Below are 72,089 nucleotides of genomic sequence, written 5' to 3'. Positions count from 1 at the left end.
ATGAGTGTTGCTTTTGCTAGATAAATACACACACATATGGGTATTAGTGAGGGAATAACATTTTAATAGTCATTTTTATGTATTAATTACGTTTTGTGTCTCTTTGCTTAAGTTGTCCATTATGGCCTGCCTAAAGATGGCTGACTTTGGTGCCTAACCCGACTGTCAACGCTGAACAAGGCTTGGGTGAAGTGCGCCTGCGCTAAGATGAGCAACAATGGCCCCGTCCTGACCCCAGTCAAGATGTACTTACCAAGGCCACTGGGAGTGGTGCCAACGCTACAGACAAAAGACTTTACAAAAGAACCAGAACCAGCAAGTATGCTGACATCATGGACTAAACCTTATGGGAACAGGGAGGATGATCCCTGATTGTCCAATCAGCGAACTCGGATGTCCAAAATTTGTTACTTTTTATCATCAATTTTACTATAAATTATGGTAGAATAGAGAGGTAATTAGATTCAACCTTCGCTCCTTCGATTTCCTGATGATATGCTGACGGAGAGGACGGTGACACTGCAGGACAGCTGTTAGCCCAATTCTCTGACGGACTGAATTAATGCCCAAATTCCTGATGAACTTTACCTGCTAAATTTATGGGCATAGATTTGCGAGACTGCCAGATTTGACATAGAGGACGACTTTAGCCAGAATATGTAAATATGAATGGCAACTTGATCAAATGAATGATTTACTTTGCAATTTTAATATAAATTTGGATTTGAACATCTACAGAAATGAGTCGGGTTGTTTATTCATTGAAATGTGTTAATGTAAAGGTTAATTAGAGAATTAGGGTTTCACTAAATCTGCAACTAACAGATCCATCCCGGTCTTGGTAGGATAACACCAAATGTGGGAGTCCAGGGCCTAATGAGTATTAGAAGGGTTTGTAGGTGTGTTGCTCATTAGGGTAAAGTGGTATCTTCCTCCATCATTTTATCCAGCGCTTGGAAGGATAAATCGCCTCTCGCACGGACTAATGCTAAGTGTGCGTTGGTGTTATGGGCCCCACCAGCGAATATATAGATAGTGTATGTGTGTATGAGATCTATTAAGCCCGTGACAGTAGGGAGGCATTTTGCACTTTGCGCTGGATCAGTTTTTCTGGTAGCAGAATGATGGTTTGTTATTGTTTGGTTTAGTGATTATTGCTTGTACATTGATTATTGATTTTGGTTATTGATTGGGATTGATTTATGTACTAACACTCTATGTTGCGTTACGTTGAGTTTAATGTTGTTTGCACGGCTTCTGGGATGTAGGAAGTCGGACGTTTGTAACGGTTCCGTAGTAGAGCAGAGGTAAGCGCTGCTCTCGGGAAAGACGGAATTGTTGTTGCCCTGTAGGTACACAGGAGAAACGTGTGACAAGTGAAGTTGCACGGCGCAATGTCTGGGTTCGATTCGGTAGCATCGACGTGTGTTGCCGTTAGAGACATTTTCTGTGTGAAAGAAGTGTGTATGATAGCGAAGGTTACCTGTGAAGTTCTGGTCTTAGGTACCAGGGATCCAACTGGCATTCCGATAACGCTTATCACTGGAAAGGTAATAGGTACTCTTTGAGCTTGTTAGAAGAACAAAGGAGAGGTAAGCGCTGCTTTGTTAACGTATGTCATAATTCTGTAGTAGGACAGACTGTTCGCTGTTCTCGGGAAAGTCAGGATTCTGTGTGAATGTACTATATTTTCTGGTGTGAACAAGTGTGAATGTAAAGGCATTTGGGTTGATTGCGAAACTCTAGGTTTATTTCTCAGGAGCATTGGGTCTCCAACTATGTGTCCTAAATACTAGAGAAACAATTAGCCAATGCTTGTTAGAAGGGTGAAGTAGAGGGATGTGCTACTTTATCAACGGAAGTAATGATTCCGTAGTAGGGCAGAGGTAAGCGCTGCTCTCGGGAAAGACGGAATTCTCATGAGAAAGGTCTTTTTGCTGTTCTTTGGTTAACGAAGCGGACAATGGAGATGTTTCTATGTTGTTACTAACAGGAGTGTAGAAATTGAAACAAAAACTTACTGAGCGGATTTGTAAAGGAGGGGTAGACAGAAGCAGGAGCAGGAGCTGCCGCAGCGGCTGCTGACGTTAGCACGACCGCGCTGGGATTGAACAGTCGGTCAGAACTGTGAAACGCGTCGGATTGGTGCGTTAGTGTACGCCGCGCTAAAATTGGAGAAGAAACAGGGTGACGTAGACGCTCCTTATTGGTGCGTTAGTGTGAGTCGCGCTAGGATTCGAGGACTGTGACAGTGATGTGGATGCTCTGAATAGGTGCGTTAGTGTGAAGTCGCGCTGTGATTGGATAGATTAGCGGAACAGTTGTAAAGAGGGACTAGCGTTGCGCGAAAGACAAGAAAATGTATTACGACCCTCCAGAAAAGGAGAAAAAGACCTGGTTAGGGAGAATTAAGAAGTGGTTTAAGAAAGACAAACCAGTAAAGACTAGGGAAGGACAGTTACTTCCTCCACCGAAAACCCCTGCATCCTTTATGATTGGGTATCATACTTGTATTTGGTTGGATAACTGGGTGAGATACACCAAGGATGACGGAGTACTAGCTTTTCCCGAGCATGGTTCATTTAATTTGGCTGTTTTAAGAAACTTGAGGGAAAGGATGACGAATTTAGAGCCAAGACCTAGACCTACACAGTTTGAGGCTTTGACCGAATGGGAAGACGAAATGTATGAACGGGAAAGAAACAGAAGTGGTAGAGGATATAGGTATTGTTCGGAAGACCATACGGACATGAAACGCATAGTGACCGAATGAAAAGATGGCGAGATGCGAGCATGACTGAGGGTGTGTTCCCTGTAAGAACTGTAGGAGAGAATGAAGGTCGAAAGTATGCAGAAAAGAGGCATAATTTGGAGTCGAGAGGGTATGGAGCGAATGAGTCTGAGGATGATGTTCTTGATTATATGTTTTACAAAAATCCACCACCGTATAGATCAGAACCAGAAATGTTAACTCCAAGTGCCCCAATGAGAGAGACAGTGCGAATTATAAAAACGGAACCAGAATCGTTAAGCTTGAGTAAAAACAGTGATACCGGGGAGATAGAAAGGAGATCAGAAGGAAGAAAAGATGGAGAAAATTCCATAGAATTAGCAAAAACAACTCTGGAATTAACTGAGAAAATAAGAGAATTGACCAAGAATCTAGAAGCAGTAACTGTTCCAGTAACAATAGGTCCAGTAATGCCCATTTTTGAAAAACAGAAAGACAGTGAGCATTGTTTGACAGTCCTTTACAGAAATAGTAACCCTGTAGAACAACCAAGAGTGAGACAGAATGAGAATCCATGGAGACAGCCTATGAGTGTAATGGAACCAAATTTTACAAATAATCCATTTGTAGATCAGAATTGTGCAGAGAGACGTATGACAATGATTGAGACAGTGTCAGAAACACAAAATGACTTTGGACACGGAAGTGTAGAAAAACCAGTAGGACCATCAACAGATGAGTTAAGTGAATGGTTAAGAAGCTTGCAGAGGAAAGACAAAGAATCCCAATCAATTGATGTGGCCAAGTTACGAATGGTATTGGAAGAGTTAATCGTAGGGACTATCCCGACAGAAAAATTAACAACCTATCAGGATGAAGAATTGTTATTTTTATGTAAAAGCGCAACCTGGCGAGCGAAAAACTTGCATGAAAGGTTAGAAGAAGTAGCAAATGAAATTGGCATTGATATTGAAAAGGTAAAAGCTTTGCAGAAACCTTATCGAGTAGAATTCACTGAAAAGGACATTGAGAACATGAACACCACAGGACGAATAGGTCAAATTAAGGATATAATCATTTTGCTGAGAAAATGGGGAGACGTGGATAAATGGAGAAGCAGGTGGTATAGAAAACTAGATGATGCCTCAGATAAAACATTTTCAGCTTTTCCTGTGAGAGAAAAGGAGAAGGTAGTGACAGAATACCCCATGAGAGAGATTCCAGGAGGAGGATATGTACATGTCCCATGGACGAGACAGGATATTTTGAAATTCACGAATGACTTCCCTCGACTACGCGAAAAGCCCGTCGAGTGGTACAGACAGGTAGACAGATTTGTAAAATTGGCTAAAGTATTATGGATTGATTTGAATAGTCTGTTTGACATAATAGTACCAGCAGACCTATGGTCAGAGTGCAAACTAATGATAAACTGGCCAACCAAGGAATATCCTAGGGATCCTAAATCCGGAGCACCAGACCCCGAGGTAATGAAGAAGTATGAGCAGGTTATGGTATTTTTTAAAAATACAGTGCCCCCCAAAGAAACAGACTGGGTACAATTTGATCGAACACACCAGGAAAGTAAAGAGTCAGTACATGCGTACTATGAGAGGCTAATACAAGCTTTTAAGCAGTTTAGCGGAGATGAGAATCTGAGTGAAAAGGATTTGAGCCATTTTGTATACAGATTTGTATATGGTCTACGACCAGAAATTGGTGATATGATTAAACAGCATACGGTAGATTGGCTAAACAAGAAAATAGATGAAGTATTGAGACATGCTAAATACTTCAGTGATGAAATTGAAGCAAAACAGCGAAAGTTAAAGGAGAAGGCAATGTGGGCACAGGTAAAGGTAGCAGAGAGACAGGAAGCACAATTGGTGGAACAAGCACGGACCAAGCCAAAATGTAATAATGGGAAGTACAAAGGGAACATTGAAGAAGCTAAAAAGAAATTTCCGTGTCATAATTGCGGCAGGATAGGGCATTGGAAATCCGAGTGTAAATTTCCTCTGAGTACTAACAATGAAAATCCATAATTGAACCCACAGGTGCAGCATGAGGTGAGTGGTCAACTGCAGCAACAGCAGCAAGTTGTTCCCCCACAGAATCAGGTGCCAAAGCCGCCTTTTCCACAGAGCAGAAACACACAGAAGTATAGTAATGAATCGGGATTCTACAATGAAGAACAGGTAAATAAACTGCCGCGCACTAGCGCTGTCTCGCGGTATTGGCTGCAACGTGATGAGAGTGACGCAGAAGAGGGCTATTGACGGTGCCGAAGGGAGGAAGATGAGTGCGTACTTGGCGCAACTCTAGAAGTAGACCAGACAGGGCCTTTTGCCAATGGGAGGGTTAATGATGAAAATATTACTTTCCTAGTAGATACTGGTGCTACTCGATCAACTGTTAGATCAGCTGATGTTAAGAATCTTCCTATCTCGGATGAAACGATCCAAGTAGTTGGTGTGTCCAACAGGCAAATTAAGACCTACCTTACAGAACCAGTGAAGGTTAGCATAGGGAAATTTTTCAGAAATGCACCGATTTGTGGTGTGTGACACCAGTCCTGTGAATTTATTAGGTAGGGACCTGTTGTGCAAAATGAATTGCACTATATTTTGTACTCCGGATGGAATAGCTTTTGAAACGCCAGATGATGATGTATTGTATAAGATGACCCTAGCTAACAGAGAAAGTGAAGTTACTGAAACATATGCTGTATTCAACCCTGATGAATTACCAAAAGAACTAAGAAACTCTGTAAAAGCAGAGGTTTGGGATTTCACTGGAGAAGATGTAGGGTTGATGAGAAATGTAGATCCAGTTAAAATAACTGTAAAAGAAGGAGTAACGTATCCAAATGTTCCACAGTACAGATTGACACCTGAAATAATTGAAGGTGTAACTCCTATAATAGAGAAAATGATCAGACAAGGAATCTTGAGAGAAATAATGAGTAGTCCATGTAATTCACCGATAATGGGACTGAAAAAGCCTAATGGGAAATTCAGGATAGTGCAAGATTTGAGAAAGGTGAACAAAATTGTGGTATCATGTTGTCCCATTGTACCAAATCCATCAGTGATTTTGTATCAGATTCCCCATGATGCAGAATGCTACACAGTAATTGATCTATGTCATGCTTTCTTTTCCATCCCATTGCACCATGACAGTCAGCAAATTTTTGCATTTCAGTTTGGTGAGCCTATTTTGGCATGGTGCCGAATCCCACAGGGGTATATAGAGAGCCCCTCAATATTTAATCAGTTGTTAAAAAGATCTTTGGAGATTTTAGAAATGTCAGAAAATTCTGTATTAGTGCAATATATTGACGACCTGTTGGTGGTGTCAAAGACACGTGAAACCTGTGAGGTAGATACAATAGCCTTGCTGAATCATTTGGCAGATGGAGGACTTAAAGTGTCACCTGCAAAACTACAGTTTTGTAAAAAGGAAGTGCAGTTTCTGGGACACAACATTGAGAAAGGACGAAGGAAAATAACAATAGACAGAATCAGAATAATAAAAGGAATGAGAGCTCCCATGACTCAAAGAGAAGTAAGCATGTTTTTGGGAATAGTAGGGTATTGCCGTCAGTGGATAGGAAACTTCTCCTTGATTGCAAAACCTTTGGTGCGATTAACGAGAAGTGATGTAAAAGATCCCCTTGAATTAAGCAGAGAAGAATTGGCAGCATTTAGACAATTGAGAGATGGTTTGTGTGAAGCACCTGCATTAGGCATGCCTGACTATGAAAAAGAATTTGAGTTGTACTGCAGTGAGAGAAATGGATGTGCACTTTCTGTGTTGACCCAGAAAAATGGAAAACTGAGAAGACCAATTGCATATTTTTCATCAATGCTAGATCCAGTAGCTGTAGGTTTACCTGGATGTCTGAAAGCAGTGGCTGCAACATGTCGGAGTTTGGAGCAGAGTGAGGGAATTGTGATGGGATATCCATTGAAAGTGTTTGTACCCCATGATGTAGCAATTCTGTAGACAAGGAGTCGTACTCAGTATATGACACACAGTCGGCTGACTAAGTATGAAAAGGTCATATTGGGTGCAACTAATGTGAGTCTTGCAAGATGTGTGAATCTGAATCCCGCAACATTGTTGCCTGATAATGAGATTGTGGAGGTAAGAGAAAGTTGATCATGATTGTCTGGATGTACTTGATTTTTGTACCAAACCATGACCAGACATAAAGGATGTACCTTTGCCAGAAAGTGATTTTGTGATGTTCGTTGATGGGTCATGTTTGAGAACAAATGAAGGAGTGCTGAGTGCAGCGTATGCAGTATGCACAGTCGCAGCAGTAATTGAAGCCTCATATTTGAAAGGAGTGAAATCAGCCCAGGTAGCTGAACTTGTGACTTTGACTAGAGCATGGAAAATTGGGAAGAGTGTGAGAGTGACTGTGATAACTGACAGCCAGTATGGCTTCGGAGTCGTCCACGACTTTGGCCAACTGTGGCTACAGAGAGGTTTCCTGACCTTGAGTGGAACTCCCATTAAGAATGCAGAAGTGGTTGGAAAATTGCTTGAGGCGATACAGCTGCCTAAACAATTGGCTGTTGTAAAATTTGCTGCACATAGTCAAGGTGGTGATTACATTGCCACCGGGAACAGGTACGCCAATGACATGGCACAGTATTGTGCACAAAATCAGAATTCAGTCAATCGGGCTAAGGAAAGAGAAATGTCTTGTTGCTCATTGATGTTCACTAACATTGTGGGAACTTGGGAAGAGGTAAAACAATTGCAGGATGAGGCAGGAGATGAGGAAATGAGACAGTGGGTAAAAGCAGGATGTGCCCCAAGGGAAAAGGATCATGTGTGAGTCTATCGAGATGGAAGACCAGTTATGCCTGATAGCATGATGTCTACCATGGCACGGATGTATCATGGCCACGTACATATTGGACGGGATGCTATGATCAGGTCATTTAAACAGACCTGGTACAATGCAAAATTCAGACTTGTGGCAGAGAGTCTTTGTCAGAGATGCTTAATATGTCAGCAGTACAATCCAGGCAGGAAGACAGTCGTGAGTCTGGGAACAATAGGTCGAGAAGGAGGGCCTTTCACCAGAATGCAAGTAGATTTCATTGAGATGCCTCCCTGTAACAGATTGAGGTATGTTTTGGTAGTGGTCTGCCTATTCTCCAGGTGGGTGGAAGCATTCCCAACAAGAAGAAATGATGGGTTGACAGTAGCCAAGCTACTGTTGAGAGAATTCATCCCCAGGTTCGGGTTCCCAGTGACAATTGAGTCAGACCGAGGAGGACACTTCCAGAATGAGATTGTAGGATTAATTTGTGAACCATTGAATGTACAACAAAAACTACATTGTGCCTACCGACCAGAGGCTTCTGGTGTGGTTGAACAGATGAATGGTACTATCAAAAATAGAATAGGGAAAATGTGTTTGGCCACAGGTATGAAATGGCCTGATGTCTTGCCTCTTGTACTCATGACAATTAGGGCCATTCCAGACAGAACCACAGGATTGAGTCCTCATGAAATAATGATGGGACGTGTAATGAGACATGTGTTTATATCAGTCAACAAGCTGATGACAATTTCTTATGACATGGTGTTGGAATACTGTAAAGGCCTGGCTGACGCAGTTCATTCTGTGTTTCATCAGGTTGGACCAGATGCCACCACACTTAAAAAGAAGCAAGCCCATGATCTGAGCCCAGGTGATTGGGTAAGGATAAAAGTCCACAGAAGAAGAAATTGTCTGGTTCCAAGGTGAGGAAAACCACGACAAGTCATTTTGACCACAACCACAGCTGTGAAGTGTGCTGGACTGAAAAACTGGATCCATGCCAGTCATACACTGAGAATTCCAAATCCAGTGGACAGCACAGGAAAAGAATACTTTGATGAATCAGAATCAAGCACTGAATCAGATGATGAAGGGTCAAAGACACAAGGAAACTCTGAAAGGGGGGAAACAGAACAAAGATCAGCTTTAGTCCCCAGAAGTGTCGCTCTGAGAAGAAGATTGCAGATTTCCGAATCCAGCGATTCTGAAAACGAGCAGGAAGCGCAAGGTTCCAAGAAGGAACACAGGAAGAAAAGAGGAAAGAGTACTGAAGATGCAACAAAAGAAATACGTGAAAAGGAAGTACCAGATGAGAGACTGGAAGAAATTCCACCTGAAGTAACAGATCTAAGTGAACAAGGGACAGGTACAGAGAGAGAGGGACAGATTGCGGAAGACCCCCGAGGAGGTGTAGGGAACTGCAACATCCAGTTAGGTGAAGGGACAACTAGTCAGCAGGAAGATTGCGTGCCGGAGACCCGAGGAGGGACAGAAGTAGGGAAAACAAAACAAGTTGTGGAAAAGGAAGTTGCTGAAAAGACAAAGCAAGTTGAGACAGAGTCTGAAGAGAGTGAAAACGAAATACCTGAAGGTCGAGTTCTAAGAAAGAGAGCTTGGAGGAATGAAAAGAATGACAAAGGAAGTAAAGTAAAAAGAGTTGCAAGAGATGATGTTTGGCCAAATAAAATAAGAAAACTAAGATACAGACTAACACGAGTGAATTCACCAAGAGCTGAACAGGTAAATGAAGTGACAAGTCAAGAGAAATCAAAAGAAGACGAGTTAACTGAAGACAAAGAGAGTAGAAGAACAAGGAAACCTAACCAGAAGTATAAGTCACCAGAATGGACGTACGTGGCACTGCCTGAACAGGGAGAAGAGGCAGATAGTCAAGGAAATCCAGAGGAGACTGTACTGAAAGTGGTTGAGGATGAAATTGAATCGGAAATCCTGAGAGTTCTCTTGTCCGACATTGGAGAAGAAGAAACGGAAGTTCAGGAAAATCCATATTTGAAAGATTAGAGGGGAGTGAAGAACGACGAGATGCCAAACTGAATAAGTTAAGAAAATTATTGATGAAGAAAACAAGATATTGAATTGAAAATAGTGACTGGTAGAACCAAATAGGTGTTAGAACCTTAGGTTAGGGAAAACTAGTTGTGAAATAGAAGAGGCTAAGTCAAAAGACACGGTCCATTTTAACAAGATGGCTAACATAGAAAGTAGTAAAGGTAGATGTACATTCATGAAAAGATGGTGTAAAATGTGTTGTTGTTGTACAGGATTATTAATGCTTTTATGGAGCATCCTTGCTCTTGTCATTTCTTTTAAAGCTACTATAGACACTTTAGAAGGACATAGTGTGAATAGAACTAATATAGGGAAAATTCCAAAGGTAGTTCCAACTAGAATAGATAAAAATCATTTGCATAAAGACAGGTCAATAACAGATTTTTCTATCAATGTGTTTTCAAAATTATTGTATGAATATGTAAAGACAATGGACGTACGGGACTGCTACGTATGCATGCAGTTACCTGCATCTGTTTCTGAGGGAGTGACCTATCATCACCTTCCAGCAACGTATGGAATAACATGTAGTGTAATAGCTAGTTTGTTTTATGAGACAGGGAAATTAGAATATTATTTTTCAGATGTAGATAACATTTTTGCGCAAGTGCCTTCTTATAATAAGTTGAACAAAGTAAAACCTGCTAAGGTATTAGGTGAATTCTTTTTGGAAACTAATGAACTAACATTAGAGTATATTTTTAGAAACAATTTAACATGCAGTTTGAAGAAGGAGGAAAAGACATTCCTAGACATGGTTGAGGAAAGGAGATTGAAAATGCAAAAGAAAGCAGCAGAAGGGAAAGTGGAAAAAACAATCTGGGACATAGAGAAAGAAAAACATTTGAAAGGAGAAGCTAGTCCAACTATAGCTTTAGATTGGCCTCAGAAAGGGAAAGTTTGCATTCGAAGGAATCAAACAGCGTATGATAATTATTTTCTAGGTAATAGTGAGTGCTATGATACATATCGAATCATGGGTGGATGGGGATTCAAAGGTGGAAGAGATCCAGTCTTTCCTGGATTATATTTTATTTGTGGGAACAGGGCATATTATCGTTTGTCAGACCATTGGTATGGCACATGTTACGTAGGCCTGGTCTTTCCAAAAATCTTTCATATGGATAGAGGAGAAGATGGTGTACATAGCTTAAGTAATCATTTAGTTAGGACCAAGAGAGAATCTTGGTCAGAAATTGTAGGTGATATTTTTCAGGCATTGATACCAGCAGTGGGAATAACTCTGAATGCAAACAAAATTAGAAAATTGTCAACAGTAGTGGATCGCTTGTCAACAAGCACTGCTGGAGGATTTTTATTGGTTAATACTGAAATGGTTGCCATGCGTGCTATGGTAATGCAAAATCGACTTTCCCTTGATATATTATTGGCAAAAGAGGGTGGAGTCTGTGGAATGCTGAAAGTTCAACATTGTTGTACTTACATTCCTGACGAAAGCAAAGATCTGAAAACTTATATTAAGAATATTACTGAATTGCATGATGAACTTGCACCACTGGAGGTTGAAAGTGTTTGGGATAGAATTGGTAAGAAAATAGCTGCTATTAAGAATTTCTTAGTAAAAATAGGTAGTACACTTATAGGTAAAATATTATTTCCATTAACATGTGTAATCTGCATAGTTTTAATGATAAGATTATGTTGTATGTGCTGTAGAAACAAGAAAAATAAGAAAAGAATAAAAAGAGAAAATTCAAAAAGAAAAGATAAGAAACAAGATAGAGATTTGGAAGAGATAACATTAGAAGAATGGAAGGAGAGTATTTATAAAAATGCAAAAAGAGAAGAAATGGGTGAAACAGAATTGTGATTAAGAGCAAGAAAACATTTTAAAGATTCCGTAAAGACAGAACAAAATTTTGGGTGGTGTGGTGATAAAATCACCAAAGGGGGGATTACTGGAGCGGGTAATGCAAAATTTTGTATACCCACCCCATTTTGCATGTCGTTTTATTAATTAGATTAATTAATTAATTAGAATCGTACTCATGGTTTGGAGTGATGTGAAAATAACTAACCAACCTTATTAATGATCGAAATACACGTGGGATTTGCATCTGCATGGCTTAATTAATGACGTGAACTAAATTTCGTAAGCATACTAATGATAGATAAATAGAACATTGCATGATATATGTTGCTTTAATGATGTAATTGTGATTTGTGCTTTATTTTGTAAGTATAACCCGCAATGAGTGTTGCTTTTGCTAGATAAATACACACACATATGGGTATTAGTGAGGGAATAACATTTTAATAGTCATTTTTATGTATTAATTACGTTTTGTGTCTCTTTGCTTAAGTTGTTCATTATGGCCTGCCTAAAGATGGCTGACTTTGGTGCCTAACCCGACTGCCAACGCTGAACAAGGCTTGGGTGAAGTGCGCCTGCGCTAAGATGAGCAACAATGGCCCCGTCCTGACCCCAGGCAAGATGTACTTACCAAGGCCACTGGGAGTGGTGCCAACGCTACAGACAAAAGACTTTACAAAAGAACCAGAACCAGCAAGTATGCTGACATCATGGACTAAACCTTATGGGAACAGAGAGGATGATCCCTGATTGTCCAATCAGCGAACTCGGATGTCCAAAATTTGTTACTTTTTATCATCAATTTTACTATAAATTATGGTAGAATAGAGAGGTAATTAGATTCGACGGTCGCTCCTTCGATTTCCTGATGATATGCTGACGGAGAGGACGGTGACACTGCAGGACAGCTGTTAGCCCAATTCTCTGACGGACTGAATTAATGCCCAAATTCCTGATGAACTTTACCTGCTAGATTTATGGGTATAGATTTGCGAGACTGCCAGATTTGACATAGAGGACGACTTTAGCCAGAATAGGTCAATATGAATGGCAACTTGATCAAATTAATGATTTGCTTTGCAATTTAAATATAAATTTGGATTTGAACATCTACAGAAATGAGTCGGGTTGTTTATTCATTGAAATGTGTTAATGTAAAGGTTAATTAGAGAATTAGGGTTTCACTAAATCTGCAACTAACAGATCCATCCCGGTCTTGGGAGGATAACACCAAATGTGGAAGTCCAGGGCCTAATGAGTATTAGAAGGGTTTGTAGGTGTGTTGCTCATTAGGGTAAAGTGGTATCTTCCTCCATCATTTTATCCAGCGCTTGGAAGGATAAATCGCCTCTCGCACGGACTAATGGTAAGTGTGCGTTGGTGTTATGGGCCCCACCAGCGAATGTATAGATAGTGTATGTGTGTGTGAGATCTATTAAGCCCGTGACAGTAGGGAGGGATTTTGCACTTTGCGCTGGATCACCACATCTAATACAAAAATCCAAGATGGAGCCAATACTAAACCCACAACAAACCCAGAGATATAAGTCGGATAGGCCAAAAGCAGGGTTCTTCAGGAAACTTGGACTGGGGGCTAGGTGTCCGGGGGGGAATGCACTATGGTAATCCTAGTGTCCTCCCACATCTAACAGTAAAATCCAGTTAGGAACAGGTACTGTACCCACATCAAACCCACAGGCAGAAGTCTGGTGTGAAAGTGGGTGTACAAGAATTGCCTTGGCATCTTGTTTTGTCCATTTCAAGTGTGCCCTAAGTGTTATATGTGAACCCAGCAGACCAGTCAAGTAGGATTTGACACTCAAAAAGGATTTGATAAGTTTCTGTAAAAAAAAGGATGCACACATCCTCCATATTCTGTGGAGTTCAGAGGAGTAATTATTGCCCGTTCAGGTCAGCCTACTGTTTGGTGTTGGGAGGCATTTCACACCATTTTCACACCTATTTAAGGTGATTTACTGGCTGGGAGAAGCTGGCGGGCCAATGCAAATAGGCCTCCAGGAAAATCTTGAAGGAAAAAGGTAACTTTCTCAAAGCTACTTATCCTTAAGATTTAATTAAAATTTGACTTCACCATTCAATTTTAATTTTAATAACTATTAAAAATAGTTGTTTAATTATTTTACTAGCTAGTCCCATTCCCGAGATACAGTATTAGTATTAGATATTGCTTGCCAGTATTTTTCTATAGGCCAGGTAGACTTCCTACAATGAAAATAGCTTTTAGGGGCTCATCACTAGAAGGACATGCTAAGTAGTGACGGCTCCTCCGCTAAGGTGGAGGAGCATTGCCCCACTGCCGAAAAGGAAACATAAAATGATAATAACTTTTGTTATTATCATTTTATTTTCCCTAATGCAGTCTGGGGTGGGGCTGGCCAGAGCAGTGTAGGAGTGCTGTGCACTCCCTAAGTGCGTATAAACTGTTTGGCCAGCCCTCTTGGGCCGACCAAACAGTTCATGCACACTTTGCATGTTCCTATCAGGCTGCATTAAATAGCTTGGTTAGGAACATGCACAGGCTCCCTGCTGTAGTCTGAGCGTCGATCCACGGCGCTCAGACCAATCAAAAAGCTGCATTGCAGCGTTATGATTGGCTCAGGGGAGCCTATCTGCCGAGGTGCTTCCAGACGCCACCCGGGACAGGAAAAGGAAGAGAACAAGGACGGAGGACAGAGGAGAAGCGGCAGCCGGCCATTAAAGGTAAGTCCTTTTTATTATTATTATTATTTAATTCCTCTCCCTCCACCCGCCCCACCACTCCCGGCCAGTAGCGGCCGCTGCTGATAAGTTTAAATTTCTACATCCCTTACTTTTAAATACCATGCACACTGCCTTGTGGTCTACAAGGCCTACATAGGGGTGTCTTACTAATTTTTAAATGGAAGGTTTTACCAGTTAAAATGGGTTTACTTTCACAGGTCGCAGAGCATGTTTTGCAGTGTCACAGTAAGACTACAATGGTAGGCCTGAAGTCATGTTTCCACTGCCACTACGGTGGATGGCACAATAAGCGCTGCAGTCCACTAGTGGCATTTAAATTCCATGCCCTGGGTACATTTTGTATCAGACTAAGGACGTATAGGCAAGTTAAACATACAAATTAGAAGTATGCCAATTTAACCATGTTAAAGGGTGGAAGCACAGGCACTTTGCTACTAGTTATCAGGAGTAAAGTGCACAGAGTTCTAATTCAGTAATATAGGTTCTAGCAAATGTTGACAAATACAGGGTGACAACGCAGAAAAGGCAGATTTCCTACACCCGACCTATGCTGTACGATGACTAAGTGTCCTGCTCCCGAGGCCTGCAGATTTTTACAGTGCTGATACGTTTCTGAGAATTTCCATTTACTATAGGCATGAAGACTGCAACAACAGCTAATGTAGCTAGTCAGGAGGCCTAGTCAATTGTGAGAGGCTAAATACCTAAACTAACCAAACGGGCCTTATTTTTGGAGATCAGATTTATCTTATACGGAACCTAATAAAGGATTAAACAAACAACCAAGAATTTATGATGTTTTAGGAGTAGTCTGAGGGGCAAAGATCATTTTGAATTGCTCTAGATTCCTATTCAACGTCTATGTGTGTGCAATTACAAAACAAACCTATTTCTAACGCTCTTATGAGATTCCAAACTTTCCAATATTTTCAAGTACTACAAAATCAGCTCATGGTCCGATATTTCCCTTACTCCGCATTAACAGCAGGTTCGAAATTAGCGGTGCTCCAGTAAATCAATTTATGTAAGCATAGTTTTGCTCACTTTTTGTTGGCCTTTTTGTGCATTATTGGAACTAATATAGTTTTGAAATAGGACGTGCAGCTTTTTTGAGAGGTAAGTATAAATATTACTTCTTGGAGCTCACCCTCAATGAACCTTCGGTGCCTGTAACATACTCTTAGTGAGTAGCGACTTTGTAGCCAAAATTCATATAAAATGCAAAACTACAAGCCCCATAATGCAACTATCCATTCCCCTCAAATAAAGAGCACTGTCTGAAATCATCATACAATAACTGCTATGTTGTAACTGCGGGACGGCGCCGCACTGTGCCCGGGTACGAATACATTTCCAGAGGAGAAAACAGCTAGCTACAGTAGAAAACACCTGGTAGAAAATTAATAACTCCGTTACCGAGGTAACAATCCGAGGTGAGGATAGGTTCAGAGACTAAAAGGCGGGACTAGAACAGTACCAGCGTCAGTCTATCTTCCCTTTCAGTGGCTGTAGATTCAACGATCTTTGACGCGCACGCGCGACGAAATGTCGAAAAGGAATGCGGAAGCTGGATAAGTGAGTGAAATCTTTAACTTCTGAATGTATCTGTTTTTTTCAAACGTTGTTTGCATAGCGGGAGTGTCTTGTGGGAGGGGGGCAGGACCTGTAAATGATCCTGAGTCGTCTAGGTGTTGAGACAGGGACACACTGCCAAGTGCTGCCATCGTTGATTCTGCTTTGTTTAGCTGCATGATTCTACTATAGGTCTGGGGCTATTAAGGGATCACTGGCACCCGCTCTGTTCCCCTGAACCCCATCTGGTTAGCGGGTAGAATTGCCACTTGGCCAGTTTTGTACTTGCACCACCGGTATTTTCCCAGCTGGTTGAAATAACGCAAAATCTCCAAGCCAGTATTTTATAATCTCTGCACACTTCAAATAGCAAACATGAATAGAACACACTGTTTAATGTGTTCTAGAGCTGCGTTAACTATCCACGACTAATAATTGAAGTAAACACAGGCAGAACAGTAATGTTACAAATGAATACATATTTCATTTTGTTTAAAGCCCTATTTACCAGGCCTTTGCAGACTCTTAAAACAACAAATGACGGGTTTCAGGTATCTCCGTTTTGGAATTCTCGTTGTACACTTTATAGTCTTTAGATGGCCCATTATCATACATGCCAATAGTCTCAATTCTGGCGGGTAGACTCGATTGCTGTAGCAGTAAATTGCCATATTTTACCTTGAAATTACTACAGTAAAAATGAATGAGGAGAACCTTCCCCAGCGTTTTTGTTTAAAAAATTCAATTTTCAAGTTCTAAAATGTTGGTATGTGTTCAGTATGAAAAGTGAAAAAAAAGGTAGAAATTGCCATCCATACCTTGCCTCAACACTCCCTAACCTGCCAGAGGATACAAAAACATCTGTCTGTTGCTTTAGAAGTTGGCCAAGAGATATGTGCAGATGTGTCGGAATAATGCAAGCGAGGAAAATGGGCATCCTAGTGAAGGTTAGGTAATAAAATGCGGGAAAAACTTAGTGCAGGGGACCCCCAAACACCTGATTCTATGTGTCACTGCACCTGATACACTATTGATAACTAGGTCCACGGATAAGGAATTGTTTTACTTTCTGGAGATCAGCGTGTATGAGAGGTATGCAAGATATATCAGTCTGTGTCTGTAATTAATAAAGTTACCAGGTTACTTCATCACCAATGTCGCAATGTGACCCTTTTGGCGCTTCCTTTAACAGTCTAATGTATTCTGGTGGTAGTAACACTAGCTCTTGTCTGATCCATTTGAAATAATACACATTAAGACAATGTTTTGTTAAAAGCCAAGGAGTAGAGCATCCCTCCTTCGTGATGTGTACTGAGGAAACCAATCCAGAATTCAATGAAATGCCACATATGTCATTCCCTTGTACTTCGCCATTATACATAATGCTACTCCTGTCTCTGGAGCATCCCAGAAGGCAACACATGAGTCCTTATTCATGATTATATAATATCCAGATATGAGGGGGTGAGCATCTCCTGATGACCTTTAGTTCCTTTTTGAAGCTTAAAGCTCTGATCTTCTCAAGTTCCTTGCGTGAGTGAGTCATCCTGTCCAGCAATCTACCCTGAATTCTTGTCCTTGCAGTCCTGGTTTTACAGTCGGTTAAAAGGACTGCATATCTTAGCAAATGGCAAAAAAAAAAAAAAAAACCTGAACCGGATGAGCTACTCATGCAAGTAGCTGGGTGACTTGAGTGCTCTATAAATCTTGGTGTCTTCTGCATGCATGTGAAAGTGCATTTGGTGGCTAGGAGGTATTTGGCTGCTGGCATCGTGTCTGATAAACAGGATGTGTTTTTCTGTGAGTGCTGGTTTTGGATAGGAATGCAGCTAATCTTACATGGTTTGTTTCATGGGATAGGAAGGGTGAAAAATTGGTTCAGGACAAGGCTTCGTCTCCCAAGTACTCTTGGAGAATCTGATGTAAATTCTGTGATTGGTGTTGACAGTTGAGACTGAGCAGTCCAGATGTAAGGGCATGCCAGGTTGACATAGTTAGCTGGAGTAATTCTCTGGTGTTCATGAGTGTATTTGTAATGCCTCCTTTGGAATTGAACTCAGGTTAGCTGCTTCCTAGCAGGCAATTTGTCTTCTAAGTTCTAAGAACTTTGGCTATACAAGCCAAGTTTGAGATGAGCCTTAACTTGCTAGTATCCCTGAGTCAACCAAGGCTTTCTTCAGTGTGGGGTGTTTTAATATCCAGTTTCTAGCTGTTGAACAACCAACCACTCTCGGAAGTGCACTGACCAGTTGTGTTGTTAGTTGATCAACAATTTGCAAGAATTTTATTTATTTCTTTATTTCGGCCAATTTGGCCATAAAAGACACATGTATATAAAAAAACAGAGAATCATAATAGCATACATGCAGCAACATTTTAAAATAATAAGTTTAAAAATGTAGGAATAAATTTTCATCTCCTCAATTTAAAACACATTTCATTTTAGGAACAGATTTTTATAAGCATATACGGAGGTCCTACTCAGAGTATCTGACCAAGTTTCCTGCGAATAATATACACAGAGTAAAGGAACCTGCTTATGCTAAATACAATAAACTGGGTTGTATTGCTTTTTATAATCCTGTATGCTGTAGAACAGGATCTGGTTCCTAGGAGAGTACACATGGGTTTTAGCCATTTCTTTCGAGCCTTCAGGTAGGCACTACAACCAAACAACATGTGAACCTCATTCTCCGTACAGGAGTTTAAGCACATAGGACAACACCCTCTTTTGTAATTCAGGCCTCCCAGTCTTTTCTGTGACCAGCGTTCTGTATTATAGTTCAGCATAAGGATCCCATATCTAAACTTCAAGTAAAGGGACTTTGCAATAGGTGGCTCAATTTCATCCAAAAAGGATTCGAAACGGGGTTCGTCCTTAAAGGATAAAAAACCTTGAATTAGAGACCCAACTCTACTTTCATGTACGAGCCTGTCACTCATGTAGGACCAAAAGGCTCGTTTTACTATAGATTTGGAAAAGGCCGGTAAATTGTCAGGATTCTCCCACATTGAGTACAATCCCAGAAGCATGAACCATTTTTTAATATGCACAAGCCACTGAATAGAGTTAAAAGAATCAAGAATCAACAATTCGTGAAGGCCATTTCTGTATTCGAGCAGTTCTGGGGTAGACCATAACCTAACCCAAAACATTAATGGTCTTATAATGGCAAAGTAATCTGTTCTTTTAAAATTCAAATCGAGCTGGAGGGGTATTAAAGGTGTACTATTCGGGACCCTAACAATAGCTCTCATGAATTTATTATCCAAGCCCTGAAAGCTGTCTCTAGCCCAAGGTCCCCATATCTCTGCTCCATACAACACAGCAGATTGAATTTTAAATTTAAAAAGCTCTAAGACAGGGGTTACACTCTTGCTTGTGCTAGCGTTCAGTCTACGTATAATAGGTTTAACGTTGTGGGCATATGATACCTTACTTTTCTCAACTTGGGCCTTCCAACTTAGTTTTGAATCAAGTGCAACGCCCAAATAGGAAAAGTTTTCCACAGTTCCTAATTTCTGGCCATTCAAAGTCAAAAACCCTCTGTCCGGTTTGCTGGGGTTTAATGCCATACATTTCGTTTTATCAGCGTTTATTTCCAGACCCTTGGTCATGCAATAACAGCTAAAGGAGTTTAAGAGTGCCTGGAGTCCTTTCTTGGTCTGGGATATAAGAATGGTGTCGTCTGCAAAGAGCAACGCAGGCACCCTCTCTCCATTAAGCTGCGGGGAATCATTAGTACAACCATTCAAATAGTTGGGAGCATCATTAACAAACAAGGAAAACAAGGTAGGGGCCAAGACACACCCTTGGCGAACCCCACGTTCAATGGGGATGTTACGTGTCAGTTCACCATTTGGACCCCACCTGATGTTTGCATAATTTCCAGCATGCAGCTCAACTATTTGAGCCAAAAGACACCCTGGCAAGCCTACTTCACTTAAGGTCCTCCAGAGCAAGTTGCGAGGGACAAGGTCGAATGCGGCTCTCAGATCTACGAAAGCTACATACAAATGACCTTTCCTAATATGCACGTACTTCCAGATCAAACAACAGAATCTGAATATTTGATCTATGGTACTAGTCTTGCTCCTAAAGCCGGCTTTAAATTTAGAGATTATTTTTGAGTCCTCCAGCCAATCATTAATCCGAAACAGTAAGTGTTTGGCATAGAGTTTTTGCAGGGTGTCCATTAGACTAATTGGTCTATAGTTTGAAGGTACCGATCTGTTCCCCTTTTTAAAGATTAACACAACTTCCGCTGCACGCCAACTATCTGGAAAGCAACAGCTTGTAGACAGAACATTAAATAAACGATTTACATAAGGAGCCCATACTTCGATATCGTGTTTATAAAGATCCCCCGGTATTTTGTCAGGGCCTGGTGCTTTGCTATTTTTTAGTTCATTAATCGCCCTTATTGTTTCCTCCAGTGTGAAGTCAAGGGGTTCAATAGGAGGGGGGCGCCATAATATCTTGTTGTCATCACCATCATATTGTTTATAAAGGGATGTGAAATGGGTCACCCATGTCATTTCATCCAAAAACGTGTCTTTTACAGCTCTGCCTGCATGCCCCTCATTTGCCACCAACCTCCAAAACCCAACATTATCATTAGTTTTTGCAGCAACTAGCATTTCTGACCAAATCGACTCTTCCCATAGTATTTTTGATGTTTTTTGGGCACACTTATATGCCTCCCTTGCAAGTTTGACTCCTTCTTTTGATTTGCTTTTAATAGCAAGCAAGAGGTTTCTCTTGGCCAACCTGCATGAATGATCGTACCATAGTTTTCCGTGACTTCCCACTCTTATATTTTGTTGCTTTTTCCTTGGCATTTTTGACAAGCAAGTTTTTAGTTCACTGAAGAAAACATTGTGTAGTTCGATAAAGTGATCAAAGTGGACAGGTAGAAAAGATTGTCCAACTATAGGTCCAAACATTTCCCCAAAGAGAGAGTACACCGATGCTAGGGCCTTGCCATCAGACAAAATATAGGGCCATTTTACTGCACGTCTATTATTATTTATGTGTACATCCTCACACATTTTGCCATTGGTGGTCTCAGATGATAGAGTAGCTAGGTTGGTAGTAATATCACTAAACATTTGCACATCAATGTAAAGTTCTAAAGGGTAGTGATCACTTTCCTCCCTACTTGCCACTTTTAAATCAATCAAATAATGCCAAAGGTTAAGTGAAACAAGTATGAAATCTAGATTACTATTGGATTTCGCAAAAGTTGGTTGTTTTGTCAGGTCCGAAGGAAGGCGGCCGTTACATGCTCTTAGACCATGATCTGCCGTTAGCCTAAGCAATTGAACGGCCAAAGTGGAACACTTAACAAAGTTTGAGGTTTCAAGCTGGGGGATTTTGTACACCTGGTCCTCATCCTCAAAGACGTCATTAATACCAGAAACCGGTTCGAAATTACAGTTTAGGTCGCCTCCCAAAATTACCGGGGTATCTCCAACTACCTTTTTCAAAAAGAGATCCAGTGTTTCCAAAGTAGGTGAGACCTTGGAATGGGCAAGTGGTCTATTATAGACGTTGACAATGTAACATTCATTTCCATTTGGGGGTACAATTTTTAGGGCCAGAATATCGGGTGTCCCTGTCTCTATAATTTCAACCCTCATAACCAAGGTGATTTTAAGCCATATGATCAACCCCCCTGACGGTCTCCCCCTATCAGACTGAACTGCCTCAGTGCCATAGGTTTTGTATCCGACTCTATGAGGAACATCTATTGCCCATGTTTCTTGCAATTAACAAAGGTCACTAGTATCAACATAATCAGTCCATTCAGGATCCTTAAGATTTTTACCAACACCAGCAATGTTCCAAGACAAAATGAGAAAACGTGGGGTCAGTCTATTACTGGAACAGGTTTGATCATCAAAAGCCGGCATAAGTACCGGCTGATGATGAACATTACCTAACTGTATATCGGCAGTTTGATTCTCTGTCTCAATGACCACATCTCTTACTATAGTATTGGTTCCCCCATCTAGGCAACCCACATCCAGATCGTGACATACTTTATCGGCTGCTAGAGACCTTTCCTTGCTCTGGTGGTAATAAGACTTATTACCTAGTGTACAGTAGGTGTCATATAACTTGGGAATACAATCTGGCATAGTCCCAAGTCAATCGACAGCATCTAGACAACTGAACCTGTTAAAGGTGGGAATACCAGACCACATATTTCGATCTGCCTGTCTAGCCAAGTTGGGTACATAGCCGTGACACTGTTTGACAGTGTTCCAATTGGACCCATATTGTATGGGCCTAGGTGGGGGGTAAAAAAACGATAGAGGCCTGGCTTCAATGGGTGGTGTTTCTCCATATGATTTCCATTTGCAAATCTGTTCAACACTATGGGGTTCCTCAAAAGAAATGACTATGCAGTCACCCATAATTGATTTAGCCATGGGTCCTACCCACGGCACCCTACGAACCATGAGGATTTTACTTTTCATATGATTCGGAATGGGTTTATTCGAATTTAACCAATAGATCACTTTATTTTTTAGAGATTGAAAGTTCTCCTCATATTGGTTTTCTAATTCAGGTACCCCTGTAAGAACAATTACAAATGGGCTTGCGTCAGGTGGTAAATCTATATACCCTCCTTTAAAGTTGTTATAAGCATGGCCAGATTGATTGTTTGGCTTATTAGGAACATTGGCAAAAGATCTATCAGTCAAGGATTTATTGCTGACAGGTAGATTAGATGTGGATTTCTGTGGAACAGGGGTGTTGGGGATAGCAGAATGGGTAGTAGCAACATTTGGTAATTGAGGCGTTTTGCTTTGAACATGACCCTTCAGCAGAGATTTGTTAGAGGTATTTGCAGATGACAAGGTCGAGGGAATTATATTTGATGTAACTAATGTATTTGTTATCGATGTTTTATTTGTTCTTTTAACTATTTCCTCTTTTTGCTGCTGTATGCTATTTGGATTTTTATTCAGAGGTATCACAGGAGCAGTAGCTGGTGCTTGCATAGACACTATGGGTACATCAGTGCAATTGAGACTTAAGCTAGATAGTGTAATAACACTTTTTTCTACCTCAAGCAACTGATTCTCAATGCCAGTTAACCTCACTTCTAATGGCCTGAGTAGTTTCTTAAGCGTATCCCATACCTGTTTTAAAAACTCTTCCCTTCCCTCTTCCTGTCCTACCATGTTCAAAGAATTTCTCTGGCCCTCATTGACAGAGTGGTCAGTCATTATGACAGAGTTTTGCTCATCTGTACTAGCATTGACGCTTTGAACAATTAGAGGCGCTTGGTCAGACATATTATTAGCAATACTTACATTGAGTGTTTGCGGGGCCCCCCCTATAATATTTTGGCTAAAGGCTACCTTCGCCTTTTTTCTAGCATACGCAGATATATGTTTCCGTTTTCTCTTATGTTTTAATGATGTCTTAACAGGCACCTGGCTTTTAATCGGGTCTGTTTCCACCAATACCTTTTGCTTCTCACCATTTTTACTACCCACGATATTCCCTATCAGTGGGTCCGAAGATGGAAAGCTTTCAGATACAACACTGACAGAGGGGCCCGAGGGAACAAAGTCTTGATTAATAGAGGGAGTTGTTTCCTCAGCAATAGAGTGAACCTCGACCAAGGTGATAATTGGTGTGGGGCCAGTAGTGCGCTCATGCGTTTTTGAGGAGGCAATACTACCTAGAGAGGATTTTTTCCCTAATACTAGTTCGGTAGAGAGCCTCCTTGCAGACTCCAGCTCCAAGGATACTCTGTGCTGGAGTTTAGTAATCTCATTATCAATTGAAAGGGTAGTCCTTGTGATAAAATCATCCAGGGTCCCTGTAGCCTTTTTCACGGATTTGGTAGACTTACTCCTAGTTTCACGGACAGACATTATTTAAACTATAGGTTGTTTAAAATTAAAACACAAGCGCAACTAAACAACGCAAATAAAAAAAAATATAACCAAGAGGGATGGCCCGGTCCGGTCTTACTCGGTCTATAACGGCCTAAAACGGCCCTGTCTTTGCCCAGTCTTAGCCCCGGTCTTTGCCCCGCGCGCGTCCCGCGTGCGCGTTGCTATCACTGATTATCAGGGAGAAGAACAGGTGGAGGGGGCGGGAAGAGGACCAGCTGCGGCCGATCAGCGCCGCTGAGCACGCTGGTCCTCGCAGTCCCGCCTCTGTCCTTGGTGTCAGCTGTAATGTCCCTGAAGGCGCGTTGGTGCTCCAATGCACGAGTGAAAACCAAGGGCTGGATCCCCAACAAGGTCTCTTGCCTGCGAGCGGCTCCCGCGAAGCGGGGGCCGCGAGGCGTGGCGAAGTGGCCAGAAAACGGACAGGCAAACAGGAGCAGCACTCCCAGCAAGGTCAGTGAAGTTAATTTGATTATGGTTGATTCTGCCTCCGTTATGGTACTGATCTCTGCAAGCACTCCTCATTTGAAAACTGATCATCGGTCTTTGTTTAATGCATTCCTATGTTTTCAAAGTAGCGTTTTGGGTACTTAACTCAATAATCAAGTTAACCTCAATATTCTCAGACATCCCAAATTTTACCTTGGCAGCTTAGCGCCTTCTCTGTAGTTCATCTAGTTAATCTAGTTGTTAGAAATATAACTCTCTTTCCTTGTACCCATCAAATTAGCATGAAAATAAACAAAGAGATCAAATAGTGACTGGGACCCTCCAAGTCGTTTTGCGTTCAAATTGGTTTTGTACGCTGACAAAACGCCACTTTTCCTCACATTAGACCATAAAACTCCCAATGCTTTGAGCAATTTTAAGGCATGTATGACTGCCATGTTCCAATGGATGCGAGACAGCAGCCTCCGATGTAAAGCCAGCAAGACTGAAAACGTACTTTTCAGCGCCCCCCCACCACCACCAGGATGTTCCCCTTCCACCCTCTCCCGGCAACAGTAGCGTGTTATATGTGGGTGAAATTTGAATAACACTGTGTCTTTTGTGCCTCAGGTGGCAGGGATAATAGGTCTCTGTTTTGGCCTGTTAAAAAAAAAGAAAACAGTATTTTCTTCCCCTAATGTAGTAAAAAAAACTGTGATCCGGGCTCTCATCACTTCTAGATTGGACTATGCCAACTCCCTCTACTGGGGGCAGCCTGCCTACTTCTTGAGGAAATTGCAGCTAGTGCAGAGTGCTCAAATCTTGCAGGGTCTCCCCAGGAGAGCTCATATTTAGACAGCTCTAAAACATCTACACCGGTTATCATTGACAGACCGTGTCAGGTTCAAAGGCTTAGTCTGTATTTATAGAGCATTCAAGGCCTGTCTAGTGGATTAATTCCATATCAACATTTTTGGGTCACTTCTGTCCTCCAAGTCTTTGATGGTAGTCATCCTCGGTTCGGAAGAAAATATGGGACAGCAGCTTCTATTCCTATCTGGCTGCCAAGGAGTGATGCTCTTCCACTCACTACAACTCCTGGCCACTGAAATCATCTTGCTGTTTAAACAAAAATAAAGTCCTTAAGATGCAGCTCTTTGGGTTTGCCTAGTAGTGCTTTGATTCAATGGGTCTAGACCTTACGGTTAGCGTCGGGGCACTGATGGAGTATCTGTACCGCAGTACAAACCAGTTTATTATAATAATAATTATCGTGGATTTCCTGACTTCTGAAATTAATCAAAGGAAAAGGGTGGGTTAATGAATTGTTTAATAGCCTGTGCTTTTAGCTATTTATGGAGAATATTCACATTTTGATGGTTATATGACACATGCAACTAGGGAATCAACAAATTTGCACTGATTGTCGTGGTATGCATTGAGATTTTTTTTTTTATTTCTCTTTTTTCATTTTCTTTTAACTTTGTGAGTTTTAATGATTTTATCTTCTGCTGTTGTCTGTATTTTATTCTCCATCTGCTTTTATGGTTTGATATAAACTGAATAATGATGCAAGAAATCTCTTAAGGCATTACAGAAAATATAAGAAATGTAATGACTCAAATACAGAAAATACGAAATCGGCGGCAGAAATATTTATCATAGTAAGTAGCTATTCCCTAAGTTTAGGTGTCATAGTCATAAAGAGTTCTGACAGCGTTCTATGTAAGGAAAATCACAATAAAATCGGACAGTTTCAGGAGTAAAATGAGAAGTCCCCCCCCCCCGAACCATAAAACCAGTGATATTTATACACATTTAATGCATAAGAAATTCGCAAAACTGCTAATTCAGCATGGCATGATCATGATTAACTCAGATCGGGCAAATCAGAATAAACCGCATCACAAAAAATAATTTTAGCACTAACCCATCTGCGCGAGAACACCGCCAGAAACCCTGCTCTTTTTTCTTACGAAAGGTAATCTAATGCCTCTTCTGTAACACACCAGTGCAAATCTAATGGGTTTTAGGGATAAGCCTATCCTTTCTTATACCCCTTGTCTGCTCTGTTCCTTGATACTGCTTTTGGAACAGGATAGCCCGCATGCTTGCAGATTTTGCAACTTCGTGTGCACCCTCTCCACCTCTCAGGTGAACTGCATCTTTCAGAGTGACAATAATCCCAGTCAGCCTGAGCACATAATAGTTTCTCCCATTCAGCGCTAAGCAGTAGAACCACCACTGAACTTCACCTCAGACCAGTCTCAGCTCCGCTGCCTCTATTGTAATGCCCATTCTATTCCCAAGCATGCTTTTGAAATATGAGATCTCCTAACAAACCTGATATCTGCTTAATTTCAGAAACAGGGCTTCATCCCTTAGCACTTCCCAGTATTCCAATAGCATTCCCCCTCTCGAGTATAGACAGATTAGATAGAGAGGCTAAAACTGGTGGGGGATTTGCTAATTCCTTTTGCAATCCTACCAATATCACTCTATTGGACTCATTTCTTACCGACGGGGCTGAGCTCTGTATTTTCAAATTGGAGACACCTTCGGATGTGGGCTGGTATGGCGCTTTAGTTTATCGCCCTCCATGTCCCAAAAATATATCAGTGTGTTGCACTTAACGAATGTCTGGCACTGTACATTCTTGTATCTGACAATTTTATACTGATAGGGGATTGTAACTAGGCCTGGGCTAAATTTCCGTTCCGCTCGCGGAAATTGCGATAATTTGACATTTTCGCGTTCCGCGGAGAGCGCGAAAATGTCAAAATTTCCGCATTCCGCAGCTTGGCGATAATTTGTTTCTTGCTCGTGCTGTAAAATAATACATTCTCGCGCGCGCACGATCGCCTTACCTGAATCCCCGCGTTCGCCGACAAGTTTTCCCGATCCGGTCGCGTTCTCCACAAGATGTTGGATTGTTGGTAGCCATTTGCGCTGTCTCGCGACAGTTCGCGCCCGCAGTAGTGTCATTGGTCGCGCGATCACGTCTTTCTTCTCGCGATCATGCACCGCGAGAAGAGTGAAAACAAGATGGCCGCGCCCGCAAGCAACCGCATGGGTAAGTTGGCGAGCCGCGACCATGCAGAAAATACCGCGAACGGGCGGGAAAAAAACGTCCGCATCTTCGCGATATTTCCGCGTGTTTGCGGAGATTTGTAACATTTTCGCGATAATTTGGGAAAGTCACTTTCGCAAATTCCGCCCACCCCTAATTGTAACTACCATACAGAACTGAACTCAGATCCAGAAACTGCACTTCTGCTCTCTGACTTTGTGTCGCTAGGACTGTTTCAAAAAGTCTCAGGCCCCACACATATATCAGGTTATACTTTGAACCTTATTATCGACCTAATCATAATGCTCTTGACCAATAAACTGGTTTCAAATGATGTGATCCTGGGCAAGTATTTTAATTAGCCAATACGCCATTTTCTTCTTTATCACATATGAGAGAACCTTCAAATACGTGAGTTCAGCATGTCTGCTGTACAGAAAACTCTTGTTTGGTTTAATAGACTAAACTTTTGCTCCATATATAATACAAATCTAGCTACATATAGAATACACATGACCGCTGATTTGCCTCAGTTCATTAACCGCATTGTCATCAGTGCAGGGGCAGAAAGGTTTAAAAACTGTCACTTTCAATAAATGGGAAACATCCATTACAATGCAGAAATTACAACGCAATGCCTTTACAACGCAGCTAATACAACACAAATTCCATCACAACGCATGCTATTACAACACATGCCATTGCAACGCATATCCTTCACTGACCAGTACTTTCCTGAGATAAGCACCCGGCGGTGTTCGATAGTAATTTACGTTGTAATGGTACATGCAATGTAATAGCTTGCGTTGTAATAGCATGTGTTGTAATGGAAGTTACGTTGTGAAAACTGCCTTGTAAAAGTATGTGTTATAGTTTGCGTTGTAACGTCATAAATCCTTAATAAATACTTCACTAAAGCATGAGGTAGCAGCGCACTCATTTGCAATAAGCAGATTTTACATTGCAGCCCACAGAATTTCCCACCGACATGTGGTTTCAAAATTATATTGTGTACAATGTCTGGAAATCCAGTTTGGGCAAAAATGTCATCTCACATCACCAAGTAATGTGTTGTGATTTGTTTTGCTCCTATCTAAATCTTTGTTTGCATCACACTTCTGAATTACAAACAAAAGTTATTTTAAAATCCCTGATATATTTTGAAATATCTGTACTATTCATTTACAAGCTGTTTAAATATTGTTAGAAAAAAACCCTTACATTTTACAGCCTTTTTTTTTTCAAGATATTATCAACTGCTCTGTAACTTTTAGTCTTTTCAAAGTTTATGTTCAATATGTAGGAAATTATATCATTTCGCAAAATCATCCAATTCAAAATGTGTTTTTCTTCTCAGGTTGAGTTCTATTATCTTTACTTGAACTCAGTCAATCCCAATGGGGTTTTTCTTCCACCTTTTCAAGTTCAGACTCAGATTCACCCCGAAACCTCTGTTGGCACTCTTTAAACCAGAAATAATCCTTCGGATTCCGGTGTCGTCTTGTCATATTGCAGCTTGATATACCCATTCAGGTGAAGATTATTTCTGATTAGGAACTCGTTTTCTGTTTGATCTTTTTGTAGCTGGTGACTCACTCCCACTAGTCTCTGTGTCTGACTGTCTCGCTTGCTCTTTTTCTGGTGGGCAGTGTTTCTGTTTGCAAGTTCTTTTTCTTGAGATATCTTCAATTTGTTCCTTTTCAGTTACTGTTTAGAAACACATTATTTTATTTGCCTCAGATCTCTGATTTGAGCTCAATTCTGAACTTTGACTTTTCACAAGAAACATTATTATTCCAAAAGGGGTCTTTCTGATTTTGATTCTCAGTTGTAAGTTGTTGTCCTTACTCTGATCAGAGACGACTACTTCCTGTTGCCACTGATCCATTGACCTTTTGCTCTGCAACAGCTCTTCACTCTGCTCACTCTGAAATTGGACTTCTGAAGTTTCAGGTTCTTCATCCGAAAACTTGCTCATCAGAAACCTCACTTTCTCTTTTTGTTTTTGAGATTTGTCTCTGTTTTCACCTATGCTGTGTCTTCACCAGTTTAATTTTGTCTGTATAGATTGTCACACTCCAATTTTCAGACAGGCATTAAACTCTAATTAAGGCAACCAATTCTGCCACTTGTGCTGATGTCACATTTGTCTAGGGAGATGCATCTACTATCTCTGTAATAGAGCACACTGCATAGGACGCTTTGAATGCTCCATGTTCGTCCCCTAAGCAGGAACCATTCACAGTGTCGAGTTCGCCATTTGCAAAGCAAAATCTGTAATGTCTGGTCTTGGTTGTGCGTATAACTATGTCACTTTCAGGCAGTCTGTTGTAAATGAAGATACAGAGACCTTCAGTTCATGTAGGTTACTTCTTTAATGTTAGCTTGGTTCCAGTACAGAAGATCAGGATGGTAGCAGAGGTAAGATAGTAGAAAGACAGCCCCACTAGGAGCAAGCTCCTTTCAGCTCAGCCTGAGTACACCAACTGACAATCTGCCCAAGAGAGGCACCCAGGCATTCCATGATGTCATGCAACATTCCATCAGAGCAGTACAGTGAATAAAAGCTTACAAGTAATTTACCACACATCCTCTCTCCTTAGGGAACAAAAGAAGTAAAGTAAGATACCCAATAAACCTTTGGCAAGAAGGTGCAGCAATAAGATGCACCTATCCTCAGGTGTAATGCATGAGGTATCACGAAAATGACTGGCATGAACAGAAATGTGTTAAAGATCACAAACAACATTACTACACGCCCCATCCCCCTCCCTTAGGGAAAACAATGCATGGCACAGATGAAAAACACAATGCAACAAGAAGGGCGAACACCCACCCAACCTCCCCAAAAGCGGGTACACCCAGGGAAAACACCCTGTTAACCAGGTGGATGTAAATACAGACCCTTGGGAGAAAACAACATCCCCAATAAAAGATACAACAAGGATTAGAATCCCTCTAGTTAGCCCAAAGAGAGTAACCACAACCGGAAAGACACTAGAGAGAAAACATGTTGGAAAGACACAAAAAATTCCCCTGATTAGGCTGGAAGGCATGCTGACGCTTAAGATCCACTAGGAGTAACAAAGAGATCTAAACACAAAACTGCACATTCAAAGTCCTCCAAACATGAAACCCTTGGCCACGAGTTCCATGGAGGGGGACTTCGACTGGAACACAGTGTCAACTAGAAAAGAAGACCCATTGAAAGCGCTGGAAATTAATCAAGCACGCCAAAAAACACAGGGTACTAACCCTTGAAAATAGAACAACCTCCCCTAAATAGGGTACACCATAGGGTACACACCCCCAAGAAAACTACAAACTAAAATAGAGGCATTGCCTACCCCCACAACCTCCCCAAAGAAATGGATACACTCAATGTACAAAGACAACAACTTAAAGGCATTGACTACCTACAACCGCAACCTGAACCACATCCCCTAACTAGTTTACACCTAGAAGGGTACACAGGGTACTAACCCCGGAACACCGAAGACTAGATTAGAGGCAAAGATTACCCCCACAACCTGCCCACAGAGACAGGAACACTAAAAATCTAGGTAGGGTACACCACAGGGTGCTCGCTTTGTAAACAAATACAGGGCAAAGACTACCCACAAATGACAGAACCTCCCCAAACAAGGGTACACCCCAGTACACCAAAAGTGTACACAACATGAAAGACAGACAACTTCCCCTTAGTAGAGCAGAAGGTACATAGAATAAGGTTAAGCAACAACAACAGACCTCCCCATGACAGGGTAAAGCAAAAGATAACCATCAGCCTAAGAAACTTTAAGCTCCACTCACAACAGTGTTAAGACATGAATTGATGCATTGAGTTCCCCATGCCTCTCACAAGCCAATACAAGCAGTGCTACATGAGAGAAGGCAAGAAGAAATGCTAGGCACCGGTGATCGGTCTATCACCCGAGAACTCCATACAAGACCTCCCACAGCTGCCAACCTACAATGTAGAATACCCGAGTCCCTTCAGTGCACATTCGCTGAATTCCGCCGATGCGATTAAGTGCCACAACGTTCAAAGCTCAATGCTAGGTCACACGCTTGATTGTAAGCCAAAAGTTCCATTACCTCTTCGTGAATTGCGCAATGTCCTCCCCTTTCTGTGCCGCACTGCCCGTTGACCACGTGCGAGTCATAATGTAAAGTCGACCGGGTTGTCCTCGAAACTTTACACCAAACACCAAAGCGTAACCATGTCCGTTGTCCAAATGTCGCAGTCTATGGCGATTCCGAATAAAGTATTTCAAACCGCTCAAGCAAAAAAAACGTGGTTGGCAATGAGAACTTCACCATAGAATACTACGAGACCCTGTATGTGCTGTTACCAAGCACAAGATGGCGGCACGCTGCATCATGTTGAGCCGAGTGGCTCACAGCGCGCTACTGCAGACAGGCGTCACAAAGCAGTGAAGGAACGAAGAGAGAAAGACGTCACCATGAGCGATGAGGATCCGCGCGACGCTGGAGAAACGGTGAGGAGCGCGAGCACCAACTTAGAATTTAAACGATGCGCTGCCGATGCGATCCACTTTTTAAAAAAATGAATCCTGGAAAATAAAGTTCAGATTTCACCAGAAGATGCACAGTGTCCCACAAGGAGCCGCTACTCGCACAACGAGTGACTTTGCCAATTCCTCCTTGGTTGCTGAAAGCCGTTTGACTGTCCCAAATAAAGCGCTGCCCCAAATTACACACACAAAGAGTGCTAGTCGTTGTTGTTCGGCTCCGCAATGTTCAAAATACAAGTTTCACTCCAGACACTGGGACACTCTCACTGTTGAGACGCAGAGAGGCTTGTTGCTAGAGACTAGGAAGTCAACCAGGTGACAGCAGACAGATGGGTGACAGTAGACTAAACGCCCAGGCTGCAGGCTGTCCAGATGGAACAGGACACTGGTGGGGCTGGCCAGGGCGTTACCTCCGACTTTCAATTGACGTTTTGAAAGTCATAAAAGTCCTTAAAGTCTTTGGTTACTAGTTCTTAGGTTCCTTGAATGACTCTCTCCTCTTGTTGCACACGTAGGTTCAAAATCGTCGCCAAAATTGTTGTAAATGAGATACAGAGACCTTCAGTTCATGTAGGTTACTTCTTTAATGTTAGCTTGGTTCCAGTACAGAAGATCAGGATGGTAGCAGAGGTAAGATCGTAGAAAGACAGCCCCACCAGGAGCAAGCTCTTTTCAGCTCAGCCTGAGTACACCAACTGACAATCTGCACAAGAGAGGCACCCAGGCATTCCATGATGTCATGCAACATTCCATCAGAGCAGTACAGTGAAGAAAAGCTTACAAGTAATTTACCACACAGTCATGATGCCATTTCACTTTCCTTGTCTTCATTAGTTTTGTCTGGAAACAGGAGCAGTGTTGCTTGGCTCATGATGTTATATTTCTGAATTGATATGTTCTCTGTTGCAAGTCTAGTCTGCTTTTTAATGAGTCAGCCTACTATTTGTCATATGCTGAGTCCTTGTTAAAAGGATCTCAACTGAATTGAGGATGTAAACAATTAAAATTATGACCCGTCACAATCCTTTCACTTTGTTCAATTGCCAGCTGCAACCGATTTCAGACAAATGGATCAATAAGGCAATCTTATCCAATTTAAAGTCTTCTTTAGTCTTGCATGCTATCAGCAAATCATCTATATACTGTACTAGAATTGGGTTAAATGGCAATTTTAGACTCTAAATCTTTCTTCAGTATTTGGGAGACAATTGATGTGGTCTTCTGCTCAAACGAAAACTTTATTTATTATTTGAAACACAAAGGGATACCAAGTCTCTTTGTGAAGAGGAATCGAGAAGAACGCTTGGCATAAGTCAATGACTGTATACCATTCTACTACTGAGGGAATCTGGAAAAGAATCACTGCAGGGTTTGGTACCACTGGACAGCATTGAACAACAATTGCATTAATTTTCGTGAGGTCTAGAAAAATTCTCCATTTCCTATTTGGCGTCTTTTGTCACATGATTGGAGAGTTCCAGGACTACCAAACAACTCTCAAAGGATTCCTCGTTCAATCATATTTTCAATCACTGGCTGAATTTCTTCCTCTGCCTCCCTCAATCAAATTGTATTACTTCACTCTTGGGGAAAATTGTATCTGGTTCTATCTTTATTTTAAATGGTTTTCTGCTTAGATGATGGACTGGCAACTAACGAGAGGAAGACAACATTTATGGCCATCCACCCCCATAGATGCCTCACAGGATCAATAATATTGGAAGGGTAGGAGTTGGAGAAAGTATCAGAATTTGATTACCTTGGCATTTTCCTCTAGTTCAAATACCTGAGGCACCCAGGTTACCAAAAGCACTCTCCTGCTTAAGCACAGGGCGGCAGCCACATTAAAATTAGCACATTAGACCTTGTTTCACCGAATCGCCCCATCCTTGAGGGTTGGAGGTCTAAAGCTGTAGGTGCCTCAACATATGTAGCAGAACTCTGGGGATATGGTTATCTAAAAGCCCTTGAGTTGGCAGAGAATACATTTTATAAGAGTAGCCCTTAAATTGCCTCAAAGCATGCAGTCTATTGTTCCACTAGTGCACCTGAAACCTATTCTGGCTTCAGATTTGGTCTACACCTGAGCTGGCAAAATATAGGGTGGGATTAAGAGATTTCCTAGATATATCACAGAGATGTGTTCTCCTACCCTGGTTGAAGTACATAAAACAATCCTTATATCTTTGAATCTACACGAGTATTGTTCGTCCCCTGAAACCATTCTATCGACCGCAAATAGGAAACTGTAGGCCATCTATTGAGTCTGTGGAGGTTAAATAATCCAATCAGGTAGGCTTGGGTCAACTTTCTTTTTTTTTTTTTTCTTTTTTTTCTTCTTCTTTCTTCATAGGATTCAAGCCTACCTCTTAGTTTGAAAACTCTGAGTGATATTGATCCTCCGTTCACAAAAGCTCTTCATATAAGCTTCAGGGTAGGTGCATTGCTGTTTGCTACCTTCACCGCTAAATTGAATAGTCAACAAGGTGGCAGTAAAATATGCGCTGTTTGTAGAAGTGCTCAAGAGGCTAATGACCATCTTCTCTTTATTTTTTATTTTTTTGCCAGAGGTATTATAAGCAGCGTATGCTCTGCACTGTTCCTCTGTGTCACCTTTTAGGTGTTGCCCAATACAGGCTAGCAATAGGATTATATAGAGCATACACATCTCCGGTCATGTTCTTCTCCGTTGCTAAATGTTTGGAGAGCATATGGCCAATTCGCCAAAAAAGTGGCTCTCTTACCCTTTTCTTCCTCTGATCAATGTAAATCTCCTTCCATTTGCACTACAATTTTATTGATGTTTAGAACTTGTGTTTTTAATTATTTTGTAAGCTGGAGCACATGCCCTTTATTCAGCTAGGATGCCCTGTGAGATGGGGAAGAGCATTTAACCCAAGCTTTTCCTGTATTGAGATGATTGTTGTTCCACAATTGATAAATTCCTGTGCTTTGTGTCAAATTCATTAGGCACACGCCTAGTAGTGAATATCACAGGGGTTTCTACCTTTTTAAAGCTTAGTATTCTGGTCTGAAGATTTTTCTAACATTCTTACTATAGCATGACATGTATAAACTGTACTTTTGGCATGACATACCACAATAGTTTTTTGTCTATGGTCAAGTGTTTGTACATTTGTTCTGTGTCCCCAGGCCAAGTGTGGATATGCATAGTATCTGTATATTTTCCAGCTTTTATTGTACTGTGTTTTCTTTTATATTTTTTTAAATTGTACTACTTTTATGGCTTTTGGCCAAAATAAAGTAAAGAAAGAAAATAACCGGTTTTACTCCCTTGATCAATCCAATTTTATTACCTGTGTAATACCATACCTCTTATTTGACAGTATGTCTGAAATCCAGACGCAGTTCTGCTCTTGTCAACGCTGGGTATAACTCAACTCATGAGTCTCTCGAGTTAACTTTAAAAACAGATTCTTCATCTTTGGTTTCTGCTGGAACATCATCCATTGTGCAATTTATCACACAGTTTATTATACAAAGATAGTCCCTTCCAATGAGTTTCACTGGACTTGAATCACATAATATGAACTGGTGCTTATTCTTTAATTGACCAATTTTAACTGTAACATCAGCTTAACCAGTTTTATAATCTCTTTATTGCTAATCCCTACAACTTGGACTGCTGTTCCAGAGAGGAGTAGGTTTGGGACTTCCACAGAACGGACTATAGAACAGGTAGCTTCCAATATCAATTAGAAACAAAACTGGGTGGCCATTTACTTGTCTGTCAATATATGAGCCGCTATGATCTACTCTTGTTATGAATCAACCTGTCCCCGGTTCAGATTTTGTCTACATTCCTGCTTCCAATGGCTGATTCTTCCACAACAGTGATTCACTGTATTCTTGTTAAACATCTCAACATTTGCATTCATCCTATAATTCTTACACCTTGCATTCCTTGAGTCATTCTGTTCACTTCATTCTGTGCAAAATTCATATTTAAACCCATTTGACTCTGGTTCTCTCTCTCAATGTGCTTTGTCTCAGCAGTCAGCAGCTTTCCCTCTTTTCTATGTTTCTTCGAATCACTCCAGTTTTGTCAAATTGTAATATATGCCCTTAAAGTAATCAAACCCATCTCTTTTTAATTCCATCATATGTCAAATCCTCCATATTTTACATTTTTCATTTTGTGCTGATATCCACTTCCAATTCATCAGCTAACTCCTCCAATTTGTCATGCACTTCATTAGCACATCTAGCAGCTTCTTTTAGTAAGTATTTCATTTCCTCAGCATTGTATTTCAAAAGCCTGTTCAAATCTACCTTACCCTGTAACATTTCACCAAATTCAATCTTTAAAATGACAACTCTAATGGCTTTAGGTGATAATTCAATTGACATGGAATTGATTTAGGCCTGCATTTATATTTTCACCTCTCCAGTGCTGCTAGGAATCACTGGTGATGTTGTAACTTCCATAGGTGCACTCAGTACAACTACAGTAGGAATTTGTTCCATAGCAGCATCTCTACTGGTTCCCCCCCCCCTCCCCCATCAGCCCTGACAGCAGCCTGAGCTGTCCCTACGGCTCTGTCTATGTATGGTGGTGGTCTGGAATTCAAACGTCTCATTCTGATTCTCATCCGTCTCCTCTGGTTGTTAATTATGTTTTGCTTCAGTTTTCCTTATTCTGAAACGTTAGCAGGGAATTTCTTCACATTGTATCATATCCGCTCTCCAACTCATCTCCCTTCGATCTAACTTATTTTCAAGCCATTATCTAAATTATCTCTGCTTCTTTAGAGACATTCTTTCTGTTTCTGTAGCCATTCAGTACCATTTATTAAGTGCCTCATACTGCATAGGCCTGTGCATCAGTTTCATGTCATACATGATTTGTACTAAGAAATAAAAACATTGAAGCTACCCGCCAATGGAAACTGTAAAGCCTCATCATGGCTGTGTATTTATTCCAGTCCGAAACCCAGATGCACGTACAATAACTAAGGCTCCCGGTTTTCTGGTTAAACTGATTTTTGCATATAAATACAGATGGCAAAATATTTTTCCTTTGTCTGTATTTATAAATAGAAACTGAAAAATGCCAGTAAATATGTTTGTAGCTACAATAACATCACGTTTGCCTCTCTGGATTGGTCAGCCAGGTTTCAGCTTCTTCGGACGCTATCTTTTTGTTAAGATTCCCCTTTGAAATGGATCCCAAAAAAAAGGAAACACTTTTGCTGGAAATGTCCTTTTCTGACAGTTTTCTCTTCCAAAATGCAGCCTGTGGACGGAGAAAAAAAGAAGGAAATAAAGAGCAAAACGTGTAAAAATAAATTAAGCAAGAGACACAGTGGTCCCAAAGTGGCCAGATTGGTTTTATTCACACCTAAACATATTAGCACCACTTTACAGAGTTTGCCAGCAAAGCTCTACTTTAGTTTTCTCGTCTCTTTTAACAGCATTGTTTTTCACGAGTGGGGAAGTGCACCATTCCTGGAAGTACAGTAGGTCGTTGCCATAACACCAGGCCTTCTTATGTTGAAGTATCCTGAATGGGAGCTATGCTGGCAAGGTGGGAGGGTAGATATGGGGGAAGGGGGGATGCACACCTAAAAGCAACAGAGGGAGAAGAAATGCACACAGCTTATCACTTCACGGGTACTTAAGAGAGGCATGCTTTTGACTTTCTTCAGTCCCTGTATATAAAAGATAGGCATGCACTGTAGTTAGATGTGTTGGTCTGTCCCAGTATTTACACAAATAACATTATAAGTACCACTACTTTGTTTAATTTGTTTTATAGCACTACTCATCCCAATGCAGGTGGTCAGAGCACTTTACATCGCGCGTACACATTATACATTGACAATAAATCATGTGTATAAATCACTGTGTAGGATGTATTACATAAGACAGTCAGGGTTACAAGGTGTAGGAGCCACATGTCCTTCATAGCTCACTATGCTATGTTAGAAGGATTATAATTTATGAACTGCAAGTAACAAAAGGATCTCTTTGTTAAAAGTAGTAACCCATTTACATAAATCTATCTAAACCTATAACAACCAAGTGCCCATTGTCTATTTAAATAAATGTGAAAAAAATACTAGCTGCAGCTTCTTTGTTTGCTCGCGACAAACAAAATGTGTGGGTAAATACAGATAAAATGACCAAAAAATACATCTGTATAAATATAGGCAAATGTTAAAAATAATTGCCATAAAACCGGGAGCCCTAATAATTGCCAACTTCTTTCACTATTTCATATGCTTGTGGTCCTTCAGCTAGTAATTGTTTACCCTCTCTATACCTATGCACAGATTTGGATTTTGTAAATTAACTTCCCATTTTCAAAATGTTGTCAATAGATTCTTCCACGCTCAAAAAATCTCCTCAAATCTCAACAACCGAGTTAGCGATCCACAACCAGTAGCAGTGCAGCTCTGTTGAAGGTCAACCTATCACAGTGCAGCTTATTAACCCACTATTTGAAACACTGCTTTGCAGTCATGTTTCCCCAATCCCAGCGCGGCTCGTGGCCCGACAATCAATCCCAGCATGATTTATTCGTGAACAGGAAACCATTACAAAACCTCTTTTATACTCCAAAACTAAATAAACCCCATGTCTGTTTAACTTTGGAAAGCGCAGTCAAAATAAAGCCTTAAAGTTGATAGTTCTCCAACCAACACGATGAGAACAACTCCCTTACAAATAGACATCGCGCCCTGCTTCCTGTGCACACAAGAGCAGGTTACACCAACCCAAATGAATACGAACAACGTAGAAGAAGACCTTGTTAGCTTAGAATCCCTTTCAATGTGTAAACGGCGCCTCGCTCTATACATCACTATGACAGACCAATAATCCAAATAGCTCGATCTTGGATTTCAACTGATCTGATAACCTCTTCAAAGCAATAATCTGAACACTTAATAAACATTAATCAGTGGTCCAAAATACAATACACACGTATAATACATCAGTACAACAATAATTAATCCACCAATCAAACCCTTGAGTATCATCACAAACCTAAACCACTCCAAACAAAACAGAAATACATTATCACAATCTTGTCTGAAACGATGCAGACTTTCTCAATTCAGTTTTTCTCGTTGATCTTATTTACACTCCACTCTCAATCAGAAACGTACAGCCAATCCAACTTGTCACTGCAGGAGAATCCGATATTGGGTAATTTGGAAAACATTTCTACTTTGGGTTTTTGGAAGCATGCTCAAAATTCACAGGAGAGTTTTTATGGGGAGAGGGGCTCCTTAAAGAGTAAGTGCTCTAATGTTAACCGTCCTCTGCAACCAAACCTTTGTGGGCGCTGAACCCCAATAATCAAGTGCACCCCAATATTCTCAGATGCCTCAAATTTTACCTTACCACTCAACACCTTCACTCCAGTTGATTTATCAGCTAGAGATACCACCCTCTTTCCTTGTTCCTATCAAATTAGCAGGGTAATAAACAATACGATCAAACCTGGTGCGACTCACGTGAGTTCTAGATCAGAAGTAAATGTAAAGATTTATTGCAGAAAATCTCATAAGGCATTACAGAAAATATAATGAGAAATGTCATTAAGACTTAGATACAGAAAATGCAAAATCTGCTTCAGAAATATTAATTATAGTATGTAGCTATTACCAAAGTTCGTCTCATACCCATAAAGAGTTCTGACCGCATTCCGTTTAAGGAAAATCTCAATAAAATCAAAGAGTTTCTGGAGTAAAATGAGAAGTCACCCCCAACCCATGAAACCAGTGTTTTTAGACATATTTTATGCATAAAAATTGGCAAAACTGCAGATTGAGCATGGCATGATCATGGTTAGCTCACGTTGGGAAAATCCAGAATAAACAGCTTAGCAAAATTTAAATTTAGCACTAAACCGTTTCTTAAGGTAAGGTAAAGCATCTCCTTGCTCCCTCAGCAACGATAGTCCGGAGATGCAGTAATACAATGCAAAACATTTCTTGACAAACGCCCATTGAAAATAACACCTTCAGCAGGTCTACATCCAAACTTCAAGCAGAAGTCCTTCAAAATGATACATTGAGAACAAGAAGAAAGTTTCATTCAGAATACAGGCTTTCTAAGCAGTGGTTAGATTGATGTGGCACCTGCCATGTCCATGGGAAAACTGTGAAGAAATAAAGTTTGCAGTGGGTCTCTGACTGGAAGCGGTAAATTACAAAACCGCTTCCATTTCTAATAAAATGTTGTCTCGTTAGAAAATATGACATGACTAAATTAGGTTTTAAAGCTACCTCAAAACTACTTTTGCTTGTCGTCCAATGCACAATATTATAATTTCACCTAATGCGATAAGATATAGCCTAAAAATTAGAGAGTTGCACAAATAATTTGCCACACAGACTTTTAAAACAACTTCTACAGCCTTTTGTAATACAAATAACTTTAGTGTACAGTCCTTTAGTGATAGGGCTTTCAGTGTTGAGGGCTCTTCATTGACATCTTAAGAAGTGCATTTGCATTGGGCACTGGTTTCAAAAACTGAATCGGATCTAGGTATGGTTCATTAATGCGCATATTGATCTGCTTCTGATGATAATGGTCTTTGTAGGAATTTGAAGATTCATCTTGCCACTTGCTTTGTAGAGAGAGCTTGTCCTTTCTTTTGTTGTATAAGCGCCTTGTGTTGAAGCTGTTTATTCCTTCCTGTGCCCAGACATTTAATCTTTTTTGAGGCTTCTCTTTTCTTCATGTACTTAATCACTGTGTACCTACACTCCAGAGAAGTTGTCAATTCAACTTTTTGAGGAGAAGAGAATGCTGCTGATTTTCAGCTGATGCCCCATCTTAAATTTGATGTTTGATGTTTGAATTGTGCTATGTGCTGACTACTGTATCAGTGAATGCAGAAAGAAAGTTGGTGGGTCTCCCAGTGCAGAATAGCTATGGTAGCAAAATTGGTCATGTAGGAAAGAGGTTCTTGAAAATGCCATTGTCATTATTTAGGAAAGTGTGTGCACTTGCTTTACATATTACTACTTGTCTTGTTTTTGTCTCACTACAGTGACTGCCTGCACTTGGGAAGACTATGCCTAGTCGAAGGACTATGCAGTGGAGGGATGGCTGCATTTCTGATGCCAGGCTCTGTGATCGTCACTGACTGGTATAGGTCCAGTGAGGGCAAAGAGTTCCTGAGCAGCATAGTGCGCAAAAACAAAAGGAAATTCTTCGGTAACCTTGCAGCGACCAAGCTGCTACAACACAGTGTGATATCATCCTCTTTTGCCGTAGAAGTGAAGTAGGCCAGTAGTCCGAGGAATGAGTGACACTTTATTGTAACGTATATGATCAGTTACATGGGGATGCATGTGAACCTATTGCAGTATGTGAGAAGTCAGTGAGAATCTATTGTAATACTCCAGCATCACCCCTTAGGCTACCAGTTTATGTCCTTTAAGCTTATGTCTTTCATTACTTAGCATATATTAACCAGAGCAGGCCTCTGTAGAAGGTGGGCAAGGAGGAGGTAATATTGTGCAAATGAGCTGTGTGCCTCCTGACCATCAGATAGGCATTTTCTCCTTGTAGGCTGTAGGGATTCCCCATTAGATTGCTGGCATCAAGAGCTGCTGATGGACCTACCCCTAGCCAAATCTGATTTGTGCCAAACCCTCTTAGATTCAGCAGTATGTTTTCCCCATCAAGTTAGATGTTTGAGTTTAAATTCCCAGCAGAAGGGATAAAGGCAGTAAGGCATAATGCTTCCGGTTTATCTTGTGGAAATGTGATTCAAGATCCCTCACATCTGCAAATGAGTGGGAAGAGAGTCTATGGTGTCCGGAGACACTTCATAGGTATTTTGGTGGTTTTACTGTTTGGGGATGTTCTAATGTTTTAATCTTTGTAGTCAGAATATGAATAGTTCTGCTAGTGCAAATGAAGCATTTATGTTTTAGTACATACTCTTGCCATATGTCTCTCAATTTCATGATTGAGTGTCAATTTGAAGTTATCTGATTCGGGGATGCCTGGTGCCTTGTGATGGCAACATGGAATTCTGTTTGTCTTAATGTTTCTTCCTATCCATTCGTAAAAGCTAATTTTAAGATTTGGTTCAAGAGAAAGTGTGGTTGCTTCTTATCGTCACACACACTATTCACATGTAGGGATTTATTTGTGGCATTGAGAGCCATGGGTGAAACTGTGTGAAATGCATATTAAAAGAAACTCTTGCAACACCATTGAGTATTATGAAACCAGTAATGAAGGGTTGCATGAGACTTCATTGAAGTGTCGAAGGACAGTGATAAGGGACATAGAGATTCAGGAGTGTCGGGAGCCAGTGGTGAAAGAATGTTTCAGACTACTTTGAAGTGCAATTGGTCAGCAATGTATGTGGTGGTTGAAGTTTAAAGACTTCGATGTGTAAGTAAGTAATGAACTCTTTGTTGAAGAGTAGCATGTCAGTGGTAATTGTATTTCCCCCCCCCCCCCCATTAAGCGCTGCTTAGTGTCATGATCCACATCTCCGATTTACTGCAGTGCCCCTGGTACTTATTTTTTCTGTGTTGCCTCGATTGCTGTTCTGTCATTTTTTCTCCTTTCTCTGCTGTCTTCTTCATGCAGGACTGATTGAGAGGCCAGTGCTTCCCCCACAGGTAGCTGCTGACACTGCTAGCTATAAGATTTTTGTCTCTGGGAAAAGCAGCGTCGGGAAGACTGCCATGATAGCTAAGCTTGCTGGCTTGGAGGTGCCTGTTGTTCATCACGAGACCACAGGTGACTATTGAATAACATGACTTACACATTGATTGATTATTATGCTCCAAATGCTGCTAATGCTATAGATATTGTTAAGCTCTTCAAATGTTCTCTTGTTTGTTGTTTGAGTTTCTTGTAAAGTGCCACCTTGCAGTGCAGGTGCTATATCAAATGGCTTCTTACCTCACAGACAAAGTGTTGACTACCTACAACTTTCAAATCACCTCACACACACACAACACTGTGGCGTTCCTCAGGGATCCGTCGTATCCTCTGTATTATTTAATATCTATGCTACAACTTTACCAAATCTGCTCAAATTATACAACCTCACCTGTTACAACTATGCAGATGACACTTAAATCATTATAGACCCAAAGACCTCTACAATTCACGACTTGATAACTGCCTCTATGCAATAAACACGTGGATGATGAAAAAGCATGTAAGCGCAATACTGCAAAGACAGAAATGATGACCTGCGGACAATGGCAAAAGTACCAGCCTACCACCATATTCCCTAAGGAACTTGACGCACCCCCCTGCCCCCCAAAAACACAAATAGAAGTTAAAAACCTAGGATTAATAAAGATTCAAACCTAGCCTTAATAGTGTATGTTAACTTCACAGACGGTGCCTGGTTCACGATGTAAACAATACTTTGCATCTTCCCATACCTTGCATACCAACATAATCTGCAAGCTATCCTCACACTTATAATCTCCAAGCTTGACTGTGCCAATAACCTATACATTGGTGCACCCACATTTCTCATATGCCAAATACAATCATGCAAAATACTGCTGCAAGGCTGCTTCTCTGCCTTTACCTAAGAGAACTCATGACTTCAGTCCTGAGGTTGCTCCACTGGCTTCCTATAGCTAGAAGTGCAGTGTTCAAGGAACTCTGCATTAGCCACAGACCCACCTCAGGAAATGGACCGTTATACCTACAGGTTAAATATCAGCAATACAAACCAAATAAAACTCTGCACTCCAGGCTTGCACCACTTATCATACCACTCATCATCCCACCTTACCATAACAAATCTGTAGGAGGCACTGCTTTCTCAGTACAAGCCGGCAAGCTCTGAAACTCACTACTAGCCAACATTAGCAGCACACAGGCGCATATACATTTCAGTAGACAGTTGAAAACATGGGTGTTCCCTACATAACTGCACCATCCACACCCCTATAACAAATCCCAGAAAACAGCTGTACCCTCAAGCGCAATCCTCATCTTATAACCCACGATTAGAAACCACTCAACCAACAAACGCTTTTAATATGCAGGTAAGCTAAGAAGGGCTGACGTGTGGTTCTCCGTGCCATTATATAGTTATGTACTTGCATATATAACAGTTATGGTCCACAATAGTACGAACATCATGGCATGCAGGGGTCAGCAGCAAATTGTAACTTATACCTTTTAAATTCACATACAACATATCTGCTATGAGGATTATCCATCACCAGCACTATACAGCCAAAAACCAAACCACCAAACGAACAGGCATGGAATAAATGAAGAGTTCTGTCACATATTGCTGGACAATTTGGAGGGTTTTAATTTAGTCCACCACTGCAGGTCCCAAATATGTACACAATCCGGCTGCTTCCTTACAGCTCACAAAGACATTCCGATATTGGATGATAATAAAAACGCCTGTCTCTATAGATCTCCCCGCTTCTGTCTTTCTTCAATCATGCCAACTCTGGACCACCACTATACACTAACTCTCAGATTAGACAATCCAGGGCAGTAACCAGCTAAACAGATTATATCATAAGAAATACCATAAAGGGACCTGCAGAGTTGTTTAAAGCTTCCGACATATTGAAAACCGTAAAACTGTGCGTATGTCTCTCACACTGTATCATCCACCACACTGCTACATCCCATAATACAATGACAGATCATTGTGCATGGTCTTCATGCACTACATTGAAAAACTTCCCACATAGGATCAAAACAAAGACAACCTTCCAACCGCACATCCTACACGGTGTAACGTGCAACCCATGTAGGCAAGAGCTGGTGCAGCCACATAGGGGTAGTAAGTCATTTATAAATGCTGCAATACAGTACAATACCATAATCGGACAGATTGTTGAGGCAGGCAATGTTGTTTGACTGGGAGAGACTGCAGATGCTCTTGGTGGCAAAGGCAAGACTTTAAGGCACTTGTGAAAGGAGGGAAGCAGTCCATACTGGTTTGTGGCATTAGATCTGTGGCCTGCGAGAGTGAAATTGGCATTTTTAAGGTCAGTGAAACACTGATTGGAACAAGAAGGAAATATGCAATGTATAAACTCAATGGAAGGGGCATACTGTATTTTCTAACTGTGCATGGTACCGAGGTGCAAACACTGTCGGAGGTAAATGTGTATTATGTCTTGATACAGAGATTGGTCGTAAAGAGCAACATTGTTTTGTGTTGCTACTTCATTCATTTACTCTGATATGATTAGTTGTACTTGAATGTAAAGATAAGATCCATAATTAGAAATGAGACCTGCAGTGCTGTCCAAAGGATGGCTTGACACATCCCTCTTCTTTACTTAGTTTAAGTAAAGTAATATGATGATTTTATGTTGACATTACAATAAAGTAATTATTAATTATCCGATTAGCTAATATTTTTCTAACTTATGATTGCATTTCTTCTCCATCATTTTTAACAATCCCAGTGTTTGCGAACACACTTGCTGAATATCATGTGTTTGCATTAATGATTCTCTTTGTGGTTTCTCGTAATGAGCATTCTGTGAATACACATTTTGACCTGTGTCCTCGCTGCTTTCTCCTACTATTCTCTGCTTTACCCAACTCATTGTCTATTTGTAGTATGTAGTGTTGATTGAGCTCTGAGCTCTCCACCATGTTTTCCAGTGTTTGGTTGCACTTCATTCATTCTCTTAAAATGTCAGATAGCAAGTCCCCTACATTCCCAACGTCCACCTTCTTTGCAACCTCTTGCCCAACTATCTTATAAAGTATTTGATGTAATTCTTCTTATTGGGTCTTTGTGGGTATTACAGATAAAACTTTTGCTCACATTTTCTCTCTAAGGAGTTGGCAATGGAAAATGGCTTAATGGCGGAGCTTCGAGTATCCAAATACTATAAAAACAGTATTTGCTACACTCACAGAACCTACTTTTATTGAATCTTTTTATCTTAGAATAGTAACTTCTACATTAATGCTTTTTCAGACTGCTGTGCATATTCAAAGACACCAGCTCTTTCTTCATCTTTGGCTCCCTGTCACATTGTTATCACTTGCTGAAGTCTCTTTCACATAGGATTTTATTATATGATTGCTCAGTCCACTGTTGGCATAATTTCTATATTCAGTGCCCATAGAACTGTTAATCATGAAGTTGCATCAGTAATGGATATTGCGAATTTAAAATTATTTGATTTCCTTGTGCAGCGTGACCAGAAGGCAAGCTCCTTGTGGTTTTTTACCTGTGAAATAATTTTTTACTTCAACTTGGTCAGCACGGGGTGGTAGTTTGTTCCAAATGGAAAACGCCTGCCACATATGTACATACTTTTAAACGTGTGTATATTCAATACAAGGCCAAAGCATATTTGTTACTCTTCAGTCAGTTTCCTTTTTTGATGTTTGTAAACACGTTAAATTGGGTGTTACAGCTTTTCCTTGAGTCTTAACATTTTAAAGTCAGCCGCCATTAAATTGTATGTGACACTTTGTGACCATTGGCAACTCATAATGATAAATATTTTGAGCAGCATAGTGTGGGAAAGTGATAGTCTCTGTGTGAGGTAAACCAACTCAGTTGAGGATGTTGGCTGTCGGTGATTAACACCTTTGGTTGCACTTTCAGGGATTCAGACTACAACAGTGTTCTGGCCGGTGAAGCTGAGAGACAGTGCGAGAGCAGTTATCTTCAAGCTACAGTTCTGGGACTGCGGGGAAGCCACGCTCAAAAAGTTTGACCATATCCTGCCAGTAAGTGTCCTTTCTCCTGTGTCCTTGCACCTGTGTGTATGTGCATGACTGTGGGGGAGGTTTAGAGGTCGAAGGAGACCCGATCCTTCATCATTCTGGTAAGTGTGCACACTTCTGGAGTGGAAGGAAGTTGGTGCTATAAGGAAATTCGTTATAATATGCTAGTATTTGTGATACAGTTTTTAGAGGTCGAGAGGGGGTGGTCTATTCAGCAAAATCATTCATTTTATGCAGATGTATGTGGCTGTGGGGATCAGATGTACCCCTGTAGAGTTACAGGGAAAAGTTAGGATCCTGTTCACAAAGTTCAGTCACATTCTAATGAGAAAAGAGAGAAGTCCGTGGCCAGTTAAGAAAGGTGTCTTGTCCTACTGGTAGATTACACCTATTGGGGAGGATGAAGATGGCAGCAGACTTCTTAAGCCACATTTTTCAGGAGGAAGAGGCTCTATAAAGAATGCTGTAGGTTTGGCACCTCCAGAAGTTGCGTAGCCTTGTCCAAATCGGGAAGTCATATTTTCCTGGCAGGTGAGGGCAGTAGTGTCCACTGGGGGCTTTCAGTTATATCCTGATAAACCGGTGTGTTTATAACTGGTGGCATGTAGTGAAGTGTTCAGTGTGTTATGGTGCTTTTCTCACTCGGTCCCTTTGTCACTACAGTTTTTTTCTCTTTCTCACCTTTATCTTCCATCTTACTCTCACCCCGTCTCTTGTCTAGGCCTGTAAGGAGAAGGCAGACGCTATCCTCTTCCTCTTCTCGTTCACCGACCGGTCATCCTTTGATGATTTACCCAATCAGATCTCTCGGGTGGCCGAGGAGTCTGAAAACATCGTGAAAATAGTGATTGGCACCAAGTATCCTTTCATTCGATGAGTAGCTCAAGACAATCTCATATGTCAAGCAGCGTACTTTGAGCCCACAGCAGGGAGCTTAGAAACACCAGGTTTCCAGTTTGTCTGTTTGATGGTATTTGGTGATAAGAGTTCACAGCCAAGAGCAGGTAGCAAAGGAGACATCTTGTTTTCAGTCCTGGGTGATGTGCTTTGCAGGGCCCTCTGTTCTTGCAGCTTTGTGTGTTTTTTTTCCCCAGTCCGCTACTGCGAATATATTTACTCTTAAAAAGATCTTTTGATTATGAAGCATTAGTGGCAGTATGTACTTCATGATCCCACCACTCTCTATCTAATCATAGGGGATGAAAGCCATTCGTCAGACCTTGGTGGCAGAAAGGCGGCACCTTGTAGTTCTGCTTCCAATATGGATATTCTGCTGCGGAAAATTGTTGGTTTAAGCTCTGCCTCATCTTGAGTCTAAACTATATTTTAATATTTTGGCAGTGCTTCCATATCTGTTGCAGGCTGTGTCAGAGGTTCTTTATAATTCTGCTTGCATCGTTGTAGAGCCTTAGTAATCCTAGATTAAATTTTATTTTCTGAAAGTGCACAAAGGCAGATTCATTTATTGTTACCATAGTTTAAAACAAACCATTATATAGCACAGTGCACCCCGGTGGCAGGAGGGAGGGGCCAGAGGCAACAAGCTGACCATGAAGGGCAGGAGGGAGGTGCGGGGCAGCAATCTGACATCAGAGGGCAGGCTGGCGAGGCAGGGACAGCACAACAGACTATGAAGAACATGAGAAAACGGCAGTGGCAGCACAAGGACAATGGAGAGCAGTTGTGAGAGGGCAGGTGCAGCAGGCTGACAAAGGAGGGCAGGAGGGGTTGTGGAGGGTAGGAGGAAATGGCAGCTCATGGACAACAGAGGGCAGGTGGGATGGGCAGAGACGGCATGCTGACCTAGGAGGGCTGGTGGGAGGGGCAGGGTTGGGGGCTGGATCGGTACAATGGACCACAGAGTAGGAAGGAGGTACAGGGACCGCTCACAAATGGAGGGCAGATTGGAAGATCTTGGAGCAACAGACCCTGTGTCCAACTGAAATTGTGCAGGACATAGGCTGTGCGCAGTGGGGATTGACCTCTTGCCTCTGCAGGGTTTGAACGCCCACTGGTGGTGTTTGCAACGCCACAGCAGTACATGGCTGAAGTGGAGATTTTGGCTTAGTATGATCAAAATCCCCAGTAATTCACAAACCAAACACAGGTTAGAGAGATGTTATAGTTAGATGTTGTAATAAGATCTTAGGTTATGGAAAACCAAAGGTTAAAGCAGTGATACTCAAAGTATGGCCATGGGGCTGCATGCGGCCCTCCTGACCTTTACATGCCGCCTCTGATCAACAGCGTCAATGGGCTGCTGTATACTCGACTCAATACCAACATTAACAAAAAATGCTAAATAAATGGGTAAGAATTTATTTAATGGTTGATTGAAGTTAAAGGAAGGAAGTAACTAGGTTGTCCTGCACTGCTTAACTTTAGAACATCTTCATTTTTAGACCTCTTGCAGCAAAAGTGTAATGGTATGATAAAGTCCTTCAAAAATTCTAAAGGTGTATTTCAATAACATGCAGAACCTTTTCACCTTAGCACATCAGATTAGATCAGTGTACTGAGAAGCATTTTTTTTAAAGCAATGGTTTTCAAACATACATTTAGAAACATTCATTCTTCCCTCCAGCCTGACAACAATGTCAATTGTGAACTAAGAAGCAAGTCTGTTATTATGTTAACTCTTTGGGTCGCCAGAGTTTCTGTTCTACATGAACATTATAGTTTATTAAATCAAACACAGAAGGGTTTGCAACACATCCTGAAGTCATGTATGTGTTAATGAAGAAAAAGGGGGGAACAATTGTCTAGGATCACACAATTTGGATAAGTGAAGAAGCTGGGATTAATCCCAAGCATTTAATTAATATTGTGCAATTCAGACAGTAGATGTATATGCTTCACTTCCCCTGCACTCACCTTGCCACAGTTGCCAACCGTCCCCACTCCCCGACCGCCACCCTGCTGGCTTCAATTCGGCCCTCGGTCACATCACAGAGCAAGCTTTGTAGCCCCCCTGGGAAAATGTTTGCGAGTACCCATGGGTTAAACTGATAATAAAGTTAGGTGTTGAAATGCGTTACAAACAAAAAGCATTGAAATTCACCAATTATATTTAATTGAGCTAATTATAACTGGTGCCCCCACCATGCACTGCTTGTGACCTCACATTTACATCCATCATTCCAGTTTTGATTTACATCTCTGATGACATTTCAAATGACATCACTGATGATATATATATATATATCTGATGATATATCATACTTGATGAGGAAGAAGATTCTTTGGGGTGTGTACATGGGTGAGATGGGAAGAAAATTGCAAGTGGTGGAGAGGAGTGTTCTGTTTGAGGCAGCAAGGTTTGCACAGTGTCAGGGTGATGGCAGAATGTATCATTGGAGTGAAGAGGTACACCCTGGTGGATGTGGAAAGTACTAAGGAAGAAATAGTGGGTGCAGTGGGTAAAATATTGCAAATTATGCACCATAGAAAAATAGTAAATCCAAGGATGTTCAAACCCATTTTGCTCGAGTGGTGCTTTGAATGACTGCGGTTGTCTTGCCAGGTACAAAACTGCTATATGTAGTTCTTCTGTATGCTACATTAGATGCCTTCACAAGCTGAGCTGTCACGACAGAGCAAAGTGACAATCGTATTAGAATAAGTGTGAATCGAAATGGCTCAGATAAGCTTGACAGAGCTGTAAAGTGGAGGTGATGGTGGAATGCTTGGGTACTAGGATATAGGCTACACTACCAGAATACAGATAAAATGCCATGAACAAACGTTGGCGGGTGTTGGAGTTTGTGGACAAGTGTGTGGTGATGGGGCAGCCAGTACACAGAGGGAAGGCCAAAGTATATAGTTGTTTGTCTTTGCTGGGTACTATGACCTGGGAGGGACATCAGTGTGGGCAGACTGAACAAAGGGGGAGTCCTTAACTGAGCTCTCAGATTTGATCAGTACATGCATGCTGATGTGACAGAGCGTGACCTAGCTGAATTCCAGCGCACCTGGCGGCTCCCCCTGCTGAGGATGAAGAGCGTTAATGGGCCCCGCCTTTCAGATGGACAGACGCTGGATGGCAGGGCAGGACTGGCTGATGTGTCACATGTGCTGAATGGACTGGCAGAGCATCTCTGGCACCAGGACCAGCTGATGGCAGGGCTTGTACTACCAGGAATCCAGGCACCTCAAGAGGATACTTTATACCTATAGAAACATTGTGGAAGTAGTCATTCCAACAGAAAGAGGACTTTTGGATGTCGGTGTATACATGGAGAAATGCATTAAATAGCGGAAGCCAACAGGGAGGATCAAATGGCATTGCTTTGGAGGTAACCGAGCTTTGGAAGGGGAGGAAACTCAAGAAAAGCCCATCATGGATGCAGCTTTAAGTGGTATCTCTCCTTAACACACTGTGCGCTTTACATTGATCACAACCGACGTGTGATCCCTCTTGTGATGCTAATGTATCCTGACATCTTGAACAGTTCCCCAATACTAGTGCTATCCCTCCAAGCATATTTCTCCAAAGTGGAGCTAATGTGTCAGATGGTAACCAGACATAATGTTGTTCCATGTGGAACACATTTGGGATTCCGATGTTGCCCTGGGAAATGTTATATTTTCTTTCTATTTTCAGATAAGGAAGCCCTGGCTCTGAGGGAGAATTCTCTAAGCAGAAAGAGAATTTAGACCGGGGTTAACTTGTTTGAAACCTCTTAAATGTGAGAAAGTGTCCATAAATTATTTCAAACCTTACAATTTCGCTACTTGAACTGACTGTGTACTTCGTCAAGCTGGGACCAGTAATAGTCCTTTATTCAACACCTGTAATGCACTTGAGTGACCATTTTTCACCAAAATAAGTTTCGTTACATTGCTGACAGTGGGTTCAGGTTTCTGATTGTGTCACTTGCGAATATCATGCTCCCAGGCAAAAGAAAAAGGTTCAGATGAACATTGCTCGTCCAAGGTAATTACCCTTGTCAAACCATTGACCTTCCATTGTTGGTAGGACAGCTTCACGCATGTATAGAAAAATGGTTGTTATTTAATTGCTTTTAATTTAACCTAGCTTTGTGTTTTGCATTTCTAGTTGTTTATGACGGTATGGATTTACAAGAACAGATTTTGCAGGTAACAGGTTTTCAAAACTTGGAATGGATCTGCAAGCATAAAAGGGCACAAATAAAATATAAATCGAAAGCAAATCCATATTCTATGTTGGATTACTCTCAGACCATCTTCCCGATCACATTCTCAACAATAGACTTTCTGAATGAAACTTGAACTTTACAAGATAATGTCAAAATGTAGCCATTAATAAAATAAAATTGCAGTTGGCCACATAGACATCACCAGGATTTGGTGACTGGAATGCCCACTTCTAAAATATAAACTGACAGTAGTTCTATAAATTCCCTGTTTGTATGCGTCATGGGTTGGGGTTGCCTACCCTGTGGTAGCTTACCCTGTGGTCACAGTGCTTAAGTGTTCATGTAATAATTTTTGCACTATGTTGAAAAAATCTATAAAATTGCAGGGAGGCGATCATTCATGATGTGATGAGATGACCTTAGTGAGTATCCAGTTGGAACGTTATTTACTTAGCTTTCTTTTATTTGTGGAGGATTTTGCCATTGGCTTGCCCTGCAACATATAGTTTATCCTTAAATTTTGCACTGTAGAGTTTGATTTATAACAGTATGTGAAATTTACAATCCGTCCATTCATTCGTTTGTTTCATCAGCTTTTGTTTTTAATGTAAATTCTTTGGAGCACACACCGTTTGTATATTGACTATTGAGGTTTGACAGCCCCCTAATTCTTATGACCTGGGTTGAACGACTTCATTTGCCCCCCATATCAGTGGAGGGGGACAAAAGTAGTGTCTTTTGTATATGTGCAGGTGTGTATGTTCACTGCTTCCTGTTGAAGCTCCATAAGCACTTTTCAGAATAGTGGATGAAACAAAAAAATAAAAGTAAAATCTAACTGCAGCCTTGTACCTCCGTTATTAAACATCTACATCTAGAGAGTTCCTATTAATAAGGTAAGTTGACAGACTGTTTTTCCTCTCCTCGCAAATAATTGAATCCTAGCCAAAAGCCAAGAAGGGTTGACTACACTACCACCTGCCTCTGTCCATTAACAAACAATGATTACATGTGGTGGTTTTTCATTATTAATATTGCCAGACCCTGATTTGTGCATATGCTTACTGGAATTTTAACTGAGGTGTAGAGAGTAAACCTTCATCCTGAATGGGCTGGTTAATGTCATATCTGCTGTAAATGGTGTTTGTGTCCAATTTGACATTCTGAGTTGTGCACAAAATTCTCCAGGCATTACCTAAAGGCATTTGCATCGGGAAAACAGGTTAGTATTGAAGAAAATGTGCAGATTTCAAGTGCTGTAAATCTGCAGGTTATTAAACCACCAAAAACGATTATGCACCTAGAGACTAATCCATTTAAGTAGAGCGCTGTCTACAAAGCCCCAATCCGATGTGTCAAGCAGTTTCACTTCACTTCTGAGGTATATCCTGGTAATTGTGTGTTGTTTGGAGGCCACATAGAGTCTATATAACCAGAACCCTGGAGTTGTTTTGTTTTCTTTTTAAATCCAGCATAATGAATGAATGATAAACTTTAGGGAGAGCATCTGCTCAATGGGTTGGCGTTTGATTTTATTGTTTTGCAGTGTAATGTGATCTGTTTTAACACACTGGGACATCTGGTGGCTTTGGCTTTCTCACTGTGTTACGGATTTATGGAGTCCTTTTTAGGTCTTTCATACAGACCGCTTTAGCTGTGTTTTGGCAAAGACTTATTGTCTTTGATACATTAAAATATACCTAGAAAGGGCATTGACTAGCCCTTCCTCTTGATTTAATCTCTTTCTCCTCTGTCTCATTTCCATGATTCTTATTCAACTACTTTTATCTCTATTCTTTGTCCTCCCTGTAGAGAATTTCTTCTTTACATTTTTCTGATGGGTTGACTTGTCCTTCCACAGCTTAAATTCAGAGACCTTTTAAGGTCTCGCCTAGCTATTGCGTAGCTCTCGCTATGCGAGACTCTAGTAAGGGGCTCCCAAAAGTGGATTGCATGGCGAGCACGCGCACAATCACGTGCATGGTGCCGCCATGCAATCCGTTTGGGGAAGCGCTTCAGCCCACTGGCGCGTGCACTGGCGACAGGCGTGCGGTTACGCGCACAATGACGAGCAGAGGCGCCATATGGCTTTCCTCTCTCGTAATGGTGCGCGCACATCGTACACCACTCGCCAGCCAGCCTGCTTTCACTTTTGCGCCTCTGCTCCTCCCCCACCACAGAGCGCGTCTCGCGGCCGCGCGTCTTTTTGTTGCTTGTTACTTTGCCCTGACCCAATCTCCCGCAATGACAGCAATTTCCTTGAGCCAATGCGGAGTCTTTTATGTGCTAGCGGGTCACACATTTTTTCAATCACAGCCTCTAGCAAAGGTTCCACCACACGGACTTTTGTGAACCTGGGCGATAGGTCTGTTATTTAGAGATGAAGCTTTAACTAACGCCTCCCCACCCCCGATCTTCGAGTTTGGAAGTGTTGACTACTGAAATGGTGCAACCCATGGCTCGTCTGCAATTCGGAGGCTGTATAACCATACGTACAAACATATATTTACATACATCAAAAAAGGAGGTCCATATCAAAGTAACCATGCGCAGACTGAACATACATACCACTGCAATCAAGAAACCATCAGCATTGCATGTTCTAAGTGTAAGTACTGCAGTGGCGTGCGATGATCGTCACAGCATTTATAGACACAACAATAAAGGTTACTGTAGTATGTTCAAAGGGTGTAGAATGCTCCCTGTCAGAAGTGACTTAAAATTAGTAACACAATAAATTTGATAATAACATTCAATATTTACAAACGTCAAAATACAATTTAGTTTGAACTGTTTTCTGTATAAAAGGTTAGTATGTCTCATGCCTTTGTGTCTTCATAAATAGTCACTATTTCTCTTGACTTTGTATCTAGTTTTATAGCTGAATAGGCTAATGCACCTACCGAGATAGCTGTGTAAATTATATGCCACTGGTTGTACTTTCGATAAGGACAGCACAGCCTTTCATACCTCCAACGTTGGTAAAAGAAGCATCGCTGAGTTTGAGAGTAACAACTTATATTTTAAAGGGCCAGCAAACATTACATTTTGTGTGGTGTGCGTCATTGAAAGGTTCAGAAGCTCTCTTGCATGATAGAACTGTTCTTGTCTTTTGCCCTTTTTTTTACAGCTGGCTCAGTGGGTGAAAGTGCACGCTGCAGAGATGTGTGTGTGAAGCGCCTGTGAAAGGTTCAAATCGAGGCAGGACCTACGCAGCCTCCTGCCCTTTGGAAGTGGATGAAAGGAATACTGTTGCATTTGGTGACACTGCCATAGAATATTGAAAGGCAAGGGGCAGTTTAGTGCGATGTATAAAAGCCAGTATGCATGATTTTGTGTAAACATAAGGTGAAAGTTTGAGTCCCTGCAGGGACGACTCAGCCTTTCATCGTTTTTAAATGAACATCAATGAAGTGAATAATATGCCTGAGCTCATAAATAGCATTACAAGAGCGTGGCACCGCTGAATACTCTGCATGCTGAAGACACCTGTGGCGCCGATAAAACGTTTGAAAAAATCAGTTTTCTTGCGGGTCAGATGTCATTAGGTTTATTAAGCAGAAAGTGGCCTTCCTTTCAAAAAATTTAGAAGTCCGCCTTTTTCTCAGTTATACCCCTTGTGGTTTGACCTCCCTCAGACCTTGCTTCCCCCACTTTGGCTGCGTGGAAACAAATGTTTATACTTGGCGTCCTGGTTTGTATATTCCCAAAATAGTCAAGCACTGTTGCAGTAAACACTTGAAAAAAACTTCTGTTTTGGCTCTTGAATAACAAAGCCAACCCTTTCATACATTTCCCAGCACACATGTGGATTGTGTGAAAGAGAATGCTATTCCAACTTTGTCACCACCCGTCCGTAATAGTTGTAAACTAGAACAAGCATTGGCATAGCCACTAGGTCTCGCCTTTGGGACCTTATAAGTGTTTAGCCATGCAACAGTTGATGTTGCACCAAGGATATTGTGCTGCATAACTAAATAGTTATAAGGTCCCAAAAGCGAGACCTATTGGCTATGCCAATGCTTGTTTCCCTTTGCTTTCAGCATTGCAAGGAAGTGCCTGAGTTTACTTGCTCTTTCTCTCCATTGTGTTCTGCTTCCCCATTCACATTCCTGAACCCCACCCACACGCATGCTGTATTGCTCTTCTGCTCACCAGCTTTTCTTCAACTCTTCCTTGTTCCATTCAACTTCTTTTAATGGATTCCCGGTCATGACTCATCTGTTCCTCTGTCACCCATCTCTGCTGCTTGTCTGTGGCATTGCCTTGCTAGCCGAACCCCCACCCACTCCTCCTCTGTTGCTTTTGTTCTGCTTGCGTCCTTTTTTTTCTTATTTGTTTTTAGCATTCCAAGATGGGCATGGACATCTGCCATCTTGGAATGGTGAATTAAAAAAAACAAAATGGCTACCATGTCATGATATGACACAATCTGAAAGAAACAGTTAGTTCTAGAATCCTTACCTTAGAATTACCCCAGTCGTCAGACTGGAGCCGCAAGGTTTTTCGTCAGCAGTACCCCTGCGCATCGGAAGGTGGTGTCGGTCGACTCGGCGTTCGTCGTCTTGGTCGCCAGGATGACCCCACGGTAGCTACATAGACGCTGCCCTCGCGTGCTGACATCCGATCTTTCTTTTTCCGCACCAGCAAGCGCAGATCCGAAGAGAGCGATACCCCCACTAATTTTTTGACGGAGCTTTTTTCTCGACTTTGTTGTTTTTTGAGTCCTTACGACTCCAGAGGCATGAGGGATGCCCGGCTTTAAGGCTTACGGTTCCTGTTACCGACTGATGTCTGTGACGGATCCGCACCTTGTGTGCCTCTACTGCCTGCAGCGCGACCACGACCCCAAGTTGTGCTCCGACTGCCGGACCATGGCCCGAAGTCTTTGCAGGAGCGGTCTCGAAAGCCACTCTAGGCCCGGCAGTCGGCTCTGCGTCGTTCGAGGTCGGGGAGGAGGTCAAGGGACCGATTGCGGAGCCAACACCATTCTTCCTCTAAGTCTTCGCACTCGGGGTCAGGTAAGTCGAAGCACAAAAAGAAGTTGAAGAAGCATCGTTGCTCTTACAACTCCAGGAGCATGAGGGATGCCCGGCTTTAAGGCTTGCGGTTCCTGGCTGAAGAGGGGCGAAACCCCGAAACCGGTCCTAGGATGCTTGGTTCCAGTCCAAGGAGGACCTGCCTTGGCAGTTCGGGCTGGACTGTTCCAATGAGGCACAGGGTCAAGACTGATTTGCATATGGCTGGGTTCAAACTAGAATGGCATGGTGAGCAAAAAAACGATGGATTTAGGCCCAGATCTCTGTACTGGGGTGAATGTATGACATTGTTCTGCATTCTGTACATCAACTGTTGTTTTTGCATTGGTTAAAGGGAAGCAGCATTTTTAGCGAAACTTTAAAGCGTCCGTTTTTCTCCTCCACCTTAGTCTCCCTGCATTGGTAGATTCCGTGGCCTGCCCTCTTCTTCCGGGGACCACTGGATCAGAAAGTGGCAGCTGGACAGGGTAGGGCAACTGTTGGTGGGTTTCTTGGCTGGGCTCTCGCTGCCAGATGATTACTAATTATGTTACTTAATGTTTGTTCTCTAACGTCCTGTACTTTATTCGTTTTCTGGCGGTAACACTTCCCGGGGAAAAATATGCCATCGGCTTGTGTTGAGGGAGACAGGTCCTTATGCAATGGAAGATGTTCTTAGCTATCAGTCAAATGGGGCCTTGTACCCTCACTCACAATAACCGAGGATTCGCATCGTCGGCCGGTACCCTCACATCTGGGACGACCACTCTATGCTCACACGGACCCTCCCTCTCAGTTCTGCATCATCAGTGCCTCCCACGGCGACTCCCTCTCTTCCAATAGACCAGCAACTGTCCATCTCTCTACCCAGACCAAGAAGAGTGCAGCACTTTCATAACTTACACTTGCATGCTGTACTTTCCTACCACACACTTGCACTCACACTACGTTTCTCATCTTCTGCATCCCACAGCGACCGGCTGTCCTATCCCAGGCATCCCACTCTGAGTCGGTTTCAACTTCTGCATCAAAGACTGGCAATAGATCTTGTCTTTGTATCCCATGTCTACTGCATCTCATACCGATAGTCTTTCTTGTATCCCACGGTCCCAGTCTCTCTCTTCTCCTGCATCCCCTACTGACAGTCTATCTCATCCCCTACATTCCATACTGGCAATATCTCTCATTTCCGGCATCACACGCTGACTGTCTCTTTCATCTTTGGCATCTCGCACTGACCGTCTGTCTCCTCTCCTGAAGCTACATCTTACGCTGGCAGTGTGTTTCGATCCTACCACCTTGTCTGGTCTCTTGATGGTGTTCTGTCTGTCCTCGGTGATGTTGATATATATATATTTTTTACTGTCCTTGCACTGCCCTTGCACTGCACCACATACCCTACCCAACAGACCCCGCACTCTATCACCGTCCTACACTTCACGTTGGTCACTATATTACACCATACACTGTCCCTACAGACTACCTCTGATAAGGAAATGTACTACTTGCCACTGTCCCTATACTATGCTACTATCCCTAAACATTACCACTGTCCACACGCTTTACCTTTGTTCTCTCACTCTAGTTGTCTGCACTTAGACCCTTGTTCTGCAGGAACGCTCCCTGCCAGGGCCCATGTCTGTGGCCACTGCCTCAACCCTACACATATGTATCTGCTCCACGAGGATGAAAGGCAGCTCTGCCCTGCCTTTTTAAAATGTGGCCATATGATACCTGCATGAAACCTAGCACACCTGCTTAAAATGTCACTCTGCCGTGTATGTGTAACACAGGCTTCTGCCCTGCTAGTTTCAAATGTGTGTCCACTTGCCGTCCGGGTAAAATGTGTCTATAACCTGCCTTTCTGAATCGTACACCTGTCCTGATTGTTTGGCGCACGCATACGCTCTGCTTGTATAACATGCCTCTCTGCCCGGTCTGTGTGAAATGTACTTCTATCCTGTATGTGTGACGTGCCGCTCTGTCCTGTCTGTATGAAACGTGCCTCTGCACATTTGTCTGTGTGATGTGCACCTGTGCCCTGTGAATGTATGAAGTGCACCTTTGCACTTTCTGTTTAGTGTCCCTGCACCTTACCTGGTGAAAATGCGCCATGTCTCATGTGAAATGTTCCTCAGCCCTGCCTGTGTGAAATCCACGTGTTGTGACTACGATCTGCTCCTCTACCCTGCCCTCGTCTTACCTGCCCGTGTGGAAAGTATATCTAGCCTGTACCTCTGTATACTTCTGCCGTGTCTTTTATTTCTACCCCGCTTACCTTGTTAATGACAACAAATCTGCCCTGAGTATATGAAAAGCACTGCCGCAGTCTCGGCTGTCCCTCAGTTCATCTGATGGTGCAGTGCCCTGCTGTGCCAGTCCCTAGGGTTCACTAATATAGGACTTCAGTAGTGCACTTCCAGCAGGTGCACTTTCAGACAGAGGGCATCACTTCAACTCCTCTCAGGCTGGCATGCATCACAATCGCCAATGAAGGAACCCCGTCCCTCCACATAGCCCTCCACTGTGCCCTGTATCAGAGCTCCTCTCTTGGGATGGGTCGGGTGAAAAGGGTTTAAAATGGCAAGCGAGGTGCACTGGCTCCATGCAGGTGGGCAACGTGCAGCCCACCCAGGCGGATTTTAGGAGGGACTGTAACTTAGGAAACCAGACCGATAAAGCAGCATTATTCTGCATTAAGTGACGATCCTTACCTCTTATTAAAGAGCATTCATGTTTATTTCCATGCAGAAACAGAGCAGGGTTTAAAAAAATGTTTTTTTAGCATACACAAGGACGTGGGCCAACGGGGAGTGGTCTTCCCAGGACCCTATTTTGCTGCACTCATTATTCATGGTTTGTGCCTATTTTAATAGAAAAAAAAACTTTTACCTAAATCAAAATAGCTGGTGCTTTAGGGTTAACACCTGCAACATGGTGGCGTCCTCGCGCTACGTGGTAAATATGCCTTTTTTGGGTTATTTTTGGATCTGGATGGAGGCCGTTTTTTTTTTTAATCATATGTTGTCCCCATGTCCCCCGCATTGGTATTGGACTTGAATATGGTGGAAATAATGCATGACAAGTGGCCTCACATGTTTGTTGTGTCATACTATGCTCTGTGTGTGCTCTGGGCAGTGTACTTTCACCCTGCCTTGGTTATGACTACACCAAGCTGTGGAGTGTAAACAGCACAGTGTGTGTTTTGTACAAGGCACTCCTATTAGGCAGGTGTCTGTGAATGTAGATGCTGGCACTAGCCCCCGGCTAAAGATTCTTTTATTTGGTGTGTTTCGGTATGTCTAGACCCGGTTCTGTGCTGGTCACTGTTTTGTTTGGCATCAGTTATTTGTGAAGTTTGGCCAGGGCTTAAGGTTTTGAAATTTTTTTTTTTTTGATCATCTGTTTATATGACCCCGGCAGTCGCTGGAGGTGTTTCACAGTTTGTTAATCTTTTTTAGGTCGAGCCTAGATAGGGCTTGTGCTGTATCTTCAACACGTTTTATACACTTTTTGAGCTTACAGTCCACCCATAGGCTTCCCATTTGCTGGCTCAATTGTCGTTCTCATATTCTTTCTTCCATTTGTTCATGGCATGCATTTGTCATGCCTCTTCCAGTGTTTATCCCTCCCCGAGAGCAGGGGCAAAGGACAAGGTCAAACCACTAGTTACCATTTTATCATTTGCTTTAGAACCTCTTTTTTAGTTTGTTTTGAACGCTTAATACGAGCGCTCGTGTTTTCAGTAGCTCGGAGTGTTGCAGGGATTCTGCCGAGTCGCAGAACTATGCATGGGATCATGGAACCTGAGTAGGTAGGGAGTGAGTCATCCTACCACCGGAGTACCCATGAGCCAGAGGACCTACTAGCTATAGTGTCTCACTTGCCCTCTCCTACTCACTCACAGAGGAAAAAGTGATTAGACACCCCAGAACACAACACTCCCGACCCTTTCAGGAATCACGGTTGCAGGACACACCCTTCCACTCTCACTCTCTTACTAGTCCACACAAGATCTGACAGAGACATGAGAAAAGTTTAAAATGTTTATTTTAACTATTGTGCTCTAGAATGCAGTATACGTGCCACAAGAAGTAGAAAAATGCCTAACACAAATACGGTTAGCATAGCAAATAATCTGTAAATCATAAAAGGTGCTGTAATTATATACAACAGTGTAGCTTAACCTCCCTTCTACAGAAGCAAAATGATTATATATCGGAAGATATTTGGGTGTTCGCAGCAGACCCCATACCTCAGTCTATAGATGGAAGATCTATATCACAGGTACTGTCACTCTCCCTTCTCTAGAAAGATCCCTCTCCAAGTGTTTGTGTGTTACCAACCCGTGTATACCTATATGACCAAAGTACATGTTCCCAAACAACCGCTGCTTTTGCATGTTTTGTCTTGGTGCTGGGGCCTGACAGGAACCAGATAAAAAGGGGCATTGTTGTTTGACCTTGTCTGCAATGTTCAGACTAAATCCCAGGAAAGAACAGAACACAAAAACAACAGCATGTTCTATGTAAACGTTAGTGTGGCACAAAGCAAAATAGGTTTGTATAGTAACGTACGCAAAGCAGAAGACAGTCTGCAATGGGTTCATGCTAACATAGGGAAAATGACCATGACCACATGACACTCTCCCCTTGGTCAGGACAGTAGCATGAAATGGCGACAGAATTCTGGGGAAAGCCGAACCAAAGCATTCCTGGCGAGTGTTCAGGACAAAAAAAATGGCGGAATGAACAGGAAGGAGAGAATGTTTTGTACACAAAAATATATCCGAATACTGCGTATCGTCGGGACCCAATATGTATGATGCCAAGTGGAATGCCATTAACTCCAGTAAGCCATCTGAATCTTCCAAAGTACAAGGTGCAACCATCCAATTGAGCAATTCAAATGAACAGACGTGCTCCTCATAACCAGTGGTTGCTAGGACCATCCAAGGAGAACCTGTGTTGATTTAAATGAAATTGAGATCCAAGAGACGCAGTGCATGTGCACAGGGAGTTGCTCCGGCCCCTGGCCCCAACAATGGATTATATACAAGCCGCATACCCAAGGAACAGTCCTGGTTATGGGACATCAAAGAACCGCAACAGATCAAACTCCAGGGCAGCGTGTGACGGTGTAACCAGGCAGGTATCCAGGGCCCACTGGAAGGGGCACCGAATAAACTAAAACACAGGTTGCACACAGGTGAAGTACGTATATTGGTAGGTCAGATAGAAATAAACATCTAGAGCTCCTAATGACATCAATCCAAAAATTTGTCGCATCTGCTCATGGTACAGCTGCAACTGTTCCTGGCTGGATAGAATGAAAGATCGCGCAGCCATTGCGAAAGAGAAGTAGTAGGTGTAGGAAGCTGGCTCTATATATACTATACCAAAGTGAGGTATAGTGTGCACAGAGTGCAGTGGATCCCCAAAGGTAGGCATAGGTAAAGTTAGATAGCACCTCACTATTTGTGGTAGTGTGGGCGAGCAGTAAGGCAGTATCAGAGGACAGTGTTAAGCATTTGTTGTACCCAGTCAATCAGCAAATGATGTCACACACTCAAAGACAGAACTTCAGACCAATTGGTTTTGTATAAAAATATTCTTTTAGCTATTTTATTTTCTAGAACCAAGCAAGCCTGGCACGGGTAAGTTGATAAATAGTTTGCAGTAAATATACAGTTTGAAATGCAATTGTAAATGTACTTTGAAATGGCTACAGTTTGAATTACTGGTAATGCAATACTGTGAAATGCTGTACATATACTTTGTATCGACTTTGCAATGAAAATTACAGGCAAGTTACTTTTATATTACTTTTGAGATTACTTTTTCTACTCAGTGTGATATACCTAGATATCACATTGGGACATTTCCTAGAGAAAAGGTAAGTAAAATCAGTTTTACACAATTGTTATTCTTCAGTTTTCCATACAAATCAACTCCACACTTAGAACATTTTTCAGAGAAAAACAGTCAATAGGTTCCTATGTAGAGAAATGAAGTTACCGGTTACCAGGTAAGTAATTGGTCTTTGGAGTTGAGCTTCTGGGGTTAGAACAAGGGTTCCCCCAGGGTCAAGGATGCACTTTCATTCCACCCTCAGCGGCACTAGGGCGGCCGGGTGCAGAGTGCTGAGGCCCAATATTATCCGATGAGGGATAGGGGGCCTCTGGTTGGTGGCTGCTGGCGAGCAGGCCACAAGGTTGTGGGAGCCAAGCTCCTGGTGTTTAGGTTCAGGGCAAAGGGGATCCAGTTTAGCACACAAAGTGCACCTGCAGCGGCGCATGGGCGGCTGGGTGCTGTTTTGGCATCGGGAGTCCCCTTGTTTTCAATGGGGATTTTCGGTTTGGGTTTTTAACTGCAGGCTCGGTCCAGAAAGACTTCTGGGAGGAACCAACAGCTGGGCAGGTAAGTTGGAGGGCTCGGGACGTAGGATGCTGGGGTGTCTTTTGAGGTCGGATTTCACCTTAGCGGGCCACTCGTAGTTGAGGGGGGTCTCCGTGCAGAGGCTCCAGGCGATGTCGGGGAGTCCTGGAGAGGTCAACCCACGGTGGACTCGTACTCTGGAGCACTGGGGGTCCTCGCTGGGACCGGTGGGCCACTTGAACTCAGGCTGTAGATGACGGGTGCAGTGGTGGTTCCAGGCGTCTGGTTTCTTTCTCCTCAACAGGCTCGGAGTCTTTGTTTGGTGTTTCTTTTGAACAGAGCTGCTGTTCACAGGAAATCCGGTCTTTGTTGAAGGCAGTCAGTCCTCCCTGGGGTTGTGGAAGTCGCTGGTTGCAGGACAAGACGATTTTTTGGTGCAGGATCTCCGGAAACTGCAGAGGGGCCGGTAGGGCTGGGGCCATGTCCGTTGTTCTATGCTGTCTCCTTTTGTCCTTTTTCTTCTTAGGTTGCAGGAATCTGCTTTCTTGGTTCAGGGCTGCCCCTAAATACTGTATTTAGGGGGCATTTTAGGGGTCTTGAGGTCAGTAGCCAATGGGCTACTGACCTTAGGGTGACTAAAGCCTTGGTGTGCTCACCCCACGTGGGGGAGTGAGCACAATCCCTGATTGGGGAGTGTCTGCCATCTGCAAGATGGTGAGCACTGAAGAGAGGGTTTCACCTCGCCTCCCCCATCCGAGGGGTGGAGTTGGCAGCGGTGGGCACACCTTCTGGGCTGGCTAGTTTTTCCCGCCTGTCTTCCCGCCGAAAAGGAGACGAGACAGAAAGGGGGCCTGCTCCTGCTAGCAGGAGAGGCTGGGGGTCGCATTACAAAGGCTGCCAGGTCTTTGAAGCTCCCCTGCCACAGATGGCTCTTCCTGGCCTGGGGGAGGTGTAAACACCTCCGCCCAGGAAAGGCTTTGTTTCTGGGCTCAGGGAGCGAAGGCTCCCACCCTAGGGGTCCAAAAACATGTATTGTGGTGGCATGCGGGTGTGTACCAGTCAGGGAACCCACCAGAGGCTGGTCGTTTTTCAGGGGGCATCTCTTAGATGCCCTCTGTGTGCATTTTCCATTAAATGCCACACTGGCATCAGTGTGGGTTTAATGTGCTAAGAAGTTTGATTCCAAACTTCTCAGTTTTCAGTGTATCCGTTATGGTGCTGTGGAGTTCGTAATGACAAGCTCACAGCACTATATACTCTTAATGGCATCTCTACACTTACAATGTCTAAGAATGGACTTTGACACTGTAGGGGTACAGGGCTCATGCACCTGTACCCTCACCACTGGTATAGGGCACCTAGCTAGAGGGGTGACTGATCTATGCCAGGGCAGTGGGTTGTAGGCATGGCTCACAGGGATGTGTTTACCATGTTGATTCGTGTGTGTGTGTGTGTGTGTGTGTGTGTGTGTGTGTGTGGAAAAAAATCAACAACAACAACAAACGGGGTCTCTAAGGGTGGCACAAAATGTGCTGCAGTCTTTAGAGGTCTTCCCTGGTCACAGTGCCCTGGGTTCCTGTGGTAACATTTACCAGGGGCTGACCTGTGGCCAGAGATGCCAATTTGGTTAGGTTTGGGGAAAGAACATAGGCCCTGGGAACTTAATTGGCAGGGACTCAGGACACATCAAGTCAAAGTACTTCAGTAGTCTGGCAAAAAGTGTGGAGGGGTTTCTGCAACAGAAACCCACTTTCCAACAGTAGGAAAACGATGCCGCAAATCAAGACTAGCAGCAGTGGGAACTCATCAAACACGCTGGAAAAAATAGAATGTATAAAGGCAGAGATTACTCCAAAAATTGTTTGAAAAGAGGTCACGAGGCTGGAGCCAACAAGTGGGCTAGGCCAGCCGTATCAGACTCATCAAATATTTGATGTATTAATTCCCCAAAAAGGGAGGGGCCGATTTGTGTTTAACAATGATTGTATTTCACTGAACGTTCTTGCCACCTGCAATTCAAAGATCTCACGAGCTGATGTCAGAGCTACTTTTTGTTGAAACAATAGCTCTTTGAGTCTTCTTAGCTTATTGAAATCTATTTTCAGGGTTGGAAAGGAAGGCCATGACGAACTATCTACACTCCCATGTGAAGGGGGAAACAGGACGTTGTTGCAACAAGTAACTAGCTGGGAAACAGTCACTATGTACGGGATTCCTGCCCGCAGACTGCAACAGAAAGTAATGTGAGAGTGGAAATAATGGCGGGAACAGGAGTTCCTTTTAAAAAACAAGCCAAATTAGGGGCCGAACATTACATGCGCTGTGGAGTTTTACTTGACACACAAGGGAATGTCCGACAGTGAAATCACATTCTCTCCCACCCCCCCCTCCCTGTAAGAAAAACTTCTCTTTCAGCTAGTTGACAACAATATGAAATGGTAAGGACCATAACTCAAGTATATAACTGCTCCCAAGGGGTTCATATCTACCTACGGGGAAGTGTTTCATGCAGGCAGTAAACTGAAACATCGAGATGGTCAACAAAATAATCCAGTGTATTAACCAGACCGCAGAATGAGTTTCTGCTACAGTGAAAGGTAGTTGTTTGAGTTTTTCTTTCACTTTAGCCAATTTCAAACAAGTAGTTTGTTGGACCGTATCATTAAGAAAGATGATTTGAGTTGGTATCCGACATGCACAGGACAAGCACTCAGTGCCTTGAACTTGCCAGAATTTAGTGCCCCCATATTGATTTGAAATCCATGTTATCTCACCAATAATCATATCCCTTCAGCGCCACGTTTTGAATAAAGGAAGAGGAATAGATTAACTTGGTTTGGGTAAGCATATATTTTATTGAATGAATGGAAACCAATTTAAAGTAATATGATGCTGGGTCTGAAGGTTTATAACCGTTAAAATAAGTGTACTTCCGCTTTTGTGAGTTGAAACTACCTTGGGATGGAGTAGGGCAAAATTCCTATTGAGTATAGCTAAAAAGGAGACTCTGTCCGTTATGTCTGTGCAGGAAATTATGGCCATAATGTTGGTAACAAAATAAATCAGCATAGTTAGCATAATTCAAATAAAAATCTTCTGTATAAAAAAACTGTGTAATATTGTAATTTGTAAAAAAAATTCACTGCCTTGACATCCCAATCATCTGATTGTAACCCAGGTATAATCACATTGCCTATTGAAACAAGGAATATATATAGTATCTAAGGTCTCCGTAGGACCATATACATCGAATGGCACTTTATCCCATACAATTACATCAGTGACTGGGACCACTGAAATGTTAACGAGGGACTGGTCTTTTTTCATTTTATGCAAGGAGGAATGTGGGGCCAATACACCCAAATGGATGGTTAGAAATGAAAAGGTGAGTCTGAAGTGGACGCAATACAGTAGAACTCTTAATTTGTTGACAAACATCACAACAAATGTTATGTTGTTAATTAGTTTGTATAGCGCTCAACTCACCCTAGGGCATCTCGCCGCTGACTAGCAGACTTGAATCCTATACGGGAAGCAATGGAGCAGACTGGAGTAGGAGTTCAGAACAGAAAAGCTTTCAGCTGTTTCCTGAAGAGTTCATACTTGGGAATTGATCGCAAGGTCTGGAGAAGCTGGTTCCAATATTTTGGGGCAAGATATGAAAAAGCTTTGCCACCCGTCCAAGTAAGACGAGATCGAGGAACCTGAAGAAGGCCCCACAGGCTTGATCTAAGACTCCTGCACGGGCAGTATTTGAAAAGTATTCTTTGTAGATAGAGGGGGCATCTGTTGTTCAGAGCGTTATAAGCGAGGCAACATATCTTGAAAAAGGATCTCTTTTTCACAGATAGCCAGTGTAGTTCTCTGAGCAGCGGAAGCGAGGGGGGAGCCTGCTGGTCGATTGAAAATCATTCTCGCTGCTGTATTCTGAACCACCTGCAGCTTGGCTAGGTGGATCTCCCCTACTTCTGCCAGCAGTGCATTGCCGTAATCCAAACGGCTTGTTACCATAGCCTGCACTAATGTCCTACGATGACAGGTAGGCCTATATAGAAGTATTTTCTGCAGAAGCCGGAGGCTATAGTAGCATGAGGTGGTCGTGGCCACGGCCGCAATATGGTCCTTCATGGACAGCAACCGATCTATTTTTATACCCAGGGTTTTTTCTGAGAGTTTGGGAATAGGAGCAGAGCCCAGTTGGACAGGCCACCAATCCTCTGACCAAAAGTCAGTTGCTTTTCCCAACAACACGATCTCTGTTTTTTCTGGATTCAGTTGTAGGCAATTTCTCGTTATCCAGTCATATATCATCTTCATGCATATGCAAAACGAGTTTTCTCTTTCTCTGGGGTTTCTCCAATAGTGAACATAAGAGAGAATCTCGAAGCCCAACTGTTCAACTATCCTCGCCAAAGGGTCCATATAAATAATAAAAAGGGTAGGGCTCAAACTAGCCCTGCGGAACACCCCTCTTCAAAGGCATTTTGGCCGAGGAATAGACTGTTTGAGTTCTATCAGCCAGTAAATGTTGTAGCCACTTCAAGGCAGTCCCTTTGATACCACAGGTGACTAGTCTCTCCACCAGCTTTGCATGAGAGATGGTATCAAAAGCTGCGGAGGGATCTAAGAGGATCAGTATCGGTGATCCCCCTGAATCTACGGTTTGTCTAAGCGAATCTGTCACTGCTAGTACTGCGGTTTCCATACTGAAACCTGTCCGAAAGCCCGATTGCGATGGATCCAAGATTCCATTTTGTTCCAAATAAGAACAAAGTTGTCTATTTATAATACTTTCCAACAATTTTCCCAAGAGTGGTAGTAGGGACCTAGGCCGATAATTGGAAAGGATTGATGGATCCGCCGTAGGCTTCTTCAGTATAGGGTGGACAGATGCCTCTTTCCATGCAAGGGGAATGGTGCCCGTTGTTATAAAGCAATTGAAGATATCGCTGATTACAGGAGCACAGCTCGTGGCTAAAAGGGCCATAATTTGTGAAGGGCACAAATCATTTGGTGACCCAGATTTTGCTTTGGAGAGGCCTTTATAGACCTCTTCAATAGTGGCCAATTCAAAGTGCTCCAGGGAACTAATAGTTACCTTGTCCCCATCTTCCCATTTGGACATAGAATCCATGGTTGAGGAGGCTACCAGAGGAAAGTTATCATAGATTCTGGATATCTTGTCCTGAAAGTAGATGCCAAGGAGAAGCATAAGTCCTGGGACTCTATAAGGGGCTGAATGCAAGCTTTAGGAGATGAAAAATCTTTGACTATGGTAAACAAAGCTTTCGAAGAATTACAGGCTTGTTCTATCTGCTTAATGATGAAGGTACGTCTCACTGCTTTTAGATTTAAATGATATGTAGCCAGAGACTGTGTATACAGTAGTCTATTGTGATGGGCCTTACTTGCCCGCCAAGTTCTTTCGAGGCGCCTACATTTGGCTTTTTCCATCTTAAGCTCCTCTGTATACCAAGGAGTCTAGATTCGCCGTATAGCGAAACCCTGTTTTTTGGGTATGGTTTCATCAAAGGCAAATTCTAAAGCCGCATTAAAAGCCTCCAGCTTTTCGGAAGCCTTGGTTAGATTGTTTACTGAATCCAGGGAATAAGCCTTCTTGAAAGTTTCTAGGGTGAGATTACACCATGACCTATGTTGTCCTGAAGATTTTCTTTTATATAGTTCCCCCTTTTTTGCCGCGTCTGATTGATAATAAAAGTGATCATTAAATGATCAGTCCAAGCCAGGGGATCAGGGAGGTTGCAGCTCAGTTGGTCATAGTTAGTAAACACTAGATCTAATAAGTGACCAGCTCGATGTGTAGAGCCATCCACTCTTTGTGGGAGTCCTATTGATTTCAGAGAGGAAAAAAGTTTGTCAACCTCCGGATTAGAGATGTTTTCTCCATGAAAATTAAAATCCCCTAGTAGAAGAAACTTGTTTGCCCCAAGCACATGCAGAGCTATATATTCGACCAGAAGGTCAGTAAAATTGGTTTTAGATCCTGGGGGCCGATACAGTAAAGAACCATACCAGCAATCTGTAGGAGATATAGTAACCTTAAATATTCCCAATTCCAACCATTCATTTTTTACCGTAAACACCCAGTTCACCATAAGGTGATTCTGGAAGGCAATGGCTATGCCACCACCTGTTTTACCCTCCCTATCCAAATGAATGAATTTATAGTTATCTGTGATCGCCAGGTTTATCATGGAGTAATTTAAGGGGTTTAACCAAGTTTCCGTAAGGAAACATAGTGCGAGGGAATGAGAGATAATCATGTCCCAGATTTCAAATGGGTGTCTTGCAAGAGACCTAACATTACACAAAATATTTTTTAACCCTGTAGTAGCTAGGTCTGGAGCCTTTCTTCCTGAAAAAAGGTCCTCTACAAGTGTGATCGTAGGGAATTGGCAGTGCTTACACATAACTGGTCCTTCTAGCATAATGGGGAACTTCTGACTACAGTTAGTGTGATTTTGCTCCTTAGTAAATTCAAAACCTCTAATAGCCCACAAGGATTCAGCTGAGTAATATATGGGGGTTTGGCTGTTATTATTTACCTGGGAGAGGGCAGCATCTCCGGCCCCTGGGCCCGGCTGGGCACGGACGGGCGCAGACGGGCTTGCCTTTGGTGCGCTGCTGGCGCGCACGTGTTGTCATCCTCTTTTGAAGGCACTGAGAAGCAACGACTAGTGCGCTGCCCGCGTTACCTGCCCAATATGTCTGCCCGCTCCTGTGTTTGCCAAGTAAGTACGAGAAGGCACTCCAAGGCGCCTAGTTCGCGAAGGGTGAAGTGAGCGGAAGAATCACTTTATTTAAAACCAAAGTGCTAATTTAAATGTAAGGAAAAAGCATACGGAGCAAAGGAAAATAACTATACCACGTTAAAAATGCTCCCGGCTTCCGCCTCAGGAGCCCGTCTACCAGAGCACAAAGCACATAAATGCGAGTCTGCTGGTTTAAACCGCGTCACCAATAGTGTTGCTGTAAAAGAGAAACCATAGCTGCTACTCCTGCGTGAGCAGAAGCCAAGCCTTCATAGGCAGCCACAATGAGTGATCGTCTTTGGGCATTGTTGGTAATCAAGCGGTCACCAACTGTAGGCATAGTTACAAAATGTACTTTTTCAGGAGTCATGTATAATGTGAAGGGAAACCATGGGGAAAAGGAGTACCCTCCCTAGTCAAGCCAAACAACAGCTCCATCTGCATGTTTTGTCTAGGTGCTAGGGCCTGACCAAAATAGAATAACATGGAGCATTCTTGTTTGACCTTGTCTGCAATGTTCAGACTAAATCCCAGGAACAAACAGAACACAAAAACAACAGCATGTTCTATGTGAAAGTTACAGTGTGGCACAAAGCAAAATAAGTTTGTATAGTAACGTGTGCAAACCACAAGACAGTCTGCAACGGGCTCATGCTAACATAGGGAAAATGACAATGGCCATATGGACCACTTGACAGGAGCTCCAACGGCCCTATAAACATTGTGTGCTTTTCTTTTATTACCATGCGCCTGGTTTCATGTATGAACATTACGGCCACATCAGAAAGCTGTGCGCCTTTTATTTTATCAGAACGGTGCCCACTCCACACCTGCCGTGCTTCAACACGTTTCAGACGAACGGTAGAGCTTGGTGACAAACTAACTGCTGATGTCACTAATCAGGAGGTATTTCTAGCATGTAGAATGTGGAAGCTTGGTCAGTGCTATGTGTATTTGTAACTACCTATTTTTGGTCTGGTCTAGAGATAGTATTCGTTTTTTCGCCGGCCTCCTGTTGAAAAACAATCTTAATAAAATACATTCACAGATGCATAGGGGCTCTTAGTCAGCCTCTTAATTCAGTGGTTCTATTCAACTGCCGTTCACGTTTTGGTTCCACCCACCACATCTTTTAAGCATACTACAATGGGTGAGCCAACTACTGCATTCATTGGTTCACTTAACGGAGTGACATTTTGTTGTTACACATCTGCACATCCACCTACAAAGTAGTCCACTTCAGTGCCAGGACTGTTAGGCCAATCTCTGCTTTTGTGTACTTTATTTATGTGATGTGTCAATTTTTAGTTTTCTTTTGCAAAGATATGCATGCCTCCTTAGATGGCAATAATGTTTTATTGTCTTTTACAAGTTTAATGGCTAGTACAAGTTTGTAAAACTAATTTATTAAATATATAAAAATATGTAGGTTTGCTAGTGTCAGCTCTTCAATTCATGGTGGCACAGCAACCAGGATAATGTGCTGCATGGCTAAACACTTATAAGGTCCAAATTTCAAGACCTATTGGCTATGCTAATGCTTGTTTTGTAATGGGCATAACACAAGGCTTAGGTTTTTTGCAGGGCCCATTAGCTTGTATGGTTGCTGTTCGCATATTGGGTCGTGTCTCTTTTCTGTGAGGGCAATGAAAATCCAGTAGCCCCTCAGTCTCTACAAATATGAGATTCCCACACCAGCATGATTATATTTTGACTGCTTTCAAATAATATTTCTGTTGTGTTGAGCAAGAATATCTAAATACTGCGCATTGATTTTAGTTATATGTTAAAAAAAATTTTTTTGAAACTGGCATATTTTTTTTGCTTCTGTCTGTGACTTTTGGTGTTTTGTTGGCTTTCCAACCATTTTTATCAAAGCATTATTTATTTTATTGGCCTTTCTCATCATCCATAGTATCATTCTGCTTTTTTAGCTACTATTCTGGAACTTTTCAAATGATGGTCATCCTGTGGTGGGAAAAGTCAATAAAAGATTCATAAGAATGCTGCGTTATTTGTCTATCTAACATTTACACCTTTGATGACGTTCCTAATTTTTCTAGAAATATCATTCATACTGGAAAATGAAAAAAAGAGATGGAAAGTGACTGCAGGCCAACATTGTGTGTCCAGAGAAAATGTTCTAAATCGTCAGCAAAATAGAGGTATTGTCTGTCTGGATCAGAATCCCTGCCCAGCAAAAGGACTTGTTAGGTTCTGCTCCTACCCATGACTTTGTCCTCACTTTGGCTGTATGTAGCATTGCCTGACTAGAGAATAGTTTTAGTAGGGGTCTTGATGTTGAGGGTCTCGCCAGTGACAGTCATCGTTGAGGCTTCTTTTACT

The 72,089-nt window shown here is 42.2% G+C and overlaps 1 protein-coding gene across 3 annotated transcripts; it reads left to right on the top strand.

Moving 5' to 3' along the window:
• Positions 1 to 15,649: 15,649 nt before the first annotated feature.
• On the top strand, positions 15,650 to 52,418 carry CPLANE2 (ciliogenesis and planar polarity effector complex subunit 2). 3 transcript variants are annotated; one of them, XM_085608598.1, is made up of 6 exons: positions 15,650 to 15,798; positions 40,781 to 40,947; positions 42,343 to 42,495; positions 46,334 to 46,458; positions 47,177 to 47,313; positions 50,367 to 52,418. In XM_085608598.1, the coding sequence occupies exons 1-6, from the start codon at positions 15,782 to 15,784 to the stop codon at positions 50,629 to 50,631; spliced, it is 864 nt and encodes a 287-aa protein (XP_085464724.1). In that variant the 5' UTR covers positions 15,650 to 15,781; the 3' UTR covers positions 50,632 to 52,418. The 3 variants fall into 3 exon arrangements, with proteins under 3 accessions (XP_085464724.1, XP_085464723.1, XP_085464725.1); XM_085608597.1 differs by having other exon boundaries at positions 40,781 to 40,980; XM_085608599.1 differs by lacking the exons at positions 15,650 to 15,798; positions 40,781 to 40,947 and adding an exon at positions 40,990 to 41,570.
• Positions 52,419 to 72,089: the final 19,671 nt, after the last annotated feature.

Source organism: Triturus cristatus, chromosome 1_2 (assembly GCF_964204655.1).
Source record: "Triturus cristatus chromosome 1_2, aTriCri1.1, whole genome shotgun sequence".
In the NCBI taxonomy this organism is placed as follows: domain Eukaryota; kingdom Metazoa; phylum Chordata; class Amphibia; order Caudata; family Salamandridae; genus Triturus; species Triturus cristatus.
Note: the sequence above shows the minus strand (reverse complement) of the source record. Positions and strands in the feature narration are given on the sequence as shown.

Bases quoted from the DNA above. Each gene is read 5' to 3' on its own strand.
- CPLANE2 (XM_085608597.1), top strand. The intron at 40,981-42,342 runs GTGTGATATCAT...TTCTTCATGCAG, and splicing joins GACCAAGCTGCTACAACACA to GACTGATTGAGAGGCCAGTG. The intron at 47,314-50,366 runs GTATCCTTTCAT...CTGAGCTCTCAG, and splicing joins AAAATAGTGATTGGCACCAA to ATTTGATCAGTACATGCATG.